At 52.1% G+C, this 71574-nt stretch overlaps 1 protein-coding gene and 1 pseudogene across 1 annotated transcript; one reads left to right on the forward strand and one right to left on the reverse strand.

The window, feature by feature from the left end:
- Positions 1-33491: 33491 nt before the first annotated feature.
- MYEOV (myeloma overexpressed) lies at positions 33492-34520 on the forward strand. Its single transcript, XM_055271156.2, is given in 2 exon segments — positions 33492-33624; positions 33721-34520. Coding segments are annotated over 2 exon segments (897 nt in total). The 5' UTR covers positions 33492-33527.
- Positions 34521-41414: 6894 nt separating this feature from the next.
- LOC129478899 (interferon-induced transmembrane protein 3-like) lies at positions 41415-41936 on the reverse strand (annotated as a pseudogene).
- Positions 41937-71574: the final 29638 nt, after the last annotated feature.

The raw sequence follows: 71574 nt of genomic DNA on the forward strand, positions 1-71574 counted from the left end.
TCCAAGCCTGAAGATGGCCACCCCGAGAGCAGCTCTGGCAACCCCTGATTTAGGCAGTGCAGGCAGGGGTCAGCACCAGGCTCTGAAACTTCCAAAACTCTAAAATCTCCAGCAGACCCTGAGAGATGCTTCTGAGGACCCCCTCACCTGGCCTGAGATGGGAGTGAGAAGAACACCTCTCTCTTCACTGTCAACACAAGTAAATAACAAGTGTTGGTGAGGATGTGGAGAAACCAGAACCCTTGTACACTGTTGGTGGGAAGGCAAAATGGTGCAGTCACATTGGAAAACACCTTGGCAGTTTAGCAGATGGATGATCCATCCATCCATCCATCCATCCATCCATCCATCCATCCATCCGTCTATCCATTCATCTGTCCACCCATCTGTCCATCCATCCATCCATCCATCCATCCATCCATCCATCCATCCATCCATCTATCCATCCACCCATCCTTCTGTCCATCCATCCATCCATCCATCCACACTCACTGAGCACCTGCTGCGTCCTGCTCAGAGTCTGGTGGGAAGACAGATGAGTAAACAGACAATGGCAACTCAACATCCAGGGCCATGATGGAGAAGCATTTCCCACTGTAGGTTCTGAAAGCAGTAGTCCAGTACCCTTTTCCTGCTCTGGGCTGTGTCTCCGTGTAGCTGATATGACTCTGATGATGTCATCCTCTAGACCTCAGTTGCTCTTCTGGAGTTACAAGGAAGCAGAAGAAATTCATTACGTGCCCTGAACTTGAGGGCAGGGCCCAGACCAGGGCACTCCTGGCCCGGGTAAGCCCTGGCTCTCTCCTTGATCAGCTATGTGACCTCAAGTCTGGAATTGCCCCCACCCCCGACACCCATCCCCACTGCCCCTACCATGAAGAGACTGGGCTGGCTGCTTTCCAAGATCACTCTGAATTCTTGTCTGGGAGCTAAGACACTTCTGCCATCTGCAGAGCAGGCTGTCCTGCTTCCTAAGCCCAGGGCATTTTGCGCCTTTGTGTCTCCTCCTGCCCTACTGCTCCCTCCCACCTGCACTGGGCCACAGCATGTATTCAGCCCTCTCCTAAATGTTGCACACTCATGCTCTGAGTCCCAGCTCAGAAGTCATCTCCTGGATGGATCCCCTCGGTGCCAGCAGAGCCCCTGCCCTGTGTCCCAGTCATGGAATATGCCCCTGATGTAGCCCTTATTCCATCTCATGCTGGCCCTTTTGGCACTGGAGTCTGTGGGGCACCAGGACAAGCCTGGGGGGTTTGCCAGAATGTGAGGCTCTGTCCTTGCAGGTGCCCCAGGACTTCCACATCTGGGGGCTCTTTTTGCTGCTCTGTGACCCCCTGGGTCCTCGGCCCTCTTTGAGGCCATGTGTGGCCACGTGAGGCCCCAGACCCTGCAACAGAGGCTTCCCCACACCTCCTGAGTAGAAAGAGCAGAACAATAACAGGGCAGATGCAGTGCCTTTGCCCTTCAACCCTGGGGCTGTGTTTTTCAAAGGACCAGAAGGACCAGAAGGATCTGAAGAGAACCGAGCCCCAAGTGCCCCACACTGGGCATCAAGGAGGTGACTAGGAGGCTCTTAAGGATGCTGAATCACCAGCTTCCCTGGTTGGGCCTCGCTGGGGGAGGTAGGGGTTGTGGGCAGTAAGGAGGGAGGGAACAAGTGAGCATCCACAGGGAATGCCACCAAAGACCCAAGCTTTGGCCTGCCCTGGGCCCTTGGGAGGGAGCAGCTACACCAGAGCATGGCCTTCAATCCTCCCCTGGCCGGCTGCTCCCCTGCAGTGTGTATCTGCTTTGGGGGAAGGTGGGAGGAGCAGGGTTACTGTCTTCCTTGTTGGGGTGGCTGGGAGGGAATGTGCGCTCTCTGTAGACACCGGGCAGCCAGAGGGACCCTGCCGGGTGGGAATGGTCTGGATGCAGCATAACCTGCAAGCTCATGAGGAAGAGCTCACAGACAGAGTGGAGGTGCACATAGTCAGAAGCCAGGGGCAGATGTGTAGGATGTTTACGTGCCCCATCTCTTGCTCTGCTGCCCATGTCCCTCACTGGCCCTGTGGCTCTGAGGCCCAGAGAATGCAGTGCACGGACTCTCAGCACTGCTGTGTGCCTACTGTATGCCTACTACATGTAACCTGGCACTGGTGCCTTGGGGCCTCCAAAGCAAGGCCCCGTGACCCTGTTCTGGAGCTCACAGCCACGACTGAGGGCTGGGATGAGGGGCAGGCTGGTACAAAATGACAGTGACCAGTTGAGGGTCTCCAGGCCCTGCAGGCTCCTCAGCTGAGGAGCTCAGAACACAGAGTAAGGGTCCCGCAGGTGACAAAGTTGGGGCTCCCCATTCTCACCCCCAATATGTGTTTATCAAGCACACCACAGTGGGGCCAGCACTCCAGTGAACAATCACATACACATGTGTCATGTCACCCTCTAGAAAAGACAGAGAAGAGAGGGAGTGATCAGCCCTGGGCAGCCAGGGAAGGACCCTCTGAAGAAGTGACAGGCAAGCTGTGGGTGGTGGGGCCCTGGGAGGGCAGGGAAGAGGGACAAGAGGCTAGACCACAGCTGGGGCTCAGTGGCGTGGGGTCTCATGGGTCGTGTGAATGATGTGGGATCTTATCCTGGAGTTTGCTAAGTGCCCAGTGTCAGGCCACCCACTCAGGCAAGTGACCTGTGTAGCTGCACCAGCCCCTGGGTCAGTGGGGCTCTCTCTGGGTTCAATACTCTGCTATCACCGTCTCTTTCTTTCTTTTCTCTCCTTCTTTCTTTCTTTCCTTTCTTTCTTTCTTTCTTTCTTTCTTTCTTTCTTTCTTTCTTTCTTTCTTTCTCTTTCTTTTCTTTCTTCTTTCTTTCTTTCTTTCTTTCTTTCTTTCTTTCTTTCTTTCTTTCTTTCTTTCTTCTTTCTTTCTTTCTCTTTCTTTCTTTCTTTCTTTCTTTCTTTCTTTCTTTCTTTCTTTCTTTCTTTCTTTCTTTCTCTTTCTCCCTTCCTTCCTTCCTTCCTTCCTTCCTTCCTTCCTTCCTTCCTTCCTTCCTTCCTTCTTTCTTTTCTTTTCTTTTCTATTCTTTTTTGAGACAGAGTCTCACTGTGTTGCCCAGGCTGGAGTGCAGTGGTGCCATCTCGACTCACTGCAACCTCCACCTCCTGGGTTCAAGTGATTCTCCTGCCTCAGCCTCCCAAGTAGCTGGGATTACAGGTGTGCACCACCATGCCTGGCTAATTTTTTTTTTTGTATTTTTAGTAGAGACAGAGTTTTGCCATGTTGACCAGGCCGGTCTTGAACTCCCAACCTCAGGTCATCCGCCCGCCTTTACCTCCCAAAGTGCTGGGATTATAGGTGTGAGCCACCACGCCCGGCCCTGCCATCACCATCTAGATGCTCTTTAATAACTTTGAACAAGGGGTCCTGTATTTTCTCTTTGCACTGAGCCCCTCAGGTTCTGCCCACACAGCTGCTGCTCAGGAGCTGAAGTCTGGCCATCCCCTCATCTTCCTGACCTCATGTGAGGGAGGAGGGAGGGGGCTGCCCTCTCCACCAGGTGGGCATAGAAGTTTGCCAGCTTCAGATTTTCAATTAATTGCCCACCCCCCTGGAAGATAATTGCCAGGACTATTTGCCTCCATGTGGGCCTCAAGGTCAGTTGCCTGGGCAGTCTTGTTAGGGAGGAGGAGATAAAGGGGGCTTTGGCCTCTGTTTCTCATGGAGGTGCTGCCTGGGGTGCCCATTGCAGGTGAACAGGGTGTGTGTGCCTGGGCAGGGTGGGGGCACGAACTTTTCAAGCCAGGACAATGTCAGAGCCTGGGCCACATTCTATTGAGCATGGCTTCTCTGGGACCCTGTAGCTGGTCAATGTGGACATTGGCAATGAAATGCCAGAGACCTTGAATGAACCAGAACAGCCCTGCTGTGAACTGGTCAGAAAGTCAGATGTTCCTGCTCTGACACTCACAGCTGTGTGGCAGGGGTAATCGAAAATAACTCTAGCCCCAATTTTCCCAACTACGCAGTGGGTACAACTTCATCCATCTCCAGGGTGGTGTGCAAGAGGGCTTTGTGATCACCCTGGTGGGCTGTGTGTCAGCCCCCTGCACACTTCTTTGCTCAGTCTCTGCCTCCAGAGAGAAGCACTGTTTTTGGAAAAGGCTGCAGATGTGGGGGCCCCTGCACCTGGTGCAGAGAAAGCATTTAATCAATGTTGGTTAGATCAAGGGTCCCTAACTGGTCCGTGGCCTGTTAGGAGCTGGAGGTGAATGGTGGGTGAGGGAGCCAAGCTTCATCTGTATTTACAGCCGCTCCCCATCACTCGCATGACTGCCTGAGCTCCACCTCCTGTCAGATCAGCGGCAGCATTAGACACTCATAGGAGTGCAAACCTTACCGTGAACTGCATATGTGAGGGATCTAGGTTGCACACTCCTTATGAGAATCTAATGCCTGATGATCTGTCACTGTCTCCCATCACCCTAAGATGGGACCATCTGGTTACAGGAAAATAAGCTCAGGGCTCCCACTGATTCTACATGATGGTGAGTTGTAGAATTATTTCATTATATAATGTAATAATAATGGAAATAAAGTGCATGATAAATGTAATGCGCTTGAATCATCCTGAAACCATCCCCCCAACTCCTGGTCCAGGGAAGAATTGTCTTCCGTGAAACTGGTCCCTGGTGCCAAAAAGGTTGGGGACTGCTGGGTTAAATGAGGGGAGGAAGGAAAGGCTGACTGATGTGTACTCCAGGAAGGCACCCCAGACTCAAGGTTGCCTGGCTCAGGCAAGGCCATGGCCAGCCGCAGAGGGAGGGAGGGAGAGATGGAGGAAGATGGGGCAGGAATGTCAAGGGGAAGAGAAGGAGTTGGCCAGCGCTCAGGAGCGAGCGATAAGTAAGCAGGGCCGAGGATTAGGAAAACACTGAGCGGAAGGAGGCGTGGAGGGCCCGTTGCAATCAGATGGGAAACCAGATTAGATGCTGAATCAACGGAAAAGATCCCCGCCGGATCAAAGGCGCTTCTGGGGAAATGTGAAAAGCTATTCAGGGTCAGGAGGCAGGCCCCAGAGGAGGGGCCCAGGCAGCCCAGCCAGCAGCCAGGGAGTCCGGGGAGCCTGGGGAATGGGGCCAGAGAGAGCCAGCCTGGGTGCCTGCTACACCCGCGGGCCTGAGGTAGCCACTCACAGGCTGTTTGGGGCCAGACTTTCCAGATTCTGGGACACCTGGGCATTGGGGGCTCTTGGCTGTTGGAAAGGGCAGAGATTGGAGGGAGTGGGAACAGACTGGTCTTTATTCCTATTCCAGGGATAGAGCCACCTGCATGAGCTTTTTGGCACCTCGGGAACTTCCCCTCCAGGTTGCAAGCTGTAGGCTCTGCTAGTCTGTGGGGACTGCACCCTGTCTCCAGAACCCCAGGAGGGGCTGCGTTTGGCCCTCACACATCTTTGCTGGTGGCATGGTGGGCTTTGGTGCCATATAACCCCAGAGAGGCTGTGCCCACCAGGCGGGGAAGGCACCTTTCTCTATCCGTCACTGAGTGTGGGCCCAGGCCTGGTCCTTGGAGCTCTCTAAGCATCCTCCCCAACCACACCAGTGCTGGGCCAGAGCACAGGAGGCACTTTATGTGCACTTCAGGGCTGCAGGAGCAACATGGGCTGTGTTTCTCAAAAAGGGTTCCAGGGAATGCTGGTCCCATAAGACAGTCCAGAAATAGAACTTAGGAGGTTAAATCAGTTTGAGAAACCCAGCTTGCTCTCTCCTCTCAGAGAGGCAGAGTAAAGGTCTCAGCAAGTTCTCTCTAAAGACTTTGTTTCATCCTGTGGTCCCCAAACTCCCTTGATCCTATTAATATCCAGTGGAGCTGGAATACACTTTGGAAAGTGATGACCAAGCTTGCCATGCTCTCTCTGCACTAAGCGGGCGCCTGTGGTGAATGAGCTTGGTTTTCTGGCCCTCGAGCTCACGAATGGGTTTTGTTTGGCAGATGGGTGCGTGATGTCCACCTCAAATGCAGCTTCCACGTTCCCCTTCTGCCACGTGCCTGGGGGGCTTCATGGGGGAGGCATGCTGAGAAATCTCCCTGCTATGAGGCATCGATGGGCATCTGTTCCCTGGGGTGGGGGCCTCTTTCTGCCTGTGTGGTGGGAAGGAAAATGGCTGGGCCTCCCGGAGTGTCGGGCTCTACCCTGGCCTTAGGCTCAGGGTCCCACACAGCTTCACTGAGATGGCAGAGGGAGCTTCTTCAGGCCGATGGTCCCTGGGAGGCTGGGGCCATGGGGGTCCCTTTGTCCTGCCTAGGAAGAGAGTAAAGGAAGGTGGCCCAGGGAGGCCCTCTGGGCCTAGCAACAGTAGCCACACCACTGGTCCTCACGTACAGAGGAGGCCAGGAAATGAGAGGCCTGGACACAGAGTGGCCTCCTAGATGCCCAGCCTCAGAGCAGGGAGTGACCGGGGGCACACCAGGGCCTGAGGGCCCAGGCCAGCCGGGAGCCATAGCAGCCTGGACGGGGCTCAGCATGGGGGGCTGGCAGGGGAGAGAGAGGTCCAGTGGGTCAGAGTTGGGTGCAGGCGGGGTGCAAGGGGATGTGGGAAGGGATGGGGTCAAGGAGCTTTGGAGTTGAGCTCTGAATGCAACTTGGAGCCCTGAAGGCTGCTCCTGGGGAGGGAACCAGATTCATCTCTGTGAGTTTCAGGCAGAACCCAGACCTATAATGGGCAAGGTTACAGTAGCCAGGGGTCCAGAGTGAGTGGTGAGCTTCCCGCTCCTGGAGCTGGGCCCTGCTGGCTGCCAGCCAGTCAGAGGCAGCATGGGGTCTCGATGGCTGAGATTATGGATGTTGTAATCTTCATGTATTCATTCAGCACCTGCTGCATGCAAAGCACAGTTCTGGGTTTGAAGTCCAGCTCTTCCGCTTCCTTGCTGTGTGACCTTGGGCAAGTCACTTAACCTCTCTGAGCCCTTTCCCTTACCTTTAAAATGTCTGCACTTTTCATTTCTTGGCCAGGTGGAAAAGACTGAGTCTGAAAACTTGGGCCTCAGACAACCCTCAAGGAGTGTGGGAATTTCAGGCCCCCAAGGGGGACCCCCGTCCTGGCCACCGAGAGGGCTGAGTGGAGGTGTGGGGATGCAAGCCTTTCTGTCCAGCTCGCCTCCAGGCCCCAGCTGTACTGTCTCAGCCTTCATGTGACCCCAGAAACTTCCAGAAGAGTGGCCCTTGGAGGCCCTCCCAACCTCTGGTGGGCCTGGTGCTCCCTCCCACACCCACACGAGCCTGGGAAACAGCTCTGTGTGCTCTGTGACTCGAGGTGGTGTGAGGAGCCCTGGGTGGGCTTGGTTTGCTGAGTCCAAGTGTGGAATGGGAGCACACAGGGCCTCCAGGGGAGCTGGAGCTGCAGGCCTGGGGCTGGGGGAACCCTGCGGCCTGGGCCCCTCCACAGTGGCTGTCCGGCGTGGGAATGCTCTGGCCCTGGCTTCGTGTGCTCGGGCAGATTGACAACGTCTGGGGCCCACGCACTGACTCTCAGGGGAGCGATTGAAGGCTTGTCAGTGGGGGGTAGGCGGCCCCCGCAGGCTGTGCTGGGAATGGCGAGCCCCCCAACTCCTCCAGGCCCCTCCCTCTCCTCCCAGACCTGTCCCAGGCCTCTGAGTTAGGGTACCGGAGGGAGTTCCACAGAGACCCCATGGTGGCCCTGAGATGAAAGCAGCATTGTGAGCAGAGGTCAGCGCTGGCCAAATGTTCTGCGAGCAGAGGAGCCTGGAGAAGAGGATGGGGCTGTCTCTGAAGGGACCAGAAACCTGGAGAAGGAGACGGGGCTGTCTCCGAAGGGACCAGAAGCCTGGAGAAGGGGATGGGGCTGTCTCTGAAAAGACCAGAAGCCTGGAGAAGGGGATGGGGCTCTCTCTGAAGGGACCTGGGTCCCCTCAGCCTACCTGGGTCCCCTGCTCCCAGGGGCTGCCCCCTTTCCTCCCATCTCATGCTGGCTGGGAGTTGCTCCCGGGCCTCCAGCTCTGGGGCTTGCTTGCCACGTTGCGGCTCCCACATCCCTTCCATGTCCTCTGCAGCCCCTCCAAGCCAGGCCCAGGATCCCCTAGACTCCTGTCCTGTAAAAATCGCCAAGTCTGGCCAGTAGTGTTGGCTCGTGCCTGTAATCCCAGCACTTTGGCAGGCCGAGGCAGGCAGATCACTTGAGGTCAGGAGTTTGAGACCAGCCTGGCCAACATGGTGAAACCCCGTCTCTACTAAAAATACAAAAATTAGCCGGGCATGGTGGCAGGTGCCTGTAATCCCAGATACTCGGGAGGCTGAGGCAGGAGAATTGCTTGAACCCGGGAGGTGGAGGTTGCAGTGAGCCAAGATCATGCCACCACACTCCAGCCTGGGTGACAAAGCGAGACTCCAGCTCAAAAAATAAAAAATAAAAAAATAAAAAAAATCGCCAAATCCCTCACCCATGCCAGCCTCCCAGATGGGCTCCAGGTGGAGACAGAAACATGATATCTGGAGAGTGGCAGGGCTTGAGCAAGCTCACGTCCATTGGGACACCTTTAGCCGGGGAGATTCGGGCCCAGATGAACTGAGCTTATTCTCTTTGCTTCGCTGCCTTTCCCTTCCGGGCTGGGATGACTCAGTTTCTGGGGCCAGAATCTCAGTCCACTGGAGTCCGAAGGGCCCTGAGTGATGGTCCCAGCCAGTGGGGTCCAGAGATCCCTGGGGCTCTGAGTGGGGTGTGTCAGGGACTGTGACCAGGGGCTGGGGAGGCTCCATCTGGCTGCCTCAAAGTAACTCCAAGCTTCTCTACCATGTATTTCCACTCCAGTTTGACTGCCGCCCATAGCAGAGATCAGATACTGGCAGGGCCACCTCCCCGATCACATGGCAGGTCAGTGTCAGATCTGGGGACGTCCCCAGACCGTTGTTGTTGCCCAGAGCTCTCCCCTGGCTTCTTTAGAGGGGTGGGAAAAAGAGCTACTGGTCTACCTGTAGCTGCCCTGACTGAGAGGGAGAAGGGAAGAATGGCAGGGGCTATGCTGGTAGCTGTGACGTAGGAACCCTGGCTTGGCACTGAGGGAGGAGAGAAAGGAGCAGCCTCCACAGCTTGGCCGGGGTCCTGCTTGGGCCACCACCCCTCCTTCCACTTGCCACAGGGCTGTTTCACAGCAGCAAGGACACAGGCTCGGTGAGGTGACCTGACAGTCTTCAGGCAATGTCCATACCACAGAGCTGATATGGTTGACCCTTTAGTATGGGTGCTGTCCCTTTCAGTGTGGCCTAGGCTTTGGATGTTTGAGAGTCTCTTCTCCAACTAGAGTTAGATTGGAAGGAGAACCACCCATCCACTCACCCACTTAACTTCTTATCCATCTTGCCATTCATCTTTCTAGCCTTCATTACAACCATCTGTGTAGCCATCCACATATCCATCTGTTCATTGATCCATTCATTTACTAGTTTATTTATTCCTCCATCCAGCTGTTGGTTATTCATTCAAAGCCCTTTCTAACCATCGATCTACATGTCCACCCACTCATTTATTCATCTTCCATCCACCAATTTACCTATTCATCCATCCATCCATCCATCCATCCATCCATCCATCCATCCATCCAGTCACCCATCATTCCTTCAATCATCCATCCATTCTACCTATCTGTGTTTACCTTTCTAGTCCTCACGCATTCACTCATCCACCCATCCAACCATTTATCCATCATTCATCTTCTCATCCACCTGTTAGTCCATGTACCAGTCTATCTGCTTATCGGTCATCCTTCTAACCACCTATCCATCTATCCATCCTGTCATCTTCCCACCCCACTCATAAATGTGGCACTCTCTCCATCCGTCTGTCCACTTGTCCCACTGTCCATCCACCTATCCACTCATTGATCCAGCCAAGCATCTATGGACAGATGCCACGAGGCTACCATTATTCATCACAGAGCCCAGAGTAACGCTGTGTCTTGGATTATATGACTGCTCTTACTTGGTAGATGAAAATACTGAGATGAAATACAGAGGCAGCATACTTATTGGGAATAACTACTTAGGGTCAGAGAAACCTGCGTTCAAATCCTGACTCTATCATCTCATTAGCTCTGTGGTCTTGGGTCAGTCATTTACTTATCTGTGCCTCAGTTTCTTCCTGTGTAAAACAAGAATAGGAACACCAAGAATGTTATGGAAATTAAAGCTAAAACATGTATTATGTTTCTTTACAACAAAATAAGTCCTTACTGAGTTTGGCTCCCTGGAGGAATGGTTGTTACAGGTGGGGCTGTGCCCATGGCTGGCTCCTGGAGACTCCCGGGCTCTGGCCCTGGCTGTGCAGATGGCCATTTGTCCTTCCTGTGCAGCTGACCAGTGCCAACAGCAGGGAGGCCTCTGGGGCCATCGGTGCCATCTACATTTGCTGCTCAGATATGGCCCTAGCCTGCAAGGCAAGTCTGGTCTCCCCCGCCCAGAGCTGGTGGCTGCAACCTGAGCCTGTAACCCAGAGGCCTTTGGCCCATGCTCCCAGGATGCAGAGTTTCCTTTGGCCCCCTCTGCCAGTGCGCCCCCACCCAAGCCCAGCTACGGGGCACAGGATGTGTGTGCACTTGGAGCAGAACAGAAATCAGAGCTAGAGACCTCTGAGCTGCTGTCTCTCCGCCCACCAGGTAGGCCTGTCCCTTCCTCAGGGTAGGTAAATACAGGGTTCTATTTACGTGGCAACGCAGGGGGCAGCCAGCGGTGGCAGGTTGGTGGCTTATGTAATGGCAGCATGGTGCTTGGCGGCTCTGGGGTGCCGTGGGAAAGGGAGGTCTCCCTCATGATGTGACTTGTACCCTGGTCCCGCCCTTGGGGGGTGACACCCTGTTTGGACCTGATTGCCCCAGACAGCCCAGGCAGGCAAGAACGCCTGGGCACAAGGCCTCCCCTGTTGCTTGTCTGCTGGGCTCCAGTCCTTCCTGCAGGACTTTGAGGAGATATGTATTATCAGTTGCAGCATCCACAGGGACCTCCACCTCTAAGGACTCACCAGGTGCCAACCCAGCTTCCACGCTTTGTCTCACTTCACCCTCCCTTTATAGACGGGGAGACCCAGAGAAAGGTCTCAGTGTGCATGGTCTCACTCTGCAACCATGCTCTAGGGCTGAAGCCACTGCTCTGGGCCAATTGTCCTCAGCCTGGCCAGTGCTCTGCCTGGGTGCCCCATGGCTTTCCCAAGTCCCCTCCTCCTGGAGGATAGTGGGGCAGCCAAATGCCAGGCAGCAAAGACCCTCTCCCCGCTTTTGCCATCCCAAGGCTCTAGCGGCTAAAAACATCCCCCACCCTGAACTGCTCTGCCAGCTTGAGGCTACCCCCTCTGGAAAGCCCTCCCTGACCTCCAGGTCCCAAGGTTGAGGCTCCCATGAGACCCTGAGCCCACCTCTCTGGACTTCAGTCTCCTCTCTGCCACAGGCGAATAATGGCTTTGAACTTGGAGCCGTCTCGCAGGTGAAAGGAGAAAATCATTGCAAAACTGCTCAGTACCCCACAGGCAGGAAGGGCTCAGCACCTGAAGTGTTCAAGCCATGTTCTGTGGCAGGTGGGTGCTTCTACATCACCCATCCTTGTCAGAAAGCCCTTCTGCAGGCAGCAGCTGCGTCTTGCTTCCCTTTGGTCCCTCTCTTGATGCAGGTCCGCTGCTGTGGAGAGAAGAGAAAAGCCGCTGGGCACCAGGTGGGTGGATGGGTGGACAATTGAAAGAATAAATGGACATGTGATCTGATGGCAGGAATTGAGGAAGGAGGGAGGGAAGGAGGACAGCAAGGCAGGGAAGGGAAAGGAGACGAGAAAGCACCAGCCTTATAGCTTGGTCTACCCTGCAGTCCCTGGAGCCAGTCTGGGGCTATCCCAGCTCACCACACAGTTGCTGCCTGGCTACCCCTCTCTGTGTCTAGTTTTAATTTTTCATCTATCAAAGGGAACATAGCTGAACTAGCCCACTCTGTAGTGCCCTTGTGAGGATTAAACAAAGGAATCATGCAAGAGGCCTGTCATGGTACAAGGCTCTCAGTAAGTGACACTTGAGTGTCCTCCCTCCCTGAGCAAGCCGGCTCCAGTTCCCAGCGAGGCCAGGTAGCTGCACGGCCATTCCTGCACTGGGTGTTCCCTCTGCCCGCCTCCCACGCTAGCCCTCCCCTCTTGCTTGTTAAAATCCCCTGGATCAGTGCCTCTTTCAGGTATGTCCTGGTTATGTAATCACCACCCGAGCAGTTACACACCGACTTGAGCTCTTTGCTGGCTCCTGTTTACTCTTTGGCTCAGGGGAGAGTTCCATTCAGAAGAAATTGCTATTGCTTCTCAGCCTTCCCATGGGAAAGCAGCATTAGGGAGGGGTTCAGTGAGCCAGCAGGAGTGGGGGGAGTGGAGGCAAGGGAGGAATCGGGGGGAGCAGGCCCTCACACAGCTCAGGGCTTGCTCCATACGCACAGCTTGCCAACTACTTTATCTCTTTAAAAACAAAAGTCTCAAAGAATTTTTTCACATGACCTCATTTTCTGATATACCTGAATATGGTTAAGAGAAAGGTGGACGATGACCTCATCCCATTCCCTATTCATGACCTGTTACCGTGTTTTGTTGCCCTTGCATTCATTCATGTGTGTTTGCATGCATCTATATACACATCCATCAGTCCATCTAGCCACCCGTTGATCCATTCATCTATTCATCCATCTATCCATACATTTATCCATCCATCTAGCCATCCACCTACACACTTATCCATCCACGCACATCTCCATCCATCTATCCATCCATCCATCCATCCATCCATCCATCCATCCATCCATCCACCTATACGATCATCCATCCACCCACCTATACACTCATCCATCCACCCATCCATGTACATATCCATCCATCCATCCATCCATCCATCCATCCATCCATCCATCCATGTATCAATCCATTTATCCATCTACCTATCCATCCATCTATGCACCACCTCATCTACTCATCCATACACATACCCACCCATCTACCCATCCATACACATACCCACCCACCCCTTCCTCCCTTCCATCACATAACATTTGTTGAGTTAATAGTAAAAGAAATAGTGGACTGGGTGTCCTATGACGTGGTTTCCATTCTCAGCGCAACCCCTGTGCTGAGGCCAAGTTTGGGAGTGACATCTACCCAGGTCTGGGTCTCAGATATGCCATTTTCTCTTTTGTTCTTGGCCGAACTCTTTCTGTCTTTGAACCTCAGTATCCTCATCTGCAAAACAGGGTGATAAGGATTCTTGTCTTATTATTGGGAGGACATAAAAATAATGTAGACTTGGGAGTTCCTGGAATCATGTGAGCCTCCCGTGTGAACTCTTCAGGTCCTGTGCTTTGGGTAGAGGTGCTAAGATGGGGCAAGAGGAAGCCCTTGCTTTGGAGCTACCTGTGCAGTGGAGCAGAGGAAGAACCAGCTGGGACTGGCAGGGTCTGTGTTGGATGGAGGTGGAGAAGATTGAGGGGCCTAGGCCACAGAGGGGCACAGCCTCAGGATTGGTCTTTGTGGCCATGGTTGGAGGATTAGATTCAGGCTTTCAAGCAGGCTAGATAATGGCTGCATTGGTATTTTGGAAGGACCCCTCTGTCTGCTGTGGAAGAAAACTAGTAAAGAGACTTGCAGTTGCCTGACTAGACCATGAGACTGAAGAGTAGGGGGTGACACTAAACTTCACAGACACTTTTCCTCCTGAATGCTGAAACTGTGCAGGCACTAGAATCACTGATTTAGGTCTCAGGTGACCCGGATCACACCAGATCTCTGGTCCTTCTGTAATATGGCATTTCTGCCTTATCTTCCCAGCCTGTGTCCCTGGCAGACATTGCCAATCAATTGCAGCTCTCTTTCCCCAGAGCCTAAAACTGTGCGGTCTAGTATGGTGGCCACTAGCCATCATTTAAATATGGCTATTTAAATCTAAATCAATTAAAATTAAATAAAATTAACAATTCAGTTGCTCAATTGCCACAATCACATCATTTCGGTCTTTCTTTTTTAAATTTAGAGATAGGGTCTCGCCCTGTCACCCAGCTGGATTGCAGTGGTGCAATCATCATAGCTCATTGTAACATTGAACTTCTGGGCTCGGGCGATCCTCCAGCTTCTGCCTCTCAAGTAGCCCAGACTAGAGGTGGGCATCACCAAGCACAGATAATATTTTATTTTTTGTAGAGTTGGGGTCTCACTATGTTGCTCAGGCTGGTCTTGAACCCCTGGTCTGAAGCTATCCTTCCACCTCAGCCCCCTGAGTAGCTGGGTCCACAGATGTGAGCTACTGTGCCCAGCCTACAGCCACATTTCAAGTGCTACTATAGCTACTGGGTACCAGATGGGACGGAGCAGGTACAGAGCATTTCTGTTGTCAGAAGAGTTCTGTTGGTCTGTGCTGACCTCAGCCAGGTTCCATAGCCAATTCTGGGTCAGTGAGGAGCTGGGAAGGCCGATAAGCATCCTCTGCGCCTCTCTGGGCTAAGCAGTGGTGAATTTAGCCAAACTCGATGCCTCCTGTGCTCACATCTCATGGCAGTTTTTCTTTCTACCTGAATTTTGCATGTAAAGTCAGACTTAAAAAAGCAAAGTCCTTCTGGGCTGACCCTTCTCAAGTTCACTTTCTTTTTGTCTCTCAAGAAAAAAATTTTTAAAAAAAGGAAGTAGGAAAAGCCCAGCTTTGCCATGTGGCCATAGATGTCACCGTGAGTGTCATTTCAGTCCTGAGCTCACCTGGCCTCTCCAGCCTCCGGAGGCTGCATGCTTCTGTTTTTACATCTATTTTTAGTGCCCCTGAGTGAATGTCATTGCCGCCAGAGGCTGACATTTCATACTGTGGGAATCTTGACCTGTTGCTGTTCCGTTGTCAGTTGAATCTGCTTTGTTATGCCCCAGAAGGAAAGAACAATGATCATTAATAATCGGCAACTTCTGGAAAATCGGAAATGGAACCTCTGTGATCCAAGGCTGCCCTTAACCCCAGCTGTGCTGCCTGCAGCGAGCACCACATGGCTGGTCTCCAGAAAGCTCCACAGTTGCCAGAAGGTTACACCCTGGGGCTGCCAGCCAGCTGAAGCAGGGCAGGTGGGCAGTAGGCAGTGGGCTGGGAGAGGGCAGACCTTGACCCTCAGTCATGTGACTGGGGTGGAGGAGGCTGAGGCAGAGTGACAAGAACTTGGTGAGGAAAGTGTCCAACTGCATAGAGACTTGTGGCCCACCTCCAGAGACCAGCACAGGGGACACCCTCTGGGGGCAGGGTGGAAAACAGGTGGGAGGAGGGGAAGGTGCCTTGTTCTGGGTGGGTGGGTAGGGGTCTCACCTGGGCTGGGGAGTTCGATTCAGCCAAGTGTCTGAGCCCCTGACCCTGGGTTGTGTTCTGTGCTGGGTATTGTGGGTCACAGAGGGGAATGAGAACCGGGTAAGTGGTGGGAATTAGTGGGACCCTGGAGGAGCCCGGGCCATCTGCTGGCTCATGGGTGGGGACTCGCAGCTGCAAAGCCTCACACCTGCTGGCAGGGAAGACATTGTGGGTTCCCCCAGCACAGACGACTCCTTTAACCCCTTTGGGAGTGCGGACGGAACTGGGACTGGCCTGGCCTTTAGGGAAGAGGGGCTGTGGTTGTGTCTCAGGCTCAAGTCACCTTTGACAAGGGAAGCAAAGGTCCCGGGAACAATTCCTTCTTTTCACGCTGGGTGACCTGGCAGGAGCTCCTGCTGGAGCTGACGGAGGTGGCGGCCCCTCCCAGACAGCCCAAGACAAACACGCTGTAGGAAGTTCCCACGGTCCCAGGGCCTCTCGCCTGGAGCTTTTGCAGTTACCTCCCAGAGGCCGGGGCTGTGGGGGAGGGTGGGGCCTCAGGCACCCACAGGTGAGTCTGGAGTCCCGGGCCCTGGGGACACACCTGCGGGGCACCTACTCTGTGCCATGCATTTTGCAAACATCATGTTACTGAATCCTTAAAATGATCTTCCTAAATTAATATTATGATCTTCACTTAGAAATCTAAGGCTTGGAGAGGTTAAGTCAGCCAGGTCTAGGGGTAGTTCAGCTCAGGCTGGAGTGTGGGGCAGGCTTCAGCCACCAGAGCCCAAGTGAGGGTCCGAGTGGACGGCTCTGGTGTTACCTGTGATTGCCAGCCAGGCTCTCCCACTCTGGGGTCCTGCCAAAAAACTAGTGTGGTCTCTATAGCCCTGCCACCTCTCAGATTCCAGACTTCCAGGCAGCAAGTACTCAGGAAACGCCTGTCCTCTCAGGTACATATCTGACCAAGTACTGCACTCGCCAATCTCCCCGACCCCATGGGATAATTGCAGAGGAATGGGGAATCAGGCCCACAGTCAGGCACTTGATTCTTGTGTCCTGAGGATGGACTGGCCCTACCCACTCATTTATTCCACCGCCCACCTTGACCCCTACAAATCCATTGATCAGTCCTTCTAGCCAACATCTACCGTCAATCCATCCACACCCACTCATCTATCATCACCTTACCCACCAGCCACCCATGCACGCAGCATCCACCATCAATCTATCCACTCTCACTTATCCATCCATCACCTTACCCACCAGCTACCCATGCATGCAACATCCACCATCAATCTATCTACACTCACTTATCCATCCATCAGCCACCCACGCATGCAGCATCCACCATCAATCCATCCACACACACACATCCATCCATCACGTTACCCACCAGCCACCCATGCATGCAGCATCCACCATTAATCCATCCACATTCACCTATCCATGCCATCATTTTACCCACCAGCCATCCATGCATGCAACATCCACCATCAATCTATCCACACTCACTTATCCACCCATCACCTTACTCACCAGCCACCCATGCACACAGCATCCACCATCAATCCATCCACACGCACCCGTCCATGCCATCATGTTGTCCACTAGCCACCTATGCATGCAACATCCACCATCGATCCATCCACACTGACCCATCCATGCCATCATGTTACCCACCAGCTACCCATGCACACAGCTTCCACCATCAATCTATCCACACTCACTTATCCATCCATTCATCTTACCCACCAGCCACCCATGCATGCAATATCCACCATTAATCCATCCACACACACCCATCCATCCATCACTTACCCACCAGCCACCCATGCATGCAGCATCCACCTTTAATCTATCCACATTCACCCATCCATCCATCGCCTTACCCACCAGCCACCCATGCATGCAGCATCCACCATCAATCCATCCACACTCATCCGTCCGTTCATCACTTTACCTACCCAACACCCATGCATGCAGCATCCATCATCAATCCATCCACACTCATTCATCTACCATCACCTTACCCACCAAGCACCCATGCATGCAGCATCCATCCTTCGTCTCACTGCCAGTCTATCTGTTCACCTGCCCAGCATCATCCATTGCTTGTCTATCTATCCACTTAATCTTCAAGAGCCCGTTTTGTTGCACCTCTACCCACCCACTGATTTACCTGCACGTCCATCACTATCCCAAATTCCTAGGATCAGACCTCAAGTTACAGAAGGGACACAAAGTAAGGCTGGTATTAATTCTGGGTGAAGTGACAAAAGTCAAGTTGTTTAAAAATAAGTCTTTTCAGTCCTGGCTTTGCAACTGTTCAACCAGAGACACCTGTTCTTCCTTTCCTTGGAGATGGAATGGTGTTTGGGTGGGGAAGCATGAGCTTTGGAGTCAGACCTCTGCCAGACTTGAATCATGGGTCTGCGGTTTATTAGCTGCATGAGCTTGGATGAGTTAACTGGCTTTTCTATGTCTCCTAGACTGTAAACTGTAATACCAGCACCTCTTCGCTGAGTCATTGTAACAATGAAATGCATGCAATAAATAATATGTGTTACTGATATAATTAATGATCAGTTGCAGAGACTGCATTATGTCTGATTGTACTGAGGGCAAGAGGTTTATTTTGCCTGTAATTAAGGAATGCCAAATTGATGAAAAACAATCTCTTTATACAATTTTTCGTTTGTTCAAGCTTTCTTTTTTCTAAATAGCATATCCTCCACCCATTTTCAATCACACATTTCTTCTTTATTTGAGCAGCATTGATAACCCCTTTTAGATAAAAGGAAAACAAAACTCCCAGTGGAGATAAAGGAAGGGCCTTTTCCTTTGTCAGCTATCCTTGAGGGGAACACGCCGTGCTCCCTGTTATTTTCCCATTGGAATGTGAAAAAAGAGGTGTGAAATATTTGTTCGGATCATTTCTCATTAATGGGGCATTCCAGTAACCACAAGCGGTGTTGGCCCTTTCACCCAGGCACACCCAGGAGGGAGCGACTAGTCAGTCTGACTAATCTGCATCTGTGGGAGTGAAAGAGTCCTTCTGGCTGAACTGGGACAAGGACAGTCATGTTTCACTGGTGCAGTGTGTCTGACCACGCCAACTGCTTGCCATAGTCACAGTGTGGCAGAGCATAGCCTGGTCTGAGCCGTGGCTGTTTCTGCTTCTTGCTCGGCTTCAGAGGCTGAACCCAAGGCTCTGGTGTGTTCCAGGCTCCTTGATACATGTGGCTTTATTCCCTCTCTTGTATGGGAGAAACAAATATCCCATTTCAGAGGAGGAGACCGAGGGTCAGAGTGGATGTGGGAAACTTACTCAATGTCACACCCAGTGGACACATTTCAAGTCTATCTGACACCAACATCCAGCTCTTGCTGCCACAGCCAGAAGCGCTGCCATTCACCTAGTCACCCACCCCCAGGTCCCCAGTGTGTTTCTGAGCTGGCATGTGTCTGAGAAGGATGCCTCCCATGCCTGCACACCCATAATGTTTCCAAAATGTGATTATGGCTTAATGTGAGCTTCCCAGTTGAGACCCAGGCTCAGACTGGGTACCCCTTCTGTCTCCTTTCAGTACAGCACTCCCACCTGGCCTGTCCCTCTCTTCCAGAGCATCCAAATCCCAGTCTCTGGAGGCTTTTGATGCCAACAACTCTGTGTGAGTGACCTCTGGTCTTGTAGCAGAACACAGACTCCTGGCAGGAGATTTGGATGACACTAGGTGTGGTAGCTGACTCGAAATGACATCTACTGATCCTTACCTCTTGCTATTCACATCCTTGTGTAGCTTCCTCCCATCTTGAATAAGACTGAGCTTGTAACCAACAGAATATTGTGGAAAGGATGGAGTATGACTCTCTAGGCCGTATCATACAAGGCCTGTGGCTTCTGTCTTTCTTTTTTCAATTATGATGTCCATCATGTTGTGAGGACCCTCAAGCAGCCCACTAGAAAGGTCCACATAACAAGGAACTGAGGTCTCCCACCCACAGCTGTATGAGTGTGCCATCTTGGAAGTGGATCCCTTAGCCCCAGTTGAGCCTTCAGATAAAACTGCAGCCCTGGCCGAGAGTTGAGACTGTGACCTCCTGAGAGACCCTGAGCCAGAATCACCCAGCTAAGCCACTCCCAGATCCCTGGCCCACAGGAACTGCAAGAGGTAATTAATGTGTATGGCTTTCAGTTGAGGAGTTTGGGGTCATTTGGGATGAGCAACAGATCACCAATGTATGAGGTGGTAATCCTGCTCTTTGTCTTAGTAGTTGAGTAGCCTGGATCAGGTGACCCCCTGGGAGCCTCAGTTTCCTCCTCTGTCAGACAAGATAGTATTAATAATAGCTCCCTGAAAGAGCTGTGCTGAGAACTAAATGGTGTGTCCATCAGGTGCCCTGCACTGGGCCTGGCTTCCTGAAGGCCACATGATTATGCTGCAGTTATTTCTGTTGCAGCCACGTTTGCCTGTGTGGGCCCTGGCTTTCCTGCCTGGGCGTCAACACCCCACCAGCAGGACACTTTTTTACATGCCTCTCATGCCCTGATGTGCACACTCTCTCACACATATGCTCACACATGCATGCCCACACACACACTCAGTCACACACACACAACCTCATGTACTCACCCAGCCCAGGGCTCAGCACAGTGCTTAAGGGAGCACAGTGGGCTTTTGATCACTGCTGTAGAACCAGTGAATGAAGTGAACAGTTTCTTTTCTTTTTTTTTTTTTCAATTAAAAATGTTGCCGGGTGTGGTGGCTCACACCTGTAATCCCAGCGCTTTGGGAGGGCGAGGTGGGCTGATCACTTGAGGTCAGGAGTTTGAGACCAGCCTGGCCAACATGGTGAAATCCTGCCTCTACTAAAAATACACAAATTGCCTGGGTGTGGTGACATGCACCTGTAATCCCAGCTACTTGGGAGGCTGAGGCAGGAGAATCACTTGAACCTGGGAGGCAGAGGCTGCAGTAAGCTGAGATCCTGCCACTGCACTCCAACCTGGGTGACAGAGTGAGGCTCCATCTCAAAAACAAATGTAATCATGGTAAAATATGCATAATACAATATTCACCATTTTCATCATTTATTAGTGTATGGTTCTGTGGCATTAAAGTACATTCAACTATCAGGATGCTTGTACAATCATCATTATCATTCATCTCTAGAACTTTCTCATCTTCCAAACTAGAACTCTACTCATTAAACACTAACTCCTTCTTCCTCCTTCCTTAGCCCCTGGCACCCACCATTCTGCCTTCTGTCTCCATGAATCTGACCACTCCAGGGACCTCGTGTTAGTGGGATCCTGCAGTACCCGTCCTGCTGGGACTGACTTATTCCTCTCAGCTTAACGTCATAGCGTGTGCTGGACTCTCCTTCCTTTCGAAGGCACAACCATGTCCATAGTGAATGGTGTTTCCCGCGGTGTTCCCCCTCCCTCCCACTGTGAGATGCTTGAGGGCAGGCATGAACTCGTGTTTGTCTGTTTCCAGCCCCTCTCTTGGAACCCGGCTCTGAGTAAGCCTGATGCAAGATGTATTTGTGGAAGAAATGACGTTAAGTCCAGCCCCTGGGGTTTGTGTCCTGGTTCTGCCATTCCTTGGGTGGGGGGCCCAGGCAGGTGGCTTGTTCTCCTCCAGTCTCCGCTTCCTAGTCTGTAACATCGGGATGGAGGCCCATTCACGGGGCTGCCATAGGCTTCAAGCCTGGTGACCGTGCTCAGAAACAGTGGGATGCGTGGGGGACACAGAAGCTCCCTGGCTCGTCCCCTGGCTCCCTGGCTTGTCCCAAAGCAATGACACCCGTTTGTCTGACCCAAGACTGAGCCTGGTCTGCCACCCCGCAGGAGACTGGGGTGGTGGTGGTTGCCTTAGTTTCAACATGGCGGCACAGGATACTTTACCACTCATCCTCTGGGATAAGGCTCCTGGATCCCACATTCCTGGTACCTGGTAATTCCATTGATAAGCCCCTGGGGCCAAGCTGAGATGTCTTACGCCCAGGAATGCTGAGTGAAAACCATAGCCGGGGAAGAATTAGATCCAAATTCGCGAGGTGTAATTTCAGCTATGCGCTGATAACTTCTCTGGTGGCTACAGGCTCTGGAATTCCAACTATCTGCTGAGGCAAGGGCGAGCAAAGAGCACTGGAACTGGAGTCAGGAGAGCCAGCTTTGTGCTCAGCCAAGACTGCGTGACCCCAGGCAAGTCATCTGATGTGACAACATGGGCTGCGGGGGCAGACAGCCTGGATTAAATCTCACGTCTGCCACTGGCTACTTAGGTGGCCTTGGGGACCTTGCTGAGCTTCTCTGTGCCTCAGTTTCCCCATCTGGAAAATTGGGATAATGATGGTTTCCACCCTTCCCATGGAGCTAAGTACCCCTTGAGCTTTTGTGGCTTTATTCCTCTAATTAATACATATAAAGATGGATAATTTGTCTTTCCATGGTGGGGAGCTTCTTGAAAGGGTTCCTTCCAAATCTCCAGTAAGCCCAGTCTCCTGAGCTCCGGACAGCCGACCTCTACCTGCATCCTCACGTGGGTGGCTTGTGGGCACCACACACTTGTCATTCCCCCCATGGGCTCTTGGTTTCAGCTTCACTGCCCCTCATTCCTGTCCTTGCTTCCCCCCTCAGCAAATGGTCATTGTCTACCCAGGTGCTCAGGCCAGGACCTCCCCACCCTCCTCTCCTGCACCCACACACACGGCCCCAGTTCATCACCCAAGACCGGGGGTGGATCTTCCCTCTGTGGGGTCTGTCAAATCCTTCCACCTGACTTACTCAGATGATGGCATTTCAGTTAGGCCAGCACCTGAGTGAGTCTTGGGAGGGACGAGCGCTGGGACATGAATCCTGTCTGGAAGCAAGGCTCAGGGGCTCCTTCCCCAAGGAGGTGGGCACGGCTCATGCTGAGCCTAATGAGGTTGCCCTGGAGGCCTGGGTGTTTCCCTGCCTCCATCCTCACCTGCTGTTGCCCCTTCTGTACATGACACCTTTTGAAGTCCTGAAATCGAGCCGCCACGGGGCCTCTGTGGACACACCTGCCCTGGCTCTCACACACCAGCCTTGATGCATCCCTCCCAGTGCCTCCAATGACTCAAGTCCTGCCGGCCCCAGGGCCTTTGTACGTGCTGTTCATCCTGCTGGGAGTGGCTTTGCCTCCATCCCACACTGCGGGCTCCTTCTCAATCTCAGGGTTTCCCCGGAGAGCCTCTGTACCGCTTTTCCTGGGCAGGTGAGGGGCTCTGTTCCTGCCGCTCGCTGGCCATTCCCCTCACTGACACACTTTGTCATTGTTGATTGGCTTCCCCACCTGTTCAGAGTCTGCCTCTCCCACTAGAATAAGCTCCACGAGGCCAGGGACTATGTCATTTGGGGTCAGTGGTGGCTCCCACGGCGGTGCTGAATGGACACTTGTTGGGTGAATCAGTGAATGAATGAATGGCTAAGAATGATGACCCTGCGCTGCAGGGAACAAGCTTTCTCCCACTGGGGTCCAGTCACTGCCTCAGCAGTCTCCACAGATGCCCGTGTCCACCCTGGACCTGAGGAAGTGACCGTGGTGTGCATCGCTGGAGCGGGATGACGGAAGGCCTGTGTTGGAGTTGGGGCCAGGGCTGTCGTCTTTTCTCTTTTGGTTTCCCCACGAGGCTCTGCAGTGAGCAGCTCTTTGTGGGCCTCTGCTCTCATGGACACACGTTCACCCCAACCTGTGTCTGCCCTGAGGCCCTGCCTCAGTCTGGCCTAGCAGGAGTCCTCCACACTCCTGACTGACTGCTCCGTCAGACGCCCGGGGCAACAACGTTTATTCTGGAGAGAGACGACCCTGCAGCTGCGCCTCAGCCTGAGCCAGGGCTTCAGGGGACAGTGGATGGGGCCTCCCCTGCTCACAGGGGGTCTTGCTGGGGGTCTGCAGGGCTGTTCCCATAGGCCCATTCCTGTCAAATCTGACCATGTCACTCTCAGCCTAGAACCCTCAATGGCTCCCACAGCCCTCCTGATGAAGTCATTGCTGCTCGCCATAGCCTTCCAGAAACTTCTTGGCTGCTCCCTCCCCATTCTCCAACCTCACCTCTTTGCATCCCTCCATCCCTCGCCCCTCGTAGTCCAGGGATCCTGAACACCTGTGCTTCCCCAAACCTCTCCCGCTTCCAGGCCTCTGCACACGCAGCTCCCTCTGCTTCTCCAACCCTTCAGGAATGGGCCAGTGACAGCGCTCTGTGCTTCCCACACCGTCGCCTCTTCCGGGGTTCAGAGGGTTCAAATCCCCACTTCCCTGTCTCCTCGAGACCATGGAACTCGATGCCTGTACATCGCGCCCAGCCTGCGGCGGCTGGAACCGAATGTGAGTGTTCTGCATTCCTTCCCACGGCTGGAGGCCGCCCAGATCCTCGAGCCAATGCTGGGGGGACACCATCAAGGATGGCCTCTGTGACAGCGTGACGAGAGTGGGGATGGGCCTTTGCGGCGTGAAGGTTCTGAGATCTGCGGGCGTGTCTGTTGCCTGAGCACAGCCGAGCTCATCCAGGCTCACTCAACGTCCTGTTCTAGAGAGACCTTTCCCTGGGGAGTTTGCTGGTCCTGGCTGGGTGGCATCAGGTACCCCCTGGGCTTCCCCAGCTCTTGGCCTTTGCCACTACGGCCCACTTTGCTAGCATCGCTCTCTCAGGGGACAACCTCCTGGCCCGGCTGGGGGAGCTCTGGGGGTGAGCCCCGGGCCCACCCTGCTCGCGCCTCCAGCTCCAGGGCCCTGCTTGAGCCAGGCCCTCCTGGGGCTCATGCCCTGCCTACTGAGCCTGCTGAGAGACTGCCCTCAGCAGGCCCCCCTCCCCGATGCCCGCGTGCACATTCTTCCTTCCAGAGGAATGTCCCGGGCCCAGGTTCCCACAGAGGTGCCTGAACTGAGGGGAGTGACTTTCTGGACCCTGGCTGTTGTTCTGCTGCAGAAAAAGCCATTCTTTTGAACTCTGCTGAGTGAGCTCACAAACAGGGCATAACCGAGACGCGAGAATGCCTGGGTCACCGTGCAGTCACCGGGCAGGGCTGCCCTCCCCTGTGGGTCAGAAAAAACGGTGTCAAGTGAAACCCATTCTAATTAAAGGGAACATTAAGCAGGGGCCTTTTAAACATGGCCATTTCCTAAAGTTCTCTCTTGATACCAATTAATTCCCAGAGGAAGGAGTGGAGGCGAGGGTGGGGGGAGGGAGCTGAAAGCCCTGGGAGAGCCTAGTCCCCCACCTCCAAATGCTCACTCTGCATTTATCTAGAAATCCATCTCAGCAGTCATTTAAAGACCCCAGGAAAACTTCTCCAGGCCCCAGCTCTTCAACCGTTTAATGAACGCTGCCCCACGCCACCACCCTCCCCGACTTCCTGGGAAAAGAGATGAAAACCAGAGGGGCCAAAAACGTTGCTGAGATGTGAACTGGCTGAGAGATGGTACTGGGGAGGATTGGTCAAGAGGTGGCTGGGTCACATAGATGTTCCTCCGACATTGGTGGAGCGACTTTCATGTGCCAGGTACTGGCACCCACCTGGTCAGCCCACCAGGGTCTGACCCTCCTCTCTGCCCTCTTGGCTGAGATAGTTGGAAAACTGTAGTAACTACCACCATGTGCACCATGTACGTCACTGTGCTTCAGATGATAAATCATTTACCTAACCTTGCTCTGCCTCCATTTCTATGTGTGTGCGATAGACAAAGACAGAAAGACAGAGAGAGGATGACAGCTGTCTCATCCTCCCTTTGTGCTAGTTACTACAATTTTCCAACTCTCTTGGCCAAAAGTAGCCAGAGAGAAGAAAGGAGGGTTGGACTCCGGTGGGCTTCACGTAGACTTTATGATAAGGTGAGGAGTTCATCTAATTGAGAAGAGTGGTTCAGACCCCAAACACCCCAAATCCATCAGTTGCCTGAGCATTAAAGTGAGGATTCTGCAATCAATTAGTTATGTCTGCCACGAGAACAACATGGCACAACCACACATAACCTGTGTGCCGGGCCTGAGCAGGTACTGCTGTAAAATTGAAACTGAAGTGGTGTTTGAGGAAAAATTATGAAAGCAACTGGACAAAGCCATTGAACTTTCTTATCTCAAGGGCCTGGAGTAGCTTGTGACATGTCCTGAGATAAGAACCCACACTGTCCCCACCCATCGCCCGGGTCACCCGATGGCCTCAGACACCTGTGAAAGCTAAACCCAGACCTGTGAACCACACCTTCTAGCTTTATGGTGCCGCTCCCAGCCTCCAGCCTCTCCCTTGGGCCCCATGTGTCTGCCGGCTCACTGTCTATAGTGCATTTCAGTTAAGCCATCATCTGAGTAAGTCTTGGAAGGGACCAAAGTTGGGATACGACGATTCTTGTCCGGAAGCAAGGTCCAGGGTCTTCTGGCCCAAGGAGGTGGGCGTGGCTCATGCTGAGCAGCCGAAGCTCCCTGACTTGCCGTGTCTGCTCCAGCCTCTGCATCCACCTGTTGCCTCTGCCGGGGCTGGTTCCTCTTGCCTGCGCAGCCTGGAAAGCTTCTCCTAGCTCTGCAGCACTCACAGCAAAGCCCCCTGCCCTCCCTGGCCCAGCTCCTCGGAGCTCTGGCAGCGTCTCGGACAGCCCCATGCTTTGCACTGAGAAAGCCCCATGCTTTGCATTGAGACGTTTACTGTGTTGTAAACCACCTGTATGCAAAGAATCTCTCTCCTCTGCTCCATTCCTGGGGCCCATCACAGAACGCCTGAGTCTCACCTTTGTGCCCACCCCCTGCCAGCCATTGTCTCTGAGTCTCTCTCCCAGAATGCATGGGAACAGGGATTTGGCTCCTTTTTGTTTCTCACAGTGCTGGCACAGGACCAGGTGTCCAGTTCATCCTCAGTCCCGACTCACAGAAGTAAGACCCTCTTGGTTTCTAAAATGTACCTTTTACAATTGTTGAAGGAATGCCTTCTTCAACCCCTCTGCAAGGCTCTGGAGGACTTTGGTAGGTGGCTCTACCAGTGTGGATGGACGGGGTCCCTCTCTGCCCCAGGAGCAGCAGGGGCCTCCAGCCAGCCTTCTGTGTTGCTCCTTGCAGGAGGAATTCCTACTTGGGTGCCAGCCAGCAAGGCAGAGAGGCAGGTACCTGTTTCAGTGCTATAGGGCTTGGCCTGGACACCCTCTGTCATGTGTGTGATAATCATAACACAATGTCGAGATCAGCATCTGATCACCATCCATGGCTTCTTAAACACGTGCTATGTGCCAGGCACTGAGCTACGCACTTTTTAATGCATCACTTAGTTCACTCTCTCACAACTTGCTGGCATCAATCTTGCTTCACTGTTGGGGAACAGGAGGCCCAGAGAGGTGGTGCAAGGCAGTGATTTGAACCAAGGCCTCCTTCCTGCTCTCCACAGCTCATGCTCTCACTGTGGCACCTGCTAATTCTGCAGCACCCAAGCAGGTCTGGGTGGAGAGGCAACCGGCTCCCCTGCCCCCATCCCAGGAGGAACCCAAACCTCAGGAACCTCCTGAGGAAAGGCCCCACTGGCCATGACCTTCAAAGATTCCCCAGAGGCCACCTGCAGGCATACCGATATTAGTTATCTATTGGCATAACAAATCGCCACTAACTCAATAGCTTACCACAACCCCAGTTGCAAGTTCAAAGTGCTGCAGGTCAAACATCCAGGCACTGCTTGGTGGGTCTTCTGCTCATGGTCTCACTTGGTGAAAATCAGGGTGTCAGGTAGACTGGGCTCCTTCTGCGGGATCTGGGGAAGAGTCTGCGTCCACGCTTATTTGGGTTGTTGGCCGAATGCAGTTGCTTGCATTTGCAGTTGTAGGATTGATGTCCCTGTTTCCTGCTGGCTGTCAGCTGGGACTACTCTCAGCTCCCTTGGCTGCCCACATTCCTTGCCATGTGGTCCTCTTCATTTTCCAAATCAGCAGTGGTTCTCATCGTCCAATTCCTGACTTCCACTTTGAGGACCAGATGGAGAAAACACCCTACTTGTAAAAGGCTCATGTGATGAGGTCAGGCCCATCAGGTTAGTGTCCCTTCCTCAAAATGAACAAGTCAACAGCGCCATCAAACACAATCCTGTCATAGAGTGGAGTTCATCATATTCATCGGGGCAGGGACTGTGTAGGGCATGCACACCAGGGGTGTGGGTCTGGGGACCATCATAGAATTCTGCCTCCCACAATTTTAAAAATTAATTCAGCATCAGTTCTTACTTTTCCCAAGAAGATCGCACCATATTGCGCTGGATTGGGGCATGGAGAGGGCCACTGGCTTCACACAGCTTTGGTTCAGAATCCTGGCTCTGATCTCCAACAGCTGATGGCCTTGAAGAAGCAGCCTGACTGTTCCGGGCCTCAGTTTACTCATCTGCAAAATGGAGTGAGGGCCACTGGCAGGGCAGCTGGAAGGTTAAATGGGATCATGCAGGTAGAAATTTTGGCAGAGCCTGACCCTTGGGGCCTGGGCAATAGATGATGCAGCTGTGCATGGTTTTTTAGAACAACCCAATCTTCTGTTTTGTTTGAAGTAGGGTGGGACCAATGAAAAGCATGTTTTTAGGCTCAAACACATCTGAGTCCACATCAGGAAACTTTCAGAGTCCAACTGTGGCCAGCGAGGCCCTGAGTACTGGACAGGAGACATGCCTTGTGCTGACCAGTGCCTACATGCTGGTGGCTGCAACCTGGGCTGGCTGCTCACCAGTTTCTTACAGGGGGAAGGGTCAGGGCCAAGCCTGATTCCTCAGAGCAGGAGAGTTGGGCATGGAGTTTGGCAGGTGGAACGTCATATGCCCCATGCCATTGGAGCTGTGGTCCCTCCTTGGCAGTGCTCTGAGAGAAACTGGCATCCCTGTGCCCCTCCCTTAGGGCTTTGGCTTCCTCATTGTGTCTTACTGCGAAAGAGCAGTCAGACTGATATGGATGATGGGAGGAGCTGCCCTTTGGCTCAGACGAGGAGTGTCAGAGAAGGGGTCACAAAGACAGCTCTGTAGGCTAAGCCAAAAGCAGTATAGGGTAATGTTAGGAGCAGGTCTTCGTGCAACTGCCGGGGTGCCCCTAGCTTCCACTGCTAACTTGTTATGTGACTGAGCCACTGTACACTTTAGTTTCCTCCTCTGTAAAATGGGGATAACAGTAGTCCTAACTCATAAAGTTGTCATCAGGATTAAATGAAATAGTGTGGGAACACCACTGACATGTGGTGCATGTTCAGTACAAGTTATCCTCACCATTATCATCATCACCACCACCATCATCATCATCATCACCAGCATCATCATCATTACCATCATCACCATTACCATCATTACCATCATCATCATCATCACCAGCATCATCATCATTACCATCATCATCATCACCATCATTATCACCACCATCATCATCACCACCATCATCACCATCATCACCACCAACATCATCATCACACCACCATCATCACCATCATCACTACCACCATCATCATCACACCACCGTCATCACCACCACCATCATCACCAGTATCATATTCATCACCATCATCACCACCACCATCATCACCAGTATCATCTTCACCATCATCATCACCACCATCACCACCATCATCACCACCACCATCATCATCAGCATTATCATCCTCACCATCATCATCACCATCATCATCACCACTTTCATCACCATCACCGTCATCACCATCATTATCACCACCATCATCACCATCACCATCATCACTATCATCATCATCACTACCATCATCACCATTACCATCATCATCACCACTATCATCACCATCACCATCATCACCATCATCATCACCATTATCATCCTTACCATCATCACCATCAGCATCACCACCATTATCATCACCACCATCACCACCATTACCATCATCATCACCACTATCATCACCATCATCATCACTACCATCATCATCACCACCATAGCACCATCACCATCATCACCACCACCATCGTCGCCATCATCACCACCACCATCATCATCACCATTATCCTCACCATCATCACAACCATCGTCACCACCATCATCACCATCACTATCATCACCATCATCATTATCACCACCATCATCACCATTACCAACATCATCACCACCATCATCACCACTATCATCACCATCATCATCATCACCACCATAGCACCATCACCATTATCACTATTATCATCACCACCATCATCATCACCACCACCATCATCATCAGCATTATCATCCTCACCATCATCATCACCACCATCATCACCACCATCATCACTATCACTATCATCATCACCATCATCATTATCACCACCATCATCACCAACATCATCATTACCACCATAGCACCATCACCATTATTACCATCATCGTCACCACCATCATCACCACCACCATCATCATCACCATTATCATCCTCACCACCATCATCACCACCATCATCACCATCACTATCATCGTCACCATCATCATCACCACCATCAACACCCCCACCACCATCACCATCGTCATCACCACCATCATCATTATCACCACCCACCATCATCACCATCATCATCATTGACACCACTATCATCATTGCTATCATCATCATTACCACCATCATCACTACCATCATCACCATCACCATCATCATCATCATCACCACCATCATTCTCATCACCGTTATCATCCTCATCCTCCTCCTCATCATTATCACCACCATCATCATCATCACCATCATAATCATATAATCATCATCATCATTACCATCACCACCATTACCCGTCATCATCTCATTATCACTATCACCTTCATCACTATTACTGTCATCATCATCTTCATTACCATTTGCTTTCCATCATCACCATCACTATCATGATTACCATCATCAATGCCATCATTATCACCATCATCACTATCATCACCATCACCATCACCAACTCATCATGATTTAACAGGTGGGCTGGCAATCTGCAATCTGAATATTGAAGATAGAGGGAGAAAATCAAGCTGGGAGAGTCAGATTTCTACAGTCCTCCCCAGCAGAACCCAGGTGGGCTACTGGAGGTCCCAGAAGCAGATATCAGCCAAAAAGATGAGCTTTGATAATCAGAGTGAGGCTATGGTGAGACTGAGTGGCACTGCGCGGTGCCTAAAGAATCTAGGGTTGTTGGAATGCTGACAGCAGACAAAAGTAAGATAAGGTATCTCCTGACACCACCCCCTTCCATTTGCTCTCAGACGGGGCTCTTTGGAGAGGATCTGCTAGGCAGAACTGAGGTCTTAGGCCACCTCCACCTCTACGTAACCTCAAACAGGTGTCATCTTGTCTCCTGGCCTCAGTTTCCTCATCTCTAAAATGGGGACACATCAGGATCTGCCCTCCACAAGTTGCTGAGGGCCTGCCCTGAGGAGCCGGTAGGTGGCGCTGATGGGCTGGTGGTTGGGTTGGGGGAGGCTCACATAGGGGCTCTGGAGGCCCCAGTAGGGCACTGGGGAGACCTCCCCTGATTCCCTGGAGGCAGAGCAGAGCTCTTGTCTTTGCAGGAGCTGCAGATTCTGCGTTGGGTATCTTAGAAGCTTTGCACAGGCATCTCCAGCTCAGTGGGAACCAAATGCCATCCTGTCTCCCCACCTCACTGGTGTCACCATCTTCCTGGGAGCTGTCTGGATAACCCTCTCCTTGGCCCTCACCTTAAATTTGTCCCTGAGTCCTATCAGGGTCACCCTCCATCCCACACCATCTCCCACCTGGGTGAGCACGGGAACCTCCTCTCCCACTCCCTCCAATTCCCCTCCACTACAGCTAGGAGAGGCTTCTAAAATGCCAAATATAGCCCAGTATCTGCAACTTGCAGGGTCCTCAGCCCTCGGGATAAAGTCCAAACCCCTGACAAAGCCTGTGAAGCCCCTCGAGGCCCTGTGGGTCTGGGGCTAGCTCTGGGCTGCAGCCCTGTCTCTGGTCGCAGTCCGGCATCCACCGTGGTCCAGGTGCACTGAGCTGCTGGCCCTCTCTCCCCTCCGCTGGCTCCTTCCTCCTGACTGCCCGTCTTTCCCTGGCCTCTCTATGCTTCCCGCTGGCATTGTCGACAGTGTCCTGGAGAGCTTGGCAGGGAGGGCTGCCTTGGTTTCCTATTGTGTGCCCCACCTAGTGCTGGTCTTGGCTCTTAGCAAGTGCTCAGTACACCCATGTGGAATTGGGTGGTGAGGGTAAAGGAAGGAGGAGAGAAGGGCCGAGAGCTCCCTGTGCTCAATGAAGACAGGGACTTGAGCACGTACCCATTTTTAGTACTTCCCAAGATGTGTACAAGAGGCCTGGGGCCAGCAGAACTCCTTGCCCCTGCCCACTCCCCTCCAGCCTGTGGAGTCCACCCCCAGCTGCCCAGCTGTGAGGCCTCCATGGCTCAGCTCCTCATCTGTTAAGTGAGGACAGCGGTCGTCCCCCTCATAGCGAGGCCACGTGGGTTACATAACTTTTTCTTAGGGTGCCTGGCCTGCAAGAAACCCCTAAGAATGTTCTATATTCCTAGGCCCACTATTATTCTTAATATTACCCAGGAAAGGGTGGTGAAGCGAGTAAATAAATGAATAGGCAAATGAATAAATGAATGAATGAATGGCACCCTAGCCCCACTGTCTCCTGGGTGGCTTCAGGATCCTTGAGGAGGTTGGCTGTGTAGGTTCCCCTCAGGTAGGACCTAGGTGAGCTGGGGAGTCTTAACTCACCCAGGGTAGGCCTTAAGGTTGGGCACACCCATGTGTGGGCTCTGCCCTGGCCTTAACCAAGAGAGGGAAATGTTGACAGGGAAGAAAGCCCTGCCCACCAGGCAGCACCACCCACCTAGGCTATCCCCACCCCAAGGAGCCCCACCCACCTGGGCTAGCCCCACCCCCAAGGAGCCCCACCCACCTGGGCTAGCCCCACTCACAAGCAGCCCCACCCACCTGGTTTAGTCCCACCCACCAGGCAGCTCCGCCTACCTTGGCTATCCCCCTCTGAGTTCTTGCCTTGATTCTCCTGTTATTGTCCGTCAAACCCACATCCCTACAAAGCAGGAAAGTATGCTTGGGAGAGGCTAAGTAAGTGGGGAACCAGCCCAAAGCCAGGCATCCAGAGTCTCCCTCACCTGAAGCTGACTTCTTCCCCCACCTTGGACAGAGGGCGGGAGATGCCATCCCCACTTAACCCAGTGCTTTCACCAGCCATATTAGCTCCCACTCACACCCCGTCGTGGAAGCCTTGGCCGTCACACCTGCAGGGCCCAGGGTGTGCATGGCCTCAGGGATGGCCTGTTCAGCTGCTGGGTGACTCGGGTCCAGGTGCCTCACCACCTGCTGAGCTCCATGTGCTTTCTGGACACTTCTGCTCATTGCCTTTGGGCTCAGTGAAGAGTCTGGAGTTTATCTGGAGTGAGGTGGCCGGGTCTTGGTGGGATCTGAGCAGGTAAGAAGCAGGGTCTTTCTTATGTTTTAAGGACAGCCCTGTGGCTGCTGGGTGGGGGAGCATCTGGAGGGGCAGGAGCGCAGCAGGTGACTCATTACAAGGCTGGGGCCATCATCCTGTGAGAGCCGGGCATGACCAGTGCAGGTCGGTGGGGTTGAGGGTACAGACCAGTGGGACCCACAGATGGCTCGGGAGTGACTGAGCCTGTGCTGAGCTGCCCAGGTCCCCTCTGGTGGGCACCTTCTACCCGGAGCCCCCCAAGATGGTGCCAAAGCTAGACCACCATACAGCCAGAGGCCTCCAGGCCCCACCCACGACAGCCCAGCTGGCTTCTGCCCAGCCACTGTCACACACAGAGGGCAGCCATCCTCATGGTCCCTGGAGGTGGTTGAGGGCCACTGTGCCTGGAGTCATCTGTGGCTATAAACCAGGAGGAGAAGGCTGCCCACCCCCTGCCCCAGAGATGGGGAGGCTGGGGCCACCCGGTGGATTTGGGCAAGTCCCAGTTTCCAGGATCGTGAGGTGAAGACGTGAAGGGACCCTGGAAGCCATGGGGACCCAGGCACAGATTGGTGGCCTCTCATCCTCCCCATGGTCAAGGAGGTCAGTGCCTTCCGGGGGTGGGTTATGGGAGGTAGTATCTTCCTTCTCCTCAGAGTCCATTCAGGAGCAGGAAAGTTCATCTCAGACCCTAAATCCAGCCACGTCATGCCACGCTTAACACCTCTAACAACCTCCCCTGGCACTTAGGACAGTGTCTGGCTCCTTCCCTTGGCTCGTGGCCCTCAGGGTCTGCGTCACACACACCCCAGCTCTCCCGATGGGTCTCTGCACTCGCTGTTGCCTCCGCCTGGAAGTCTCTTTCCTGGTGTCATCGTCTCCGTGGTGCGTCCTTCCTGACCTTCCACCTCCACCAGGTGCTGACACTTCCCCGACCCTAGTAACCTCTTCTCTTGGATGGGTGAATGCCACCTGCTGATGTCTGATTTATTCATCCGTTTTCTTGTCTGTAGTCTGTCCCCCTTGGGGACAGGACTGGTTGCTCATGTTCATCCGGCAGGCTGGACGCTTCGTGGAGGGCTCCAAAGCTGGCAGATCCCGGGGCCTCCTCTGTCTCTCCCAGGCCCTGTGTGTTGCGGTGAGGGGAGCATTTGTGTCTCTGTGGTTTGCTGCTGGAGCTGATGACCGGGAGAGAAACAAGGGAGACAAGGGTGTCCAGACAGGTGTGGGGCTCAGCCAGGAGGCAGAAGACGTGGACATGTCCTGGGCCAGGAGGGTCACAGATGCGCCACCAGGCACCCTGTGTGGCACTGGGAACAGGAATTCTGGGAGTCAGTCTTCAAGGGCGGTGGGCATTGCTCACCTGGGAGAAGCCTTTAGAGTGGGCGTTGAGCAGGCCATTAGCTCGTGCCTTGAGGAGGTGCATGGGCAGCATATGCCCTCCATGGACATTATGTGGGTGCGCATGGATGTGGCTCTGCGCTCACCTGGGTGAGGACTTCTGGCCGGTGCCGGCGCACTCGGCATGACCCTGGCAGAATCGAGCTGCCCTGACTGTGAAAGGGGAAGAAGAGCATGCCTGACCCCCCACCGGCACCCCACCCCTCACTGCTCCACCTGGGGCCTGCCTCTGGCGGTGGCTGGGTCCTGGCTGACTGTTGAGACTGTTGAGGCCCTGAGGGGGTGGGAAATGGGAGTTAGGAGGACTGGCCAGGTGGGGCCCACTATACACCCACCCCCAGTGTCAGGAGCTTCCACTCTCCTCCTCCACCTCCTCCTCCTCCTCCTCCTCATCATCATCCTCACTTGTTGAGGACGTCCTGTGTGCCAAGTGGTTTATGTGCCCAGCCTCATTTAATCCTCAGAATGACTCCATGAGGTAGCTACTAAAACCTCCCACTTAACAGATGAGGAAACTGAGGCCCAGAGAAGCTCAACAAGTTGCCTAACTTCCAAGTTTCCTCTCCCAACTCTCCTACCCTCTCCTCTTCCTTGTCCTCTCTCCCATTCTTCCCTGCCTCTTCCCTAACTAGGCAATTTTTTACTGAGCGTCTCCCAGGTGCAGGCATGAGCCAGGTGCTGGGAAGATCACGATGACCCATCTTCTTCTGGTCCTTTCCTTAGCTGGTTAGAGGCTGGGAGGACACGCAAGTTCAGCTCCAGCCGACTGGGGCATTGGCGGTAGCCCCTGGAGACATTGTGCAATGGGGCTATGAGGCTGAATCTGGCTCCAGGAAAGCGTGTTGCAATCCATGAGTGATGTCTGCCATGCGCACAGGCATGGAGAGTAGGCACCTGTGCTGTCTTCTTGTAGACCCTAGACTGGTGGGGCCTCTGAAACATACCCAGACACTGTGCTGGGTGTGTTGCATGGCCCTCCCAACCAATTCAGTATTTTTCTCCCCATTTTCGAGGGAGAAATCTAAGGTGTCAGAATGTAAGATTCTCATCGGAGCCCAGGCTCCAGGGTCCCTGGTTTTCTGTGACATCATGCTGCAGGACCCTGTTTCTCTCTTTGCTTTGGCTGCTGGGGAGCTCAGAAGGGAGCTTTAGGCTTGCTCTCAGCCACCACATTAGCTCAGGGGTTTGGGCATTTTTGTCGCTGGCTCCTTTGGGCTCTGTCTCCTCCCTGCTGTGCTTCCCGAGGAGCAGGCCGGATGTAAGTTATCGACTATAAATAAAACCAAGACTTCCGTTCTGGCTCTCACTCTAGTTTCCTGGTGCATTTTTTTCTTTAAAGTTCTTAATCAAGGGAGGGGATACTCCTAACTGAAGATGACATCAGCATCAGCTGGCCCTGGGGGGCAGGCCCCCAGCCCCCAGGCCCATGTGGGCCCTGAATGCCCCCATTATGAGGGGTAACCTCATTACACAAGACGCGCTGCACGGAGGAATTTCAAATGGGGTTTTGTGGTTTCTGCCCTTTGCAGCAGAGCACACACAGGCAGCTGCGGCCGCCTGGCTTCCTCTCCCGCCGCAGCCCTGGCGCCTGGCCAGCTGGTGACCAACCCTTCCACCATGAGTCAGTTTCATTCTTAACTCTCTGACTCAGGTCCCTTTAAAGGGACAGCAGAATCCATTCGTTCCAAGCAAGGAAGGAGAGGTGAAGAACCTGCCTGGGAGGGGAGTTGGGGGTCAAGAGGAAGCTTGGGGGTCCCAGGCAGGTGGCTGGGTGAGCAGCCCTGCCTCACTCCCCTACCCCAGACACCCAGGATGGAGGGGCTTTCCTGCCTGTTCGAAGGGAGACGGACCTGTGACTTCCCCAAAGCCGACCGTCTGCAAGGCGGGAACCCCCAGCGTTCAGCAATCTTCCTTTCTGTCTGGTCACAAGCCCTGCCCAAACTCTGGGCTCAGAAGGCAATGGGGTCTTTGCGAGCCACCCCCAACGCCCCACCTGCCCCGCTTCCTTCTCATCCTTGGCTCCCTCATTCCTTGTACTTCCGCTGCAAGGACCTCTGGAGTTCCTAGAACATCCTGAGCTGCTTCCCCCAGCCACCCTCCCTGCCACCTGGCATGCACGTCACTCCGCTCTTTGTGGCGGTCCCATCTCGTCTTTCCGAGCCCAGCTGCATGCCACCTCCTCCCATGTACATACTGCCAGTCCGTCATAGCAAGCTATTTACCTCCATAGAAACACAAGGAAAAACCCCAAACTCTATTCAACTTCCTCCCCATGTTAACGGCCCCCAGCGTGGACTGTCAGCTCCATGAAGGCAGGGCCTTGCTTATCTTGTTCACAGCACAAGGCCAGGCACACAGTAGGTGCTCACTCAACATCCCTGGGATCAATGGGAAGTGACTGTCAGGGAACCCTCTGCAGCCGTCCCTTGTCGAGGGCCCCAGATGGGGTGTGGGTGGCCCCTCCCCGTCCAGATGGTGTTGGAGGGGGTGGGGGCCAGGCATGGTGAGCAGGCCAAGGCTGCAGGTGGACGTCGCTGGGACCGGGGCTGCTGGGGGCCAGGCTGCAGTTCCAGCCCAGGTCGGGTCTCATGTGAGGCCTCCGTGAAACAAGAATTTCTCTCTCCGTTTCCTTCTCCTGTCTGACTCACACTTTCGTTTTGAAGTTCCCCCTTTCTGCCAGCGCTTCGCCTGAGGTTACGGAGTGGTCAAGCGAGGCCGGCAGGGCATGGAGACCCGGAGGAAGTTGGGCTGCAGTTTCATTCACAAAAACACGACCCACCCGCTTCCTGTGTCCTGCCTGGGCTGCACGGCCCGCAGCCCTACAGCCAGTTCACAGGGTGTTTGCAAGTTTGCAGGGGCCAGTGAGGGTGCTCCTGGGGTTTAAGAGACTTGAGTTTGTCCACCCCAAGGCCTCCGTCAGGAGCCCCCCTTCCCACCACTGTGCTTCTGTCTCCCACAGTGCCTCCCAGCTCACCCCCACAGGGGCCTGGAGCAGAGCCTTAAACCCAGGATTCTATAGGAGCTGAGGGCTGGGCATGAGCACCTTGGTGCTTCCCCTGGCCTCACTGACCCATCCTTGTTTTAGCACAGAGCTGAGAGGCCCAGGGAGGATGGCCTCTGCTGACTGGTCCAGCTCCCTCTGTGGTTCCCACCTCTCAGTGTGGGGTGGGTCCAAGGGAGAGGGAAGACAAGGGGATGGGAAGAAAACGATGCCTGTTGGGGCCCAGGCTCCTAAACCCAACCTCGTATCTCCTCCTACGAGTAGCTTCCAGGTGTCTACAGGGAGCCCGGGGTCATGCTGGCATCACTCATTCTCCACGCATCAGATGATCCTGCGGCCCCTCAGTGCCAGGCCCCACTGGCCCTCTGGGCACATCAGTGACTTTGACGTGGTCCCCCCCTCCCCATGCTGCCAGTCTGATGGTGGAGACAGAACAGCAGTCCTGGATGGTAAGGATGCCCGACAGAACAGCAGTCCTGGATGGTAAGGATGCCCAATGCCAACCCCCTTAGCAGGGGAGATGCAGAGGAGGGGGGCCACCCAATCTGGGCATCACAGAAGCCTCCCTGGAAGAGGGGGCATCCAAGCAGAGCCTGAAGGATGAGATACCAGCTAGGGGAAGGGACTGGCTGGGAGGAGAGGCAGGGAGGGGTTTCCAGGCAGACAGACAGCGTGTGCAAGACTTGAGTGCAGGAGAGGCCCTGGTGTGTCGGAGCTGGAGAGGAGTGTGTGGGGGTTCTGGGTGGTGTGGAGCGGGGATGGAGGCCAGGCCAGGGGGTTGGCCAGGCTGAGTGGCTTGGACATTTTACTGAGCACGGTGAGGAATCCTGAAGGCTTGTGTGCTTGGCTGGCCCCGCCCGGCTGACCACAGCTTCGTTCAGCACAATCCACATGGCACTGTGTTGGGGTCTCCGATCCAGGGTCTCATTTCACCCTGGTGCTGCCCCTGTGAGGAGGCGTTGTCTCTCCTTCTGCAGTTGAGGAAACTGAGGCCTAAGAGGCAAGTTCTGTCCAAGGTCATGCAGTAGGTGCTTGCAGAGTCATCCAAATCGCAGTCCAGGGGTCTCTCGCCACCCTCCCTGACCCTCTGGCCATGGCTGCTGCGGGGATGACACCATCACAGGGGCAAGGCACTTTGAAATGCAAAAGCTCTACGGTGTCATGATGATGATAAAAACACAACAGGAAGAACGCAACCCATTTCAGTTTTATGAGGCTGAGCTGCCCCTCTGGAATTCCCTCTTATCTGGGGATCTCAAAGCACTGGGCAGGTCCACAGACCACTCCTAGAAGCACTGGGAGCCAAGCTCAGGCCAGGCAGGAAGTGGCAGGCACTGTTCATTCTCTGCCGTCCCAGTCCTCCTCCCCTCAGCATCGACCCCTCTCCCCAAGCCAGCTGGTGCGAGAATGGGGAGCTCGGGTCCTCCCGGTCCCCAGCAGGTGAGGAACAAAGACCAGCAGCAGCAGGAACAGGACTAAGGACTCCACCATCCTGGAGACAGAGAGGGGTGGAGGCATTGGCAGTTCCGCCTGGTTTAGAGTTTTCTGGGTTCAGATCCTGTCTGTCCCTTGAGACTACGAGCTCCTGAAAGTCATGGACCATGCGTGTCTGAGTCACTGGGGCCTGCTGGGATGAGCACGACTTGATGGCCGGAGAGGAGGGAGTAGGGTGTGGAAGGCTGAGGGTCAGGGGGAAGTCACAGGACTGGCTACCCTGTCAAGGCTTCCTAGGGTTTGTTTAATGAATAAGGAATTGATGGATGAATTATCCACTAACCGAAGGGTATGAATTCCAGACAGATATGTGGAAGGATAAATGGATAAATGAATATGTGGATGATCTAAGGGAAGATGGATGAGTGGGTGGATGGATGAAGGGATGGGTAGATGGGTAAGTGATGAATGAATGCACAGATGATGGATGGATGGATGGAGGGAAGGGTGGAAGGATGGATGGATCAAAAGATGTATGATAAATACATGGATGGAAGGACGGATGGAGGGATGAACAGATGGAAGGATGGATGGAGGGATGAACAGATGGAAGGATGGATGGAGGGATGAACAGATGGAAGGATGGATTGATCAACGATGGATGAATGTGTGGATGTGGATAGATGGATGAATGCACGGACAGATAGATAGTGGATAGATGGTATAGGGGGTTGGTAGAAAGTGAAATAAGCACCTGGGTCATCTCAGGCATATGGGCAATGTGAGACGCTTCTAGCAGAGACCGTGATGGGGCTCGCTTGGCTTCACAGACGGAACCTTGGCATGCATGGCACAATGCCCATGTCCTCCACCAACTAGAAGACCAATGATTTGGCTAGGACCAAGAGACTCGGGTCATTTTCGTGGTTCAGCCTTATCAGCCCCTTGACCATGGCCAGTCTTCTCCCCTCCTGGCCTTGGTTTCCCGTCTGGATTATGAGGATTTACTGGATGAGATGGGCCTCTATGGTGGAGTGTCCAGGTTTTCCTAGGAGGAGAGGTCGCACCCCCACCTCTCTCTTCTGCTCACAGGCCTTCCCTCACTCCATTCCCAGGCTCAGCCCAGGCACCTGCCATGCACCCTCTTCCCCACCATTTTCTAAATGTCTGGGCAGGAAGCCAGCAGGAGAGATGGGCCCTGGGGAAAGGGAAGCTGGCCCCTGCTGCAGGGTGGGCAGGATGGGGACCACTGTGGCTGCAGACAGCTGCTCAGCAGGCCCTTGGCAGGCTCCAGCTGAGTCACCCTGAGTCACCACTGTCACCTCCTACCGCACATTCCTTCATTCATACAGTGTCTACCCCTGAGGCCACCTCCCTGAAATCTCACTGGGCAGTTGACAAGGGTGTGGAGGGCACTCAGGCCTGCCTGATGGGCCCCTGGCAGGGAGAGAGGGCTGGGCAAGATGACCCCTGGGAAGGTGTGGACACCCTCTGAGTCCCTTCCAGCCCGGGAGCTCTCTGACCTCACTGGGCTGGGTCCCCTGCAGATGGGAGGGCTGGGTGCCTGTCTTCTTGAGGCCCCTTCGCAGTCATTTGGAGGAACACTGGGCCCCTCAGCTCAGTAAGATTCACTGGGATGAGGAGAGGAAAGTGACTCACCTGCCCCCCTTTCCTGTCTCCTCAGCAGCCACACCCAGGCTAGGCTCTCCCGCAGAGGGCCTGTGGCCCCTTTGCAGTGGACCAGGCCAGCTCTGGAGTGGGCAGCCCTGCTCTGTGTCTGTCCCAGTGCTTCCTCTCTGTGTGGTGTGAGGCAGGCCATGCACGTCTCCAGGCCTCTGTGTCCTCGTCTGTAGCCGGGGTGTTGGCAGGCACCGCCTCTGGCGACTTGCGTGGGCACCTGGTGCTCCTCTGTCCCTCCTGGGGCCAGGGGTGTCCCTCAGCCCTTTGACCTGCAGGGCTCACCTCTGGCAGGTCCTGAGTCCTGGTGTCAGACGCCACCAGGAACACAATTCTGGGCCTGAGAGGTGAGCCTCTCTCCAACTGGAAGCCTGGGCTACACTAAGAGCTTAGGGACCCGGGGTGGTGACCCCTGAGTGCTGGGCTCCCAGCGGTGGGAAGAGAGAGGCCGGGGTGGTAGCCAGGCCCCCGCACAGTAGGTGCCAGGCAGGGCAGCCGCTGGGAGCCTGGCACGGGGCCCGGGGCCAGGCTGGGGCTGGTGGTCTCAGGGTCCATGAGGCCCATACATCAGCCTCTGAATTTGCCATGGCAGGAACCTGGGACACAGGAAGCCAGCACTGCTGAGTACCCTGTCTTTTTCATTCATTTCCTCTCCCACTAACCCCAGTCAAGCCTTCTGTGGCAGGCACCACTCTGCACTGAGGATTTATGTCAATGAAAGTGACTTGGGTCCCTGTCCAAGGGGGTCTGCATTCTATTGAGGGGAGACGGAAGACAGGCAGTAACCATAGTCACATGGCCTGGCCTGCTATGGAGGCAATCAGAACCGTGGGAAAGAGAAAGGAGAGTGAGGGAAGAGGGTGCTCTCTGAGAAGGGCTTTGGATGGGATTGGGGGAGGCACGGTGAGCAGGGATGGGGGGTGTCTGGACAGCGCACCCCGCTGTGGAGCAGTAGGGAGGCCGGCAGAGGGGACCAAGTCTGGGAAGCAGCTAGATCCTGCACAATCTCCCATCTCCCAGGGAGGCTGACATGGCACCAGTTTTCTGGGATGGCCGCATGTGCTCCAGTGTATTCTTCTTTTTTTTTTTCGCAGCAGCACCAGAAACATATACACTTCATTGAATGCCATTGCAGAAAAGTGTGTGAGGATAAAGGGCTGATACAGGACTGGGCTCCAGGGGCAGGGTGAGGAATGGAAGGTGGAGTACATGGGTTACAGGTCATGGGCAGAGCTCCTGGCCTCAATGATGCCTCCTGATCTATTGATGGGCTTGGATGATCAACACTGGGATGACGATGAGCAGAATGGTCATGAGGATGCCCAAAATCAGGGCCCAGATGTTCAGGCACTTGGCGGTTGGAGGCACAGGCCTGGGCACCGGTCAGGTCGCCAACCATCTTCCTGTCCCTAGACTTCATGGAGTAGGCGAATGCTATGAAGCCCAGGCAGCAGGAGTTCATGAAGAGGGTGTAGAACAGGGACCAGACAACATGGTCGGGCACGGAGGTCTCACTGCGGATGTGGATCACGGTGGACTTCGGGGGAGCAGGGTTGTGGGGCGCCCCCGGCACAGCCACGTCGTGCTCCTCCTTGAGCATCTCATAGTTGGGGGGCTGGCTGCTGTTGACAGGAGAGAAGAAGGTTTGGACAGTGTGGTTCATGGTGTCCAGTGAAGACCAGCAGTGGTTGGGCTACTGGGATGGTTCTCAGTGGGCCCTCCCTTTCCCCAGTAGTTTTGTTTTCTCCGCTCCGTAAGTGTATTCTTACGGGGCCCCCTTCTCCTCTCAAAGGGCAAGTTTGTTGGTCCTACCCTTGCAGGACTTTTTAAGGCCTTTGGCTTTCGCTTGAATGAATTGGGGAGCAGGAGAAGGCTGGGTCCGACTCAGGCTGCTGAAAGGATGCTCTGCCTGCCAGGTTGAGAAGGGACTGGGGGATGGGGTCAAGGGTAGATTTATGATCTGTGATCCTAATATCCATTTCCTGATGATGCCCCTCAGCTCTGGGGACACACAGATGGGGCAGACGTGGTCTTCGCCAGAGATTCCCTGATGGAGGAAGGACACAAAAAGGCTGATGAGCACCTTTTGATGAGCACAGGTTACTGCCTGTCTTCTGTCTCCCCTCAATAGAATGCAGACCCCCTTGGACAGGGACCCAAGTCAATTTCATTGACATAAATCCTCAGTGCAGAGTGGTGCCTGCCACAGGAGTCTTGACCCGGGTTAGCGGGAGGGGAAATGCAGACTAAGGCCCCAGGAGCTTGAGGAGAGAGCAGCCAAGTTGGGGAGGAAATCCAGGAAGTCTTCCTGAAGGAAGGGGCATTTGAGGTGAGTCTTGAAGGCTGAGCAGCAAATTCCCCATGCAGAGAGTCAGAAAGAGGGGAAGGTATTCCAGGTAGAGTGACAGATGGCAAAGGCTCATGTGTAGGAACAAAACACCAAGCCCTCCCACTTCATTCATTCATTCATCTACTCATTCATTCTCCGCTTACTTCTTGTATGCACTGTTTACCTGGCACCATGCTGGCCCTAGAGAAATACGAACCCCACTCCTCACCCACTCTGTGGCACTTGTCCAAAGAGGGGGTGGCCATGGCCAGGAAGCCATCCTGGTTTAGCAGCCGGGCAAGCATCCCTCCCTCCATGAAACCCTGGATCCCAACAAGGCTACATTTGTTTTGTATTTGAAATTCCACTAATTTTTTCGTGTCTTTGCATTAATGATTCCTCTTTAAACATCAAAGGGACCCATAGGGCATTTTGACTCCTAACCTTTTTGTACGAGAAGCAGCTGATCATTATCCCACGGCTCCAATGATAGGCTGCAGTCAGTTCGGATTCCCAAGATTACAAAAGGAAATTCAGCTAATTATAGTTTGATAGAAATTATAGTTCTGCCGATTCCTGATTGACAGGGTGGGCTGGCATGAATCGCTGTGCTCTTTGATAAGATTTTATTAATCTCTCTCAAGAATCTCACAAGTGCCTCATTGCAGGAGAAATTTCCTTTATGTCTCTCTCTCATGAAGAACCTGCTCATATTATCCCCGGAATAAATGGAGGGCCTGGTGTATGTGGGTGCAAGAACAGAGGCCTGGGAGTCAGGAATCCTGGGTTTGTATACAGCCAATAGCTTGCTGTGTGACTTTCCAAGGTTCCTTTGCCCCTCTGGGCCTTCATCAGAAGGGAGGCAGTGTGGTACCTTAATTAAGAGCACGGGTTCTGAGCTCAGGCTTTCTAGCTACATGGCCTTGGCACCCTCGCTGATCTTCAGTTTCTTCCTCTGTAACATGGACATGACGATAATAATAATTCCCCCTACATGGTTGTGGCAGATCACTTGAGGTCAGGAGTTCAAGATCAGCCTGGCCAACATGGCGAAACCCCATCTCTACTAAAAATACAAAACTTAGCCAGGTGTGGTGGTGAGCACCTGTAGTCTCAGCTATTTGGGAGGCTGAGGCAAGAGAATCACTTGAACCTGGGAGGCGGAGGTTGTAGTTAGCCGTGATCCCACCACTGCACTCCAGCCTGGGCAATAGAGCGAGACTGTGTCTCAAAAAAAAAAAAAAAAAAAAAAAGAATGAAATGAGCTAATATATGTGAGCTAATATAAATAAGCGAAGATCCTGGATAGATGCGGAACAGTGAGTGTAGTGGGAGAGCTTGAAAGATACTGGCTATTTTATAAGGAAGCGGCCCTCTTGAGAGTCGAGGACAGCCAGGCCACAAGCAGAAGCTGCAGACGACTTCTGCAGTTCCACATAAAACAGAGCTCTGCGATGCTCAGGGCAGAGACAGAGGCAGGATCACATCTAACAGAGGGGCAGGTGGAGGCATGGGGAGGCTCTGGGGCATGTGCATAGTCACACGGAGGGGCAGGACAGATCTCGAATGTTCTTGTTCCTAGCACTGCCCCTGGAGACCTCCCATGTGGACCTTGCCCAGAAGAACACACGACCTTTTGAATTATGTTGGCTTGGCAGAAAGCTGGACTCTTGGCAGCATGCCCCCAGGGCCTTCTCAGTTCTCATAGATGTTAGTCAATGTGGACACTCTCTCCTTTCTGGAAAGCCCCCAATAACAGATGTTGGAGACATCGAGGCCCTGAGTAGTAAGGGGCCTGACCCACAGGCACAGAGTTGGGTGCTGCGGGATGGCCAGGAGCTCGGGTCTCCTTCCTTCCCACCACACCAGTGGGCGCTGGATGCTGGCAGGTGGCTTGGGGATGCCCCTTCGCTTTGCTGCCAGGAAATTGGCTGCAGAGTCCAGGGCTCATAAAAGCAGCCAGTTGAGTGAGAATGCACTGGTTCAGAAGCCAGTGGGTCCCAGTGGGCCCCTAGCTCCTCACAGCGGGCCCCCTCGGCCAGGCCAACAGGCCATGTCTCCTAGCCAACCTTGGGTCTGGCCCCCAAAGATCCATTTCTATCCGCAAAGTGCCTGCCCCCCACCTTGTTCAGCAGCCTAAACTCCAGTGACCATTGGCTGCTCTAGATAAGGGCCATCCCTGCTCCCTCCATTCCCCAATACTCCTGAGGCCCTGTGCACCTGCCCCATGATGGGGGCTAGAGTCCCCAAGAACAATAAGAACCTAGCTCTTGTCTTGGAAACCCTGGCAGGATTTCCCAAGTCACCCGAATGCCCAAGCTATTACAGTCTATGTTTGCCCTGAAGAAGAAAGAATCAGTCTGAAAACAGAGCAGGAAGCAGTGGGGAAGTGAAGACTGAGGTCCTTCCAGGACCCCCCAACGCCCTCACGTCCTCCCGCTGGGGTCCAGTGTCCCCTCCCCTCCTCCTGTGCAGGAGCGGCCTCCCTGGGCCTTGGTTCCATCCTTTGTGAAGTGCAGTGACCAGTGGTTGCCATGCGGTGGATGCTTGCTTAAGTGCCCCATGGTGCTCAGCACAACACAGTGGGCAGAGGGCAGCCCGTCAATACCACTCGCTGCCCTTGCTGCTCACAGTGAGTCTTACCTAGGGCAGTGCAGGGCTCCCTCACATCTACCTTCCTTGGCCCCAACCTCAAAACTTAGGACTTGGTTTCCCCTTCCCCCTGTCTTTGGTCAGTGCCAAAGGACCAGGCAGGACCAGTGTCAGGAAAGGGACCGGGACATGAACGAGCTGCTTATTGAAGGTCACACATTTGCAATTTGATGGAGACAACAGGGGTCTTCACGTGCCAAGCAGAGTAGCTCTGTAGCAATTCTGGGCACCGCAGCAGGTGAGGGCGGGGGCTTTGCTGGAAGACAGTGCCAGCTCCCACAGAACCCTAACGAGGCTGAGCAGGAGGGGTCCTCCGTGCTTAGATGTAACACAATACCCTCGTTTTCTGGATGGGGAAACTGAGGCTCAGGGAGGTGGCTTGTCTTCTCTACACCCCAGGGTGTGCTGGGGCAGCCCTGTACCTGTGATTCTGGGGCCCAAGTTAGCCCCGCAGCCCATGTGGGTGGCAGAACAGCCCAGATGAGCACTGGGGCCAGAGCTGGGGCCAGCTCTCGGGATGGGGGGCGTGGGGGGGAAGCTGCAGGTCTTGTGCTAACCACTGAGAGACTCCCAGCCCACCTTTGCTGTTCCTTTCACCCCGGCCCCTTGGAGGGCTCCCGGGTCCTGCCCAACCAGGCCCAGGAGTGGTTGGGACTGGCCAAAGCAGGAAGCAGGATAGGAAGCTTCCTCTGGTTCCCCTCATGGGGATCACACGCTCCCCAAATTGTCCAAGCCATCTTCCGTCTCCCAGCTCAGAGGCCATCTCTTCCAGGAGGTCCACACACATCGTCCTGGCCAGGAAGAGGGTCTCCCACACCCTCTGCGCCTTGGCCGTGGGCCTCATTATCATGTCTTGTGGATTCGTTATTTTAATCAGTTATTGGCCAAACAAACTCCTCTCACACCCGAGTGCACAGCTCGTGCCAAGAGCATTGCAAAGCATGTGGTGTCCCCACCCCATCCACGCAACATTCAGAATCTGACCACTCCCTGCCACCGCCCCTGTCCTCTCTGGTCCAAGCTGCCCTGGCTTACTGCAGAGGCATCTCCATGGCCCTCGATCTGTTAACATCTGAGCCTCGACCCTGCCCTTCCTCTGCTCACCCTCCAAGGGTTCATCTCAGAGGAGGCAGCAAAGTCCTCTGTAGGCCTGCCCCCTCCAACCCGGCCTTGCCTCTCCTGACCTTGTTCCTCCACTCCAGCTGCTATGGCATCCCTGCGGCTGCTCACACTTTGGGGGCAGCTGATACCCCAGGCCTTTGCCCTGGCTGGGCCTTCTGCCTGTGACGCAGACACCCATGTGATTTGCTTCCTCCTCTTCTTCAAGTCTTTGCTCAAATGAAGGCCTGCACAGTGAGCCTCCCCTGGCCCCCTATTTATAGTTGCCTCCCCCAGTGTTTTGGAGCACTTGGCAACATCTGACACGCTGGGCCTCTGTCTGTGAGCAGGCCAGTTTCTGGGTGGTAGGGATTTGGGCTGTGTGTTCCCTGCTCTCACCCCACTCCTACAACCATGCCTGGCACGTCATAGGAATGCCAACAAGCCGTGTTGGGTGAAGGCGGGAGTAGCCCTGTGGGCTGGGTCTTGCCATCTCCTACATTGTATATGTACCGAAGCTGCAGCCATGAGGCCTGCTTGAGGTTGCCTGGCTCTTGCTCCTGCGGGTCTGAACCCAGCTAGATGTGACTGTAAGTCCCAGCTTTCCAAAGGCTCACACTGCCTTCCGTGCACAGTGTGCCACCTAGCATGGGAAGTGGAGCCCGCCAGGCAGCACCTGGGATATGGGCTGCTCCAGGGATGCCCTGGGAGGAGGGGATGTGGGTGCATCCCAGGGAAGAGGTTCCTGGGCTGTGACGGGGGCGCAACTCAGCTTCCCCTGGGGTCGGGAAGTGGGAAGGCCATTCTGAGAGTGGAAACAGCTCTTGCAAACATGGCCGACATGCAGGTTGGGGCAGATTTGGCGATGACTGCCTTGGGCCTGATTGGAGGTCCTGTGGGGGTGGGTGGCTGTGGGGCCCCCAGGCAGGGCCTGGAGGAAGCAGAGGGGGTCAGTGGGGGGTTCTGGTGGGCCATTGGGAGTGGCCTGAAGTGCATGGAGCAGGAGGTGGCATTGTCAGGGTCCTGTTTGAAAGACCTCTTTTCTGATAGGAGGAGGGAAGATTGCCAGGTGAGTCAGGGGTGGTGGCAGCTACCTGGGCAGAAGCTAGTGTGGGGTGGGAAGCGCGAGGCAGATGTGAGAGCTCAAGGAGGGAGACTACATGCAGCTCAGTTACCTGGGTCTCAATGTGTTCCCAGGTTTGCAGCTGGGGCAACTGGAAGCAGGAGAGGGACCTGGAGAAAGGAAGGTAAAGAGGTGGGTTCCTTTTGGGGTGCACTGAGGTTGAGCTGCTTAAGAGACTCCCACGGGTGAGGCAGAAGCCTTGAGCTGCTGGGTTAGCAGCTCCGGGCTCAGGGGAGATCTTAGCCAGAGAAAAAGATCTGGGGGTCCTAGTGTTCACATAGTGACTTCAGCATGGAGGGGACAAGGTCCCTCCAGAAGCAGGTGTCTGGAGGGGAGAGGGCTATGGCCTCCACTCCAGGCCCAGCCGGCCCCTAGCAGGCCCTCCCGCCCACAGCACCTGCCCTCAGGGCCACACGGGGCTGCTGGCACCTGGCTCGCTGGGAATGCTCCAGGGGTCCTCTGTCTGCTGCTCGTGATTTCACAGACTTGGCAACCAGGACAGGATTGCTATTATTTTTCACCAGAAAACAATGTATGGATTTTGGGCTCTTGCTGATGATTCTAGAGGAAAATAGCTGAGAGGATGTGTGTTTTCAAGGGAACATTCCTCTTTGGACTCTGTCCACTCGGTGTCCTCTTGGAAAACCACAGGGAGGGCTGGAAAGAGTCTTAGACTCACGTGAAGGGGAGAAGGAGACCAGGTCCTTCTCCCAGCTCTGCTTGTGGCTCTCTGTCTGATCCCATGAAGAGAGGAGGAGCAGTGACTCTCATCTGAATGCGCCCAGCCAAACATGGCCTAAACCAAACGGGATGGCATCCCTGCCCCTATCCTGGTCCTCCACGGGCTGTCCCCATCTCATGGAAGGGGGCCAAGCCTCACACGTGGGTGTCACACGTCCTTCTGGGGATTCCTGTCCCTTGAATCTCTTGAATCAGGCTCTTAGATTCTTCTGCTTCATTCCATCATTGTAACCTCCTTCCATGACTCTCAAATCCATCTCCTTCTCCATATCTCCACTGCCATCCCTGTGTCCCCTCTGCCTTTGGCTCTGCACGGTACGAGCAGGTGGCCTCTGTCCAGCCAATGTGGGCCCTTTGCACACTGGTGTGAGTGCTTCTAAGTCTCGTTCTGGCTCTCAGCCCAGCCTCTCCCAATCTCCTTGTGTCTTCCCACGGCATGTGGGAAAAGACCAGGATGATGGCATCGGGGCCACAAAGATAAGTCCATTGTCCCTGCACTCCAGGGATCTGAGCCCCGTGGGCCCCTGGCATGAGTATAATGTTGAAAGGAAGCCTGCGGAAAGGCTCCAAGAGGACGATGCATTAGAACTGGGTCTCGAGACATGGGTGTCCGGGCTGTAGGGGTGCAGAAACCAGGTCTTGACTTGGCGTGGATGCAAGTGCCAGGGGCTGTTCTGTCTCTGTCAGCTCCAGGACCATCCAGGGCTGGCACAGAGCTTGGGAAGGAATGAATAACAGTCCTGGACGTTATGCCGACATTCAGTGAGTGCCTACTGTGTACCAGACCCTGGGTGATGTATTAACTTGCCAATCCTCCCAGTAATCCAGATTAGTCCCAGTCTGCAGACATGGAGGTGGAAGCTCAGAACAGTTCAGTCACTTGCTCGAGGCCACACAGCAATGGGGGCAAAGCCAGGCCACCTGCTCCAGAGCCCAGGCACGGATGGGGGTGCAGGGGAATCCTGAGCCGGGGGGGGGGTCTTTGCTGCCTCTGGGCAGGGTGGGCACAGAGGTCCGTTTCGCTCTTGGCCACGCTGAGTGCTCCCTTCCGCTGACTGTGGCTCTAGTACCAACAGGTGTCTCTACTGACGCTACAGCCCCCACCTTTCATTGTCTCTGGGACAAAGGCCCTTGGGCTCCTAGCTTTGGGACAGGACTGTGGCTGCTCCCTGCCACTGGCTAGGCCTCCCACTGGGGCCTCCTGCCCACTACCTCCCCATGCCTTGTGGCAAGCCTGTGAGTCAGCGTACCCATTTCACAGCAGGGACGCAGAAAGCCCCTGAAACCAGGGACTTTCCCAGCACATGAGTGTCCAAGACTAGAACCCAACTCTGTCTCGGTCCAGCCACCTGCAGAGTGACCCACGCGGACAGTTGTCAGCCCTTGCTGAGCCGTCCTTTGTTTCCTGTTCATACTTTCCCATAAGTCACAGAATCCTCCAGGCGACCCAGTGATGTAGGCACTGTCACTATTCCTTCCTACAGACCTGGAAACTGAGTCACAAAAAGCAAGGTGCTTTCCCAGACCCCACTGCTCTGCTAGGTGGAGGCCAAGCTCGTGTGTGAACCCAGGCTGCTGTTCTGAACTTCACACCACACCATGTAGAGGAAATAAGAGCTGGGAGACTTCTGCCTTCAGGGACTGTGTTTTTCCAAGAAGCCAGGAGGAAAGGATCTAACATTTATTGAGCACCTACTAAGTGCTGGCTGATCTCATAGCATTACTTTGCAAAGTGCATATTCTTCATCTTATTTTATAGATGAGGAAATGAGACTCAAGGAAGCAATATTGACTTGTTCCAGGTCACCTAGCTAGTGAGGACGCGAGGAGAGGCAAGACTCCCCCCAGCCTGGGACCCCAGGGACCCTGTCCGGATGCCTGCTCCAAGCCTGGCCCCTCCAGGGAAGCTAGCTCTCACTAGCAGGGCAGCCTCCTTCCTTCTCCCTCCTTCCCGCCTCGGGAGAATTAAGTGGTAAACGTTTTCAAAGTCAACTGTCAAAAGAAAATGGTTAGAGGAAGGAAATGTGCAATTAGGAGCTTCAGAGTAATTTTCATCGTGTGGTTTGAGCTCGACTGTAAACACTCAGGAAGGAGAGAACGCGGCTGTTTCCCCCCCGGCTGGTTTCCTGCCAACTCTGCTGAGTCCCAGAACCGGGTGGGCTCCAGGCTGAGGCACCAGCAGGGAGGCCAGTGGGCAGCCAGCCTCGGACTGGGGAGGTGCTGGGGGCTGTGGGACGCTCCCATTCCCAAGAGAAGCTTCTTCCAGCAGAATGTGCCGGCATTACAGAAAGGAAATATTAACATTATAATTATAATTCTGTTTATTTAATTAAGTTATTAAACAGGCCCAGCCTGGGGTGGGGCAGGGGGGAGAAAAAAAAAAACCATAGTTTCATTCTAATTGTTTCTCCCAGGATGTAATTAGAGCCTTATAGAAGGAGTCAGAGCCAGAGAAGGCAGGGGCTCTGCCAGGCTGGGTCCAGGCCTGGTACACAGCTCCGGGCAGGCTGGGCCTGGGGGAGCCGAAGGTGGAGGCTGGCTGTGGGAATGCAGCTTCTGTGAGGGCTGGAACTCAGGCCTGTGTCCCCATGCCTGGCATGTACTAGTTGCTCAAGAAATAGTTGTGGAATAATTGCCTAGTGGACTTTGAGCAAGCAGAAAGGGCTGGTGGAGTGACTTTCTCAGCTGCCCTAAAGACATGCAGCAGATGATTTTTCTAGAAGGGATGTAGCAGCCTCTTTCTGGGGCTGCTCTTGGCCACTACCTCTGCTCTGACCTCCCTGGTGGCCCACCATGGCTTGCAGGTGACCATGCCGGGAAGCCTGTCTTAGAGTGAGACCTTCACCTCTTCCTTCTGTGCCCTGGTCACTGTGGGCTGACCCCTGGGGCAGAACAAACAAATGTCACCAGCTCCCAGGCTCCAGTGTGGAGGCTGCCCCTGTGCATCCCAAACGGACGGGAGTATGAGGGCCCCAGAGGGTTCAGGAGGCTAAAGCCCCCACTCCAGGTCCCCCAGTCTGAGAAACCCTTTCTGGGACCCTGGACCAGGCCTAGCAGAGCCCCTCTTGAGGGGGCCAAGGGAGGCGCTGGCCCTGAGCAGCCTCCAGATCCGGTCCTGTGCCCCCCGTGCTGACAGCTGCCCACAGGCTCCATGCAGAACCTCCCGTCAGACGGGAAGTGTCTTGTTCCAGCTGGCACGGCCTTATCGAACAGTCCTGGCTTTGTAAGTGTGGACAGCTGCGGGGAGAGGAGCTGGCTCTGGGGAGGTGTGGGGGCCGGGTCGGGGGCTAGATTGGGGAAGCTGAGGAGGGGGAGGTCAAAGCCAGCAGCATCTGCAAGTGGGTTGGGGGCCATGAAGGTTTGGTTTAGGGGGCATCCCCCGGAAAGCTGAGCCCCTAAACAGGAAGATGAGATGTGAGGCCAAACTGGGGAATGACCATGAAAGAGAGAGGTGTGTGCGGGGAAGATGGGAGGGGCTGGGCCTAGCCTCCAGGGCCCGTGTTCAGCTCTGGCACAGTCAAGAAGCTGTCTTCATATGGGCCACACTGAGGCACCACAAAACCAACAACTTCAGAGAGATAGGAGGGCTTCTATATGCCACCTACCCACCCATCCACCCATCCACCCACTCATCCACCCACACATCCATCCATCCATCCATCCATCCATCCATCCATCCATCCACCCATTCATCCATCCATCCACCCATCCATCCACCCACTCATCCACCCACACATCCATCCATCCATCCATCCATCCATCCATCCATCCATCCACCCATCCATCCACCCACTCATTCACCCACACATCCATCCAACCATCCATCCATCCATCCATCCATCCATCCATCCATCCATCCATTCACTCATTCGCCCATCCATCCACCCACCCATCCACCCATCTGTCCATCCATCCATCCATCCATCCATCCATCCATCCATCCATCCACCCGCCCTTCCACCCACCCATGCACTCATCCACTCATCCATCCACCCCTCCTTGTACCCATCCATCTACTAGTACATCTATCCATCCATCCATCCATCCATCCATCCATCCACCCACCCATCCACCCAACGGTCCATCCATCCATCCATCCATCCATCCATCCACCCACCCACCCTTCCACCCACCCATCCACTCATCCACTCATCCATCCACCCCTCCTTGTACCCATCCATCTACTAGTACATCTATCCATCCATCCATCCATCCATCCATCCATCCATCCATCCACCCGCCCTTCCACCCACCCATGCACTCATCCACTCATCCATCCACCCCTCCTTGTACCCATCCATCTACTAGTACATCTATCCATCCATCCATCCATCCATCCATCCATCCATCCACTAATTCATCCATCCATCCATCCATTCATCCACCCAACCATCCATCCTTCCATCCACTCAACCATCCATCCTTCCATCCATCCAACATTCATACAAGGCTTGCACTAGGACACCTCTTCTACTGGCCTCCAAAGACCCAGAAAATAGTCAAATTGTCTCTGCCCTGTTGGGCATATATAATCACTTCCAGTGTGTATATATGAGCAGTGGAGGCAGGAGAGACAAAAGACAAATAAATCCCCCTGATGGGTCAGGAAACTTCTATAACTAAGAAGATGTAAAACCACCCACTCACCCTAAGCCTCAATTTCTCATCTGAAAAGTGGGGATAAGGTAGCGCAATGGTGAACTGCTATAGTGTTAGATGAGATAATAGACACAAGGTATTTGTTACTGTGCCTGGCATGGAAGGTGCTAAGTAACTGTTATGATTATTTTTAGCATCACAATTTCCATCATTATTCTCTCTGTCTGAAGAGAATAGGACGATGAGAGTGGGCAGTTTAGGAAAGCCTTCTCAAGTGGAGTCACTTGGACTGGGTGTTGAAGGATGAGTAGGAGTTCATTGGGTACTAGTATTGTGCTTCCCCACTAGCAGCCCACATTCATACTACATTCATCCCTGCCTCTGCATCATACTCCTCACCCTTACTCTTCCTCCCCAGGGCCCCCTTCCTTTGGGTCCACCTCTAACCCTAACTCCTCCAGGAAGACTTCTTGCCTACCCCAGGCATTATCTTGCTCCTTCCTCTTGTCTTGTAGCACAAAGATCACACCACACATCAGGCCCTCAGAACTTCATTCTGAATTTTGAAATGCTTCAGCTGACTCTTCAGGATGGTGCAGAGTCTTCTCCTCAAATCCCTTATATCTGGAGCCTCAGAGCTGGATAAATTTGTTGGTTCTGCCCCAGGGGACAGCCAACAGTGACCAGGGCACAGAAGAAAGAGGTGAAGGTCTAAATCTAAGTCCCAAGAGGGCGTAGACCTATCTACAAACAGGAGCAGCCTCCTAGGACTTTGCCTGCATCTGCCTACAAGGTTAATGCAGTTCCTACCTGGAGCAGCTCAGAGTATAAGGAACAGAGGGAACACAAGGACAAGGCTGGGAGTTTCTCTAGCATAGATTTCATGTCCTGGTTAAACTTAGGTCTTCAGCACCAAGCACAGAGTGGGGGCTAAGAATGGTGTATGTGTATGGTTAGAAGGATGCATGGAAGGATAAGTACATGGATGGATATATGGATGGATGGATGGATGGATGAATGGATGGATGGATGGATGGATTGATGAATGGATAATGGTTGGATAAATGGATGATGGATAACTGAATAGGTGGGAGGATGGGTGATGGATGGACAGTAGGATGTGTGGATGATGGACAGACGATTACATGAATAAGTGGAAAGTTAAACAATACAACCAGAATCTTTAGATTCTGATTAAACAATAGAACCAGGAACTTTGAGACTGTATAGATCAACCCAAATTAATTTACCTGATCAGTGTTTCTGAGTGTCTCTTTTTGCCAGATATTGTACGAGGTACTGGGGATACCACAGGGAACAAGATACAATCCATGACCTCATGGAGCTTGGCATCTAGTTGAGAAGCTAGGAAATACGCAAATAAAGCCCAAACAAAATATTTTAAGGGTGATGACTGCCTGAAGCTTACTAGGGGGCACTTCAGTTAGGGGTGTCAGGGAGCGTTGATGAGAGGATAACATTGGAACTGAGACCTGAATGGCAAGAGTCAGCTGTATGAAGATCTGGGGAAGGCATGAGAACAGTAAGTGAACTGGTCCTGAGGCAGGAGCAAAGTTGGACTTGTTCAATAATGTAAAAAGGTTTGAGTACTTGAAGTGGAATACGAGAGGGAGCTGTGGCCTGAAATGGCAATAGAGAAACAGGACAGGGCAGATCACACAGGACCTTGTAGGCCATGGCCAGAGGCATGGATTTTGTTCTGTGTAGGTTGGAAGGCACAGGAGAGTGTTAAACAGGAGGAGGAATGGTCTGAGTTCTGTAAAGGATCACTGTGGCTACTCCATGGGGCTATACAGAAAGGCACATAAGGGGAAACCAGGAAGGCAGTGAGAGGGCATCACAATGGACCAGGCTAGAGAGGGAGGTGGTGCAGCTGGGGAGATGGGGCAGGTTCAGGATGTGTTTGAAGGTACAGACAACAGAGCTGATTTATGATATGGCTGTTGGGGAGAAGGATGCTTCCCAGCAGTTTGGCCTCAGCAACTAGACCGGCCTAACCCTAACCGTAACCCTAACCCTAACCCTAACCCTAGCTGCCACCCACCCCCTACTCCTCTGCTGAGTCTCACTGGAGCCTTGACTTCCCAGGTTCAAATGATTCTACTACCAATTGCTATGGTGATAGAGTTATTTTTTCTGATGATGGTGGCTGTGGTAGTGGGTTATTTCCTCCATCAGCAGGCTCTTCCACCATGACAATGAGCCATTTCCAGCCATTTTCAGGGACTCTGGAAGAAATTGGCTTGAAGAACAGCTGGACACACATCCAGTCTCAGAGCCTAGAGGTGAAACACAAGGACTCTGGAGTCAGAGACCTACATTTGAATCCTAGTCCTACCACTTCATCTCTCATCCTTATGTTAGTCACTTGACTTCTTTAGGTCTCCGTGTTGTCACATGGAAAATGGAACTTTCCACCTCCTTGGGACGTTATGATGATTGATGCAACAAGCTCAGCACAGTGCCTGTACAGGTGAGAGCTCAGATAAAGACTCTGCTGTTCACAATTACCTCTCCTCTGATGGGGAGTTTATCACCCCATCTCAGCAGCCCTGCTCCTGTTCTTTGTTCCAACAGGCCCTGGGACCTGGGTTGCCAAAAGCAGCTCCTGACAGCTGCCACCCACCCCCCACACTCCTCTGCTGAGGTTCCGGAGCCTAGGGGCATGGGGCATTGCGACGGCCTCACTGGTTTTAGAATCGAGCAAGATTATAGAGCACATTTTGCAAGAGTGGGAGGAGGTGGAAGTAGCCCAATTCATAGTAGCTTTCCCAACGTGGCTCTAATTGGCAGAGAACATCCCCTAAGGCACCTCTGTGCTCCATGAGGAGCTTGTAATTAGTAGGTGGGGATCCTGAGGGGCCAGGTTGACAAGGCTCTGCTTGGGGGATGGAGCCCTCTGAGGGATGGGATTGAAAGGGTGTTGTTTGCAGTCACATAGCCTGTCTAGGGATCAGTGTTTTCTTTGTTTGTTTGTTTGGTTGGTTGGTTGGTTGCTTTTACCTCCCCAGTGGGGCATAGGCTGAAGTAAGGATCACATCAGTGTCCACAGGCTTCCTGCATGAGTTCCTCCATTCTTACCTCTGTACTGATGACTTGCAGACCTCTCTCCCAGCCTGGCCTCCCTCCTGGATTTCAGAGTCATATCTCCCAGTGTGTGTGTTAATGTCTCTGCTTGGATACCCTACAGACATCATGGTGTGTTTCAAGCTAAGGAATTCATTATCTCATTCAGTGACTTTTTCATTTCAGTTGTTATTTGCAGTTCTAGAATTTCCATTTGGTTCTTTTGATTGTAGTTTTTGTTTCTCTGCTTAGATCTCTTATCTGCTCCCTTATGACAATCATATTTTCCATTAATTTGTCAAGCATATTTTTCTCTAACTTTTTGGACATATTTATTATTGCTGCTTTGAATGATTTTTCTGCCAAATCTGTTATTCAGGCTATGTCAGAATTGGTTTCTATGGATGGTTTTTGGTTTTCCTTTTGACTATGAGTCACATTTTCCTGTTTCTTTGTGTGTTTGATAATTGTTGGATTATATTTTGGACCTTGTGGGTGATAAGTTGCAGAAACTCTGGATTCTGATATCCTGCTCTGAAAAGGGTTGATTTTTATTCTAGGAGGCATTTCAATTATTGGTGGATTACTTGAGTGTGTGTAGTCTTGGTCTTATTATTTGTTATGGCTGATCTGTGGGAAGTCTAATGTGTTTCCCAAATTTCTCTCAACTTGGTGAGAATCCAGCTCCAATATGCAAATCTTTTTGAGGCTTAGTTCTAAAAGTTTTGTTAGGGAAGATCTACAGCAGGCTTTACTCAAGGATGTGGTCCTTATTACTAAGATGAGGCTTTTCTGGCCTTGCAGGTAGATGCCTGCTGTGTTAATGAGTTCTCTGTACTCTGGTTAGGAAAGAACTCCAAAGTCCCCGAGCACTGCTTGACATCTGGAATCTCTGTCCCACTTTCAACACTATAGGAGTCATTCTTCATTAAGCCCGAGGTGGTCTCACCAGCAGGCAGGGCCCCTCAGCTGGACTTCTTCCTCCTTCCCCTATGCAGCTCCCTCTTCTCCAAGGCCCTGCCTTGAAGATTCTAGGTGCTTCAGTGATACAGATTGAACGTTTGTACCTTACTAATCTCATGCTGAAAGATAATCCCCTGCATTGGAGGTGTGGCCTAGTGGGAGGTGTTTGGATCATGAGGGCAGACCCTTTATGAATAACTTAGTGCCATCCCCTTAGTGATGAGTGAGTTTACGTGAGATCTTGTTTAAAAGTGTGTGGCACCTGCCCTCTCTCTCTCTTGCTCCTGCTCTTGCCATGTGACATAACTGCTCCCACTTCACCTTCCACCATGACTGGAAGCTTCCTGAGGCCCTCACCAGAAGCACATGCCAGCACTACACTTCCTGTACACCCAGCAGAACTGTGAGCCAATTAAGCCTCTTTTCTTTATAAATTACCCACTCTCAGGTATTCCTTTATAGTAAAACAATGGACCAACACATTCAGCTATTCTGGACTCTAGTCTCTGTCTGCTCTGAATACAGTGTGAGGGCCACTGTATTCGAAGTGGATCCCAGCTCACTGCACCCTGATTGTGAATTTGTCCCCAAGCACAGATCCAGGGAGATCATGGGGCTCATCTCATATTTTTTTCTTCTTCTTTTGGGGATTGCAAGCTTGCTCTGTCAGGGATACAACGTTGGCCTTCTGTATTCTGTCCAGTCTTCTGATTGCTTATAGCTCCAGTTACCGTGCCGTGACCAGACATGAGCAATGCGCGTTTTTACCCCAAACCTTCCTCTCCCATATTCTTCATCCACTCATTTCTCCAAAATAGAATCTTCGCCACTGCCCTCTCTATCACTCCCTATGGGCGATTCATCAGCAAAATTGGCTCCTTTGACATTTCACTAGAGCCCTTGGATCTGTCAAACTTTCCTTCTCTCCTCCCCTTGCCCAGGTCCAGGTCACTGCCTGTTCTCACTAGGATCAACCAACTGCCTCCTCACTGGCTGCCAGCCTCCAGTCTTGCTCTGTTCTGGTCCATTCCCCACCCAGCAGCCAGAGGCCCCCTTTAAACCTACAGATCTGACGTTGGCTGTGCCTTACATAAAGCCCTGAAGTTGTAGCCTTGGCTGACAAAATTCTTGAAATCTGCAACCCCCACCTAGCTCTGTCCCCCTTTTATTGCCACTTCCCCACATTCCTGCCACATGGATCTATTTGCAACTCCTAGATGCCATCAGGCCACCTGTTGTCTGGGAGCCCTTCTCCAAGTGTGACTGCTGTCCCTGGATATTCTGTCTAGCAAGCTTTCCAGTGTAGTCCATTGCCACCCACTCTGGGTGGCCTTCAAGGCTGAGTGAGGCCTTTCTCTACATGCAGGCACAGTGCCTGTGTTTCCTCCCTCAGCAGGCTCTGAGCTCCGCTAAAGCAGAAATGGAGGTGGGTTCACCGCACTTCCAGAGCCTGGAGGACAAGCCCCCTTACTGTTTGACGAGGGAGTCAATGTCAAAGGCTACAGAGGGTCAGGAAAGCGGAGGTGTTTGTGCACCAGGATGCTGGACGTGGAGCCTGCGGACTTCCCAACACGGATGCAAGCTCTGCAGAGGGAAGGGGTGCTCCACAGGTGGACCACTGGCAACGATTCTGGGGGTTCTGCTGGCACCCACAGGGACAGTGGTGGTGAGAGCTCCTTGCAGAAGCAGTGAGCATAGCCCAGGATGAAGGGGTGCGTGTAGATGGGGCCATGTGCACATTGGTCCCCAGAGATACTTCCAGGGCCACCTGCAACCCCCTGAGGACCCCCAGACCTGCTGGAAGACCTGAGATTGGAGGGATTTCATGCTTCCCCTGGCCGCTGCCACCTGTCTCCCCCACTTTGGCCACCTATCGCCCCATCCAATGATACCCTTCTTTGGTGGGTAACTCTAGCAGAGACCTCAACTTTCTATGCTTTTCAACCTCTGGCCTCAGGTGCGTTGCAGGAGTCCCCAAACCAAGGGCATTTCTCCTTCTTGCCACCAACCTCCCACCCCCGGGAAAGTCCACATTCCTGAGCCAGACATTCACCCGGGGGAATCATTACCTGGTGCCCTGTGTGCAGATGCCAGGGCAGGGGGTGTCCTTCCTCCCTAGGGCTGCATCCTCCCCCTGAAGGCTGCACAGGGTGCCCCCAGCCTGCCTCCCCAAAAGTCTTAGGTAACCGTTGGGTCTCTCACTCCAACACCCACATAAGTTGGGTCTGGATAAACCACAATGCGGGATCCTTCAGGGGATGGAGAGAGTAACTGAGGAAAAGAAAGAGAAGTGGGACTCAGGAGAGTGGTAGGGAGACACAGGCCATGAGTGAGTGAGGGAGAGAGTGAGAGGTATGGACGGACCCTGTGTCAATCCCAGAGGTAACGCTGACCACCCCCAGGGCAGGGCAGGAGCCAAGAGACAAGAGAGGAACCTAGGGAGCGTTTCAGCGCAAGCTGAGGAGGCCCCAAGAGTCCCTGCACCCCAGGAGTGCTGTGGGTGTCCAGGGCAAGAAGCCCTGTGCCGGAAATGCCTTCTTTTGCCCCTCCAGGCCTGCCCTCTGCCCTGCTCTCTGCTTCAGGGGCTGAGCCCGATGGACCCATTCCTCAGCTCCCGTGCCCTCTGGCTTCCTTTTGGGAGTGCCCCAGCTGTAGGTGAAAGGGAGAGGGGGAGGGTGAAGTCAGAATATTCAAGTCGCAGCATCGAAAGAAGCTTTGGGGTCACCTTGGGCAGGCTGTGTGCCTAGACTGAAGGTCTTAAACTTCTCCCAAGGCAGACCCCTCTCCAACATTCCCTCCTTTCCAGGTTCTGGGATGGCTTATGCCTTCCCTTAAACCTTCAGCCTCAGGGTGGCCGCAGCCCTGGGGCGTGGGCTGTGGTGCACTGCCTGCCCTGATGGTTTCCCCGTACCCAGTAGTTTTCCCAACTTGAGTTGTTCTTTCCTAGTGGAAACCTGACACTTCCCCATTCTGTGGCAGCCTAGGAGGGTGGTCTGTACCCCAGAGAGGCCTCTAGCTGTGATGTGCCACTGCCTCCCTGTGCAGGAGGCTTTGATGGGGTACACTCTAAACACCCCCAGGACTACCCAGGCATCCTCCCAGAAAGCTGGGTAAAAGCCAGAGCAGGGCTCCCAGGTCCATGAGGGTGCAGCAGATGGAAGGCCAGCCCGGTGACCATGTGGTGACAGCACAGGGCAATAATGACTGCAGGCTCTAGGGTCACAGGGATTTTGGTTCAAGTTCTGCCTCTACCTGTTACTCATTGTGCACCCCATGGGGTGCCCCACATCATCACTCTGAGGCTCAGTTCCACCTAGAGTTCCATAAAGAATTCAGCAAGAGGCCGAGTGTGAAGCCCCTCGTCCCAGCTCCAGCGCGCAGTGGCCCCAGCACACGCTGATGGGGCACGTATTTCCAGCTGCCCTGTTGGTTTTCCTGAGTGAATCGCTGCTGAGTCAGTTAGCAGGTCCCCAAAGTAGAAACTTTGTCAGATCCCAAAGAATGTCAGCCCCAGTGACTCACGTGTGTTTCTCCCAAAAACACAATCGCAGGCCTTTGGGATCAGCTCAGCCATCTCTGAGAGACATTTCAATGCTGTGAGCAGGATGCTGGGTTCCGGCCACAAAAGAGCTGGGTGCAAGCCTGGCCTCCATGAAAGGAGTTCCCACTTGGAAAATCTGATTCAATTGACTTCTCCCTTTCAGTTTAGCTTCACAGCTCCCTGGCTATGTCTACAGCTAAGAACTATGGCTCCATGATGAATTGCCTGGCAGATGGTGGTTGTGATGTTTGTGCTGCTGCTATGGTGATGGAGTTGTTGTTTCTGATGGTAGTGATCCTGGCAGTGGTGGTGGGTTATTTCTAAGGGTGATAGTGGGGTGGTGATGTGGTGGTGATGGTGACAGTGTGGTAGCATTGGGTGGTGATGATGGTGGTGCTGATGGATACGGTGGTGAGGAGGTAGTTATGGTGATAGGATTTTGATAGTGCTGGGGGTGGAGTTGATGATGGTGATGGTAATGGTGGTGTTGTTTTTGGTGCTGGTTGTGATGAGGTGATGGTGGTAATAACAGTAGTACTGGTGATGCTGGTGGTGGTAGTGGATTGTTGGTGGTGGTGGTGAGATTGGTGCTCTTCGTGGTGATAGTGGAGGTCATCAGGATGGTGGAGGTGGAGGTGATGGTTTCAGTGATGGTACTGGTGAAGATGGAGGTGATGGTTTCAGTGATGGTGATGGTGGAGGTGGGGGTGATGGTTTTGGTGATGTTATTGGTGGAGATGGGGGTGATATTTTTGTGAATTGTGGTGGTAGTGATGGTGGTGGTAGAGGTGGAGGTGATGATTTTGGTGACGGTGGTGGTGGTGATGTTGGCAGGGGAAGTGGGAGTGGTGGTGGTGATGGAGGTGGCAGTGATAGTTTTGTGGATGGTGATGGTGGTGGCGGTGGTGGTAGTGGTGAAAGTGGAGGTGATGGGTTTAGTGGTGGTGGTGGTGGAGGTGGGGGTGATCATTTTGGTGTTGGTGGTGATGATGATGTTGGCAGTGGAGTAGAGGTGATAGTTTTAGTGATGGTGGTGGTGGAGGTGGGAGTAATGATTTTGGTGATGGTACTGGAGGTGGGGGTGATGGTTTTGGTGATGGTGGTGGTGGTGGTGATGGTGATGTTGGTGGTGGAGGTGGAGGTAATGAATTTAGTGATGGTGATGGTGGTGGAGATGGGGGTGCTGGTTTTAGTGATGATGATGGTGGAGGTGATGGTTTTGGTTATGGTGGTGGTGGTAGTGGAGGTAGGGGTGATGGTTTTGGTGGTCGTGGTGGTGGTGATGGTGGTGGTGATGTTGGTGGTGGAGGTGGAGGTAGTGATTTTAGTGATGGTGATGGTGGTGGAAATGGGGGTGATAGTTTTAGTGATGATGATGGTGGGGTGATGGTTTTGGTTATGGTGGTGGTGGTGATGGTGATGTTAGTGGTGGAGGTGGAGGTGATAGTTTTAGTGATGTTGTGATGAAGGTGATGGTTTTAGTAATGCTAGTGTTAATGATGGTGATGGTGGTGGTGGAGGTGGAAGTGATGATTTGGGTGGTGGTGGTGGTGGAGGTGGGGGTGATGGTTTTGGTGATCATGGTGGTGGTTGTGGTGATGGTGATATTGGTGGTGGAGGTGGAGGTAATGATTTTAGTGATGGTGATGGTGATGGTGGTGGAGATGGGAGTGATAGTTTTAGTGATGATGATGGTGGGGGTGATGGTTATGGTGGTTGTGGTGATGGTGACGTTAGTGGTGGAGGTGATAGTTTTAGTGATGTGGTGGTGGAGGTGATGGTTTTAGTGATGCTAGTGTTAATGATGGTGATGGTGGTGGAGGTGGAAGTGATGGTTTTGGTGGTGGTGGTGGTGGAGCTGAGAGTGATGGTTTTGGTGATGGTGGTGGTGGTGGTGATGGTGATGGTGGTAGAGGTGGAAGGGATGGTTTTCATGATGGTGGTGGTGGATGTGGAGGTGATGGTTTTGATGATGGTAGTGACAGTGGAGGTGGAGATGGTGAGGTGGTGGTAGTGGTGATGGGATGTCAACGTGGTGATGGTGGAGACGAAGGTGGTGGTGATACCTCACAACCTCAGCCCAGGAGAAGCATAGCAAGAGAAGATTTGAAGTTGGAGGACCTCACTTCTGGGTCCAATTCTGCTACTTACTACCGGGTGACCTGGGGCAACTTGCCTGGACTCTTTGAAGCTCAGTTTTCTTTTTTTTTTTTTTTTTAATGTGGTGAACCTGGATTTATTTAATTAATTAATTTATTTATTTATTTATTTTTATTATACTTTAGGTTTTAGGGTACATGTGCACAATGTGCAGGTTTGTTACATATGTATCCATGTGCCATGTTGGTTTGCTGCACCCATTAACTCGTCATTTAGCATTAGGTATATCTCCTAAGCTGTCCCTCCCCCCTCCCCCAACCCCACAACAGTCCCCGGAGTGTGATGTTCCCCTTCCTGTGTCCATGAGTTCTCATTGTTCAATTCCCACCTATGAGTGAGAACATGCGGTGTTTGGTTTTTTGTCCTTGCGATAGTTTACTGAGAATGATAGTTTCCAGTTTCATCCATGTCCCTACAAAGGATATGAACTCATCCTTTTTTATGGCTGCATAGTACTCCATGGTATATATGTGCCACATTTTCTTAATCCAGTCTATCATTGTTGGACATTTGGGTTGGTTCCAACTCTTTGCTATTGTGAATAGTGCCGCAATAAACATACATGTGCATGTGTCTTTATAGCAGCATGATTTATAGTCCTTTGGGTATATACCCAGTAATGAGATGGCTGGGTCAAATGGTATTTCTAGTTCGAGATCCCTGAGGAATCACCACACTGACTTCCACAATGGTTGAACTAGTTTACAGTCCCACCAACAGTGTAAAAGTGTTCCTATTTCTCCACATCCTCTCCAGCACCTGTTGTTTCCTGATTTTTTAATGATGGCCATTCTAACTGGTGTGAGATGGTATCTCACTGTGGTTTTGATTTGCATTTCTCTGATGGCCAGTGATGATGAGCATTTCTTCATGTGTTTTTTGGCTGCATAAATGTCTTCTTTTGAGAAGTGTCTGTTCATGTCCTTTGCCCACTTTTTGATGGGGTTGTTTGTTTTTTTCTTGTAAATATGTTTGAGTTCATTGTAGATTCTGGATATTAGCCCTTTGTCAGATGAGTAGGTTGCAAAAATTTTCTCCCATTCTGTAGGTTGCCTGTTCACTCTGATGGTAGTTTCTTTTGCTGTGCAGAAGCTCTTTAGTTTAATTAGATCCCATTTGTCAATTTTGGCTTTTGTTGCCATTGCTTTTGGTGTTTTAGACATGAAGTCCTTGCCCACGCCTATGTCCTGAATGGTATTGCCTAGGTTTTCTTGTAGGATTTTAATGGTTTTAGGTCTAACATTTAAGTCTTTAATCCATCTTGAATTAATTTTTGTATAAGGTGTAAGGAAGGGATCCAGTTTCAGCTTTCTACCTATGGCTAGCCAGTTTTCCCAGCACCATTTATTAAATAGGGAATCCTTTCCCCATTTCTTGTTTTTGTCAGGTTTGTCAAAGATCAGATAGTTGTAGATATGCAGCATCATTTCTGAGGGCTCTGTTCTGTTCCATTGATCTATGTCTCTGTTGTGGTACCAGTACCATGCTGTTTTGGTTACTGTAGCCTTGTAGTATAGTTTGAAGTCAGGTAGGGTGATGCCTCCAGCTTCGTTCTTTTGGCTTAGGATTGACTTGGCGATGCGGGCTCTTTTTTGGTTCCATATGAACTTTAGAGTGAAGCTCAGTTTTCTGATCAGTAAAGGGAGTGATATTGCTTCCCTCTCTGGACAGTGTGGGGATTATAGTGGCCGAGGCCTGTTGTCGCCTGTGATTAACTGTAATTCTGGGACACTGTGGGCCTCAAGGATGGGCCAGCTCTGACTGCTGTGCAGACAAGGCCAGGGTCTAGAGAATGCTGCTGCAGAGGACCATGGCATCCATGACTTTTTTCTGGGGAGCAGGAGCCCCTCCTTCTTCAGGGGGCAGCTCCTCTTCCTTTTGGGGAATCTCACACAATGTATGTTTCCCTCGGTGTGGTTCAGAGGGGGCTGGCAGTTTTAGGATCCATGCTTCCCGGTCACAGGGGTGGACCTTTGATGCAAGCTGGGCCCAGTGTATCTTTCCCTGGGCCTCTTCTGCTTTGGCTCAAGAGCTACAAAGCTACCTGAGCCTGCCAACAGTTTTCTTCCCCCTTGAAGAGTCCCTGTTTGCCATGGGAAGTCTAAGGATAACTCACTAAGAGCAGCAGAGGCAAGAAGCACTGAAAGAGGAGGATGGGGAGAAAGAGGAGGAGAAAGACGGATGGTGCCAAAGAGAATCCCAGGGGCTTCGTTGAAGCTGCTGAATCCAGCTGTGCCTGAAGATAGCACCATCCACTCCTAGCCTTTGAGTTACACAGGTCATGGAATGACCTCAGGAGTTGGAGTTGGGCTTCTGTGTTTTGCAAACCAAAGAGTCCTTCTCTACACCTCTCACCCCTTCAGTCTCCCAGAATTCCCAGAACCTTCCCAAGAAAGCAAAATTTATGACAGGGCTGACTTCCAAATTTGGGGACAAAAGACTCCGGTCTTGGCAGACCAGATCTGTCTTATTCCGGCTGTCTCTTTCCAGAGACCCTGGGACTGACCCAGCTCCAGGCCCTGATGTCAGAGGACAGAGGTCGAGATGTGCTGCCAACCCTCATGTCCCCAGGCAGCCTCTTTATAGGAAATTTTTATACACAGCAGAACAGACTGGGCATGGTGGCTCACGCCTGTAATCCCAGCACTTTGGGAGGCCGAGGTGGGCAGATCACCTGAGGCCAGGAATTTGAGACCAGCCTGGCCAACATGGTGAAACCCCGTCTCTACTAAAAATACAAAAGTACTTGGTATGGTGACTCACGCCTGTAATCCCAGCTACTCGGGAGGGAGGCAGGAGAATCGCTTGAACCCGGGAGGTGGAGGTTGCAGTGAGCTGAGATCGTGCCACTGCACACCAGCCTGAATGACACAGTGTGACCCTGTCTCAATAAATAAATAAATAAATAAACAAACAAACAAACAGTGGAACACCATGACTGCACTCATGGATTACATAAAGTCTCATTTGAAACAATTCAAATGACACAGGAAAATGCAAGGAAAAAATTCTTTAAAAATCAGCTGATAGTCGCTCCCTGCCACCAGAGATGACCCCGGGAACCCTCGCAGACACTCTCCACTTCTCCCCAGGTATACACATGCCACTTCTTGTCAGCGGAATGGCTACGGGCTGTTCTGGAACTTGCTTTATTCAGGCATTGGCATATTCCGGAATCTTTCTGGGCAACGAGCACAGCTCCCTGACTTGTTAAAATGAAACTTCTTGGTCACCTATAACAAGAATTTATTTGTTCAACCCCCAATGATGCATATGTTGGTTGTTGCCAATTTTTTGTGACCCTAAACATCCCTGAAGTGGACATACTTGTGTGTTCAGATTTGACACCTATCCCATCATTTCTGTGGGGTACATTCCTAGAAGGGGAATTGCTGTGTCAGAGCATATTTAGATTTTACAGAGATTTGACACATTCTACTCAAGTTTGCTGAGGATTGGAAAGCTGATGAAAGGATGCCGGTGAACCTCAAATCTTCGAACACACTGGGTTTTGTTTATCGGAAAGAAAAATGATTTTTTTTTTTTAAGATGGAGTCTCGCTCTGTTGCCCAGGCTGGAGTGCACTGGTGCAATCTCGGCTCACTGCAACCTCTGCCTCCCGGGTTCAAGCTATTCTCCTGCCTCAGCCTCCCGAATAGCTGTGATTATAGGCACGTGCCACCATGCCCATCTAATTTTTGTATTTTTAGTAGAGACAGGGTTTCACCATGTTGGCCAGGATGGTCTCCAACTCTTGACCTCGTGATCCACCCACCTTGGCCTCCCAAAGTGCTGGGATTACAGGCGTGAGCCACTGCTCCCAGCCCCCAAGAAATGATTTTTGAGGTGGCAGAGAGAAGTTGTTAGGAGGGCCCCACTTTTAGGAACCATAGCTTCCTCACTACTCAGTACAGGCGCTGCTTGTCTTTAGGGAAAACAGGCGATGGTGGTGAGGGAGGAGGAGGAGGAGGTGTCGTGGAATGTGGCGGCTCTGTTAGGGTGAACGGCTGTTCCAGCTCACCTGGGACTTTCCTGCTTGGTTTTGGCACTGCAAGTTTCCCATCCTGGGAAGCTTCTCCTCTGCATGGGCGAATCAGAACAGTTGGTCACCTACTTCCAGCTTCCGGGGCCTGTTTCCCAAGGCCGGAGGCCCTGCTGGTATGCTCTGTGCCTTCCTTGGGGATAGTGGCTCCTGTGTGTGCCTCCCATGCTGACTTCTGGGAAGGCATGTGCTGAGAAGCGGCAGGCCCAGTACCCAGCAGGCTTGGCCGCTGGCTACCAGGGCTGGCAGCACAGACTGGTCCCAGGTCTCCCGAATCCAGGAACCCGGGCAAAGCTGTGCCCATTCCCATGGGGGTGGCTCTGCTTCATCCATCCGGAGAGGCTGCTTACAGGTTGCTAAAACTGCTGTGTGATACTGGACCCAAGGGGCTCACCTCTCCCCTGTCCCCATCCTGCCCAGTGGAGGAAACCGAGGCATGGGAAGGGGAGTGACTTGCTCAAAGTCACATAGCTCTGAGTCTCCGAGCTTGGACCGGAATCCAGGTCACCTCCTCCCAGTGAGTCGTTCTACCCTGCACCCAGGGACAATGTGTATTGCTTTGGGAAAGCCACCTGGGACGAGGCTCTTATGGCTTTGCACCCCCCTGTCCTGTGGCTACAGGGCCAGCAGCTTCTCTCTGAGCTGTTGCCTGATGGAAGTCCAACTCAACAGGCTTGAACAAAAGGGGCTGGCCTGGCACAGAACAGGCGTGGCGCGTCCAGGCTTCACAAGAGGTCGGGAACTTTCCTTCCATGGTCGCTCGCTCTCCTACCCCCATCTCTGCTGCTTGAAGATGGAAAAGTAGAATCAGCACACCCAGTGAGCCTGGAGAAAGAGGCTTGCATCTAATTTCTAGAGAAGCATTGGGTTCCTGTCTGGACACCATATTAGCAAATGCAAGGCTCTCCTGGTCCGAATAGAATCCTGTACCCTAGTTTATCTTTCTCCTTCCATTGGACTAGCTCCTCTTAATCAAACTTTACCAGGTCCATCTGTCCAATATGTTAGAAAAAGAAGGGCCATCCAAGTTATTCCTTTAATGGCTGCCTTAGGTATAACCTTCGGGCTTGGTTTGGGAGCAGGTGGATTGGCCACCTCCTTAACATACTTTAAAGCTCTGTCAACAGAACTGCAAGGTTCATTAAAAGATATAGCCCAAAGCCTGATAAAAGTCCAAGACCAGGGTGGACATGGTGGCTCACGCCTGTAATCTCAGCACTTTGGGAGGCCGAGGCTGGCAGATCATTTGAGGTCAGGAGTTTGAGACCAGCCTGGCCAACATAGTGAAATCCCATCTCTACTAAAAATACAAAAATTAGCTGGGCACATGCCTGTAATCCCAGCTGCTTTGGAGGCTGAGGCAGGAGAATTGCTTGAACCCGGGAGGCAGAGGTTGCAGTGAGCCGAGATCATACCACTGCACTCCAGCCTGGGTGACACAGCAAGACTCGGTCTCAAACAAACAAGAAAACAAACAAACAGCAAAAAAATAGAGTCCAAGACCAACTGGACTCTTTGGCTGGAGTAGTCCTCCAAAATAGATGGGGATTAGATCTTACAATGGGTGAAAAAGGGGGCCCCTGCCTCTCATTGGGTGAAGAATGCTGCTTCTGTCTCAACCAATCGGGCCTAGAAAGAGATGCTGCTGAAAAACTTAAAGAGAGGGCTAAAAAGCTAAGAGAATACCCCGACAACCAACTAAATTCTTAGTTTGAAAACAAAATCCTAACATTAAGACCATACAGTCTTCTTTCCTCTTATCTTCATACCTAAAAGAAAGATATTTTTGTTCCCTTTCAATTGTTTGCTCAGGCAGAATTGACATACAATAAACTGCATGTTTAAAGTGCACAATTTGGTAAGTTTTGACATCTTTATACACCCATGAAAATATCACTATGATCAAGACAATAAGTATGTCCACAACCCCCAGTTTCCCATGTTCCTTCCCACCCCCATCCCCAGGGAAACACTTCTCTGCTAATTCTCATGATAGGTTGTTTGCATTTTCTAGAATTTTATATAAATAGGGTCATAAAGTACGCACTCTTGCTTTGCCTAGATTCTTTTGCTCAGTATATTTATTCTGAGGTTCATCCACATTGTCACTTGTATGACTAGTTTGTTCCTTTTTATTGCAGAGTACTGTTTCACTAGGTGGATGCACTCATTTGTTTTTATCTGCTCCCCAGTTAATGGACATCAGAGTTGTTTCTAGTTTGGGACTATTGCAATAAGGCTGCTATGAACATCTGTGTATAAGCCTTTGTATGGACATAGGCTTTCATTTCTCTTGGATACATATCAAGGAGTGAAATGGCTGGGTTATACCTACTGGTATTGAGATTGAGATTGCTTTGAATCTGTAGATCCATTTTGGGAAAATTGGCATCTTTTGACCCATGAACATGGTCTATTTCTCAATTTATTTAGGTATTCTTTAATTTCTCTCAGCAAAGTTCAGTTTCACACAGGTTTTTATCAGACTTATCTATGTGTGTATTTCCTATTTTTGTCATGTTTCTGTAAATGTTTGTACTCCGGTTGTGTCGTGTTGCTATTATACAGACACACAATGGCTTTATGTATATGGATCTTCTATACTGCAACCTTGTTAAACTCATTGGTGACTTCTAGTAGCTTTTTTCATAGACTCCATAAGATTTTCTCTGTAGACGGTTGAATTGTTTGTAAATAAAGACAGATTCATTTGCTTCTTTCTGATTCAAAGATACTTCCTTCCTCCTTCCCTCCTTTACTTCCCTTCTCTTCCCCGCCTCCTTCTATTTTCTTTCTTCTTAAAATCTTACTACACTGGCAAGAACCTTCCATGCAATGTTGATTAGAAGTGGTTAGAGAGCACATCCCTGCCTTATTCTTGATCTTAGAGGGAAAGATTTTGGTATTTCGCTATTAAGTATGATGTTAGTTGGGGGTTTTTCACAGATGCCCTTTACCAGGTTGAGGAAGTTTCCTTTTATTCCTAGTTTGTTGAGAGTTTTTATCAGCAATACATGTTGGATTTGGACTAATGCTTTTCCTGCATCCATTGAGACAATGTGCTTTTATATTGTAAATATAATATTTTCACAATAATATTATGAATTATATTGTTTTTTAATGTTAAACCAACCATGTATTCCTACAATAAACTATACTGGATCATATGTATTTTTTTTTATGTGTTGCTGGACTTGATTTTTAAAACTTTGTTTAGAATGTTTGCATCTATTTCACGAGGGATATTAGTTTTTCGCTTCTTTTCTTGTAATATATTTGTATGATTTTGATATTACAGTAGTGCTGGCTTCATAGAATAAGTTGGAAATGTTCTTTTCTCTTCAATTTTCTGGCAAATTTTGTGTAGATTGAAATTACTTCTTTCTTAAGTGTTTTGTAAAATTCACCAGTGAGGCCTAGAGTTTTCTTTGTGGTAAAATTTTTAACTTCTGAAAAAAATATGGACTATTCAGGTTATCTATTTCTTCTTGAGTGAGCTTTATTAGTTTTTGTCTTTTGAGGAATTTGTCCATTACATCTAAATTGTCAAATTTCTTGGCATACAATTATTCATCATATTCCTTTTAATATGTGTGCAATCGGTAGTAATGCTATCTCTTTCATTTCTCATATTAGTAATTTGTCTTCTTTTTTTTTTTCTGATGAGCAGGGTTTGATGTTTGTAAGTTGGATTGATCTTTTCAAATTACCAGTTTTGGGTTTCATTGATTATATTTTTTAATTTTATTGATTTCTGCTCTAATCTTTATTATTTCCTTTTTTCTGTTTCTCTTTGGTTACATTTGTCCTTTTTTTCTCTAGTTTCTTAAGGTAAAAGCTGGAATATTTTAGTGCTATAAATTACTTAAAGTACTGGTTTAACCACATCCCACAGACTTTGTAGGTTGTGTTTTCATTTTCAAATATCTCAAAATGTTTTCTAATTTCCATTTTCTAATTATCTTTTTGATTTCTTTAAACTGTGCTTTATAGAGAAGTGTTATTTAGTTTCCAAATGTTTTGGGGATTTTACAGATATCATTCTATTATTTGGTGTCTAATTTTATTCTATTTTGGCCAGAAAACATACATTGAATGATTTGAATCCTTTTAAATTTATTGAGATTTTTCACACCCTTTTAAATTTATTGAGATGAGATTGTGATATATTTTTGAAAAATGTTCTGTGTGTTTGAAGATAATTTATATTTTGCTGTTGTGAGTGAAGTGTTCTAAACGTGCCAGTTGAGTCACATTGATTGCTAGATTGCTAGTGTTATTCAAGTCTTCTACGTTCTTTTTCTTTTTTTTTTTTTTGGAGACAGAGTCTCACTTTGTCACCCAGATTGGTGTGCAGTGGTGTGATCTTGGCTCACTGTAACCTCTGCCTTCTGGGTTCAAGCAATTCTCCTGCCTCAGCCTCCAGAGGAGCTGGGACTACAGGCATGCACCCCCACATCTGGCTAATTTTTGTATTTTTAGTGGAAATGGCGTTTTGCCATGTTGGCCAGGCTGGTCTAGAACTCCTGACCTCAGGTGATCTGCCTGCTTCAGCCTCCCAAAGTGCTAGGATTACAGGTGTGAGCCACCATGCCCAGCCCTATATTCTTATTGACTTCTGTATATTTGCCCTGTCAATTATAGAGCTGTTGAAACCTACTACTATAACTGGATTTGTCTATTTCTTTTGTAGTTCTACTCATTTTGCCTCATGTGTATTGAAGGTCTTATTTGGCATATAAACATCTAGAATTGTTATGTTCACTTGAGAATTGAAACCTTTTGTCATTATGAAATGACTATTCCTGGCAATATTCTTTCCTCTAAAATCTACTTTGCTATTAGTATAGCAAAGTAGCAAATATTAATATAGCAAAGTAGATTAGCATGGTAATTAGTGTGGTACATCTTTTTTATCCTTTTGCTTTAAAATTATTATTTTTTATATTTAAAGTGGGCTTCTTGTAGGCAGCATATAATTGGGTCTTGCTTGTTTTATCCAACCTACCAATCTCTGTT

The sequence above is a fragment of the Symphalangus syndactylus genome, chromosome 1 (assembly GCF_028878055.3).
Source record: "Symphalangus syndactylus isolate Jambi chromosome 1, NHGRI_mSymSyn1-v2.1_pri, whole genome shotgun sequence".
In the NCBI taxonomy this organism is placed as follows: Eukaryota; Metazoa; Chordata; class Mammalia; order Primates; family Hylobatidae; genus Symphalangus; species Symphalangus syndactylus.